The sequence below is a fragment of the Diadema antillarum genome, unplaced genomic scaffold (assembly GCF_040938485.1).
Source record: "Diadema antillarum isolate AM-2024a unplaced genomic scaffold, OU_Dant_1.0 seq00000536_RagTag, whole genome shotgun sequence".
NCBI lineage: Eukaryota > Metazoa > Echinodermata > Echinoidea > Diadematoida > Diadematidae > Diadema > Diadema antillarum.
This window is the reverse complement of record NW_027271485.1, coordinates 772,015-844,103: the sequence shown is the minus strand read 5'-3', so window position 1 is coordinate 844,103 and position 72,089 is coordinate 772,015. Positions and strand designations below refer to the sequence as shown.

Below are 72,089 nucleotides of genomic sequence, written 5' to 3'. Positions count from 1 at the left end.
ATTGATTGGCGAAAATGGTAGTATGAAAGAAGAGAGAGTGAAAGGAGGTTTCCAGATGAAAATATCCACTGTCTAACAACTAGTGGAAATCAATCAATGATATTTTTTCCTCGTAAGTTTGTCTGCTAACGTTTCGTTTTATTATCATTGTTATACTTCAGAAATATCTCTGAATGGTTCTTGCACAGGAGAATTTGAGCTATTGAAAATGATTGTGCATGCTTGCAACGGAAGGCAGCAAAAGAAGGTTCTCTCTTATATGCTCCTGACGGAAAAGTCAGATTTCTATAAGACTATTCAAAAACCACTAAATAGTTCTCTCCACTATCTTGTTACTTTTAACTTAACTTTCAGGACAGATATGGATGAAGTAAAGTACGTGTGAATTTTGCACTCTTGCTTTTGATAGTGTCATAATGTGTGTGTTTTTTTTTAATTCGTATTGATAATTGTAAATATCTACACATTGATATGACTGTACATAGCACAGGACAGTTTATTTGTTAAACCTCAAATGGTGACAATGAACGACGACATTCATTCAAGCGTCCTATAATTGTTCAATAGGTAAAATTACTTCAATTACGTCAAATAAGTCAATTACTTCGTCTTTAAAACGCATAGCAACCTATGAAATTTAACCATCAGTAAGAATGATAAGAAATCCCCTATTTTTAGTTATATTTAGGTTACTTTCGAGATTGTTAATTTCACAACTCCAGTCTTGTTGAAGATAAAGGCTTCATTGATTTGTCATAATTGGTAACATTTTCATGTAAAAAAGTCAGAGGTCAAAAGTCTTGCTGATGGTTGAAATCACAGTTGAATTTCCCAAGTGAAATGCCACAGGTGAATATTCCAGATTCTTATGTACATGTGTATTCAGTCAAACCTGTCTAGAGCGGGCACCCAAAATCGAACGACAAAAGTGGCCACCGATAGACAGGTCGGTGGCTATTTTGAGTTTCAACACTTGCATAGGATAAGATAAGATACCTCCTGTTATTCTCTAAAAATCAGCAAATAAGTTTGAATGAGCAGCTATACTATGGGGTTTGTTTTTCTTTTACAATTTGCTTAATTTTAGAATTCACGTAATGAGCATAAATGCTTACGACGTATTCATGGCTAATTTAACAGATGGGCAAAGTTATGTGGCCGCTATACGCAATTAGAGTGACCGATATATAAAGGGTCCATAATACAGTAATTTCGTGCCGGGGATTTTTCAGTGGCCGCCATAAGCAGGTGGTCGCTAGGACAGGTTAGACTTTATATACATATATATTTATACGTGTTAAAACCTGTGAAAGAAGTAAGAATGTTGGGGTACTCATAGCAGACGTAGAAAAAAAAGTTAAAACTACAAACGTAATGTCTTAACTAAGCGTTACATCTAGCTGCTGCATTTTTTTATGTTAAGGAAAATGTCAAAGGTTAAGTTTAACTCCTTGATGTAATGTCGGGCTCGTTGGTCTTTTTCCATAGTGTCGAGTTCGTGGGCCTTGTTTGCCTAGTGTCGAGCTCGTGGGCCTTGTTTGCCTGGTGTCAAGCTCGTGGGTCTTGTTTGCCTAGTGTCGAGCTCGTGGGCCTTGTTTGCCTGGTGTCAAGCTCGTGGGCCTTGTTTGCCTGGTGTCGAGCTCATGGACCTTGTTTGCCTAGTGTCGAGCTCGTGGGCCTTGTTTGCCTAGTGTCGAGCTCATGGGCCTTGTTTGCCTAGTGTCGAGCTCGTGGGCCTTGTTTGCCTAGTGTCGAGCTCGTGGGCCTTGTTTGCCTAGTGTCGAGCTCGTGGGCCTTGTTTGCCTAGTGTCGAGCTCGTGGGCCTTGTTTGCCTAGTGTCGAGCTCGTGGGTCTTGTTTGCCTTGTGTCGAGCTCGTGGGCCTTGTTTGCCTAGTGTCGAGCTTGTGGACCTTGCTTGCCTAGTGTCGAGCTCGTGGGCCTTGTTTGCCTGGTGTCGAGCTCGCAGTGGACCTTGTTTGCCTAGTGTCGAGCTCGTGGGCCTTGTTTGCCTGGTGTCAAGCTCGTGGGCCTTGTTTGCCTAGTGTCGAGCTCGTGGGCCTTGTTTGCCTAGTGTAGAGCTCGTGGGCCTTGTTTGCCTAGTGTCGAGCTCGTGGCCCCTATGGCTCATGGGCCTATGTGTTGAGTAGATGTCGAGCTCGTGGGTCTTGTTCACACATAGCGCCTAGCTCGTGGGCTTTACGACTCGTGGGTGTCGAGCTCGTGACTTGCACCAAAACCTCAGGTGTGATTTTTGTAATATTGTGTTCTTGATCAGAATTAAAAGGATCAGGGCACACACCGCAGATAATACAACTGTTTACAGTATAATATGCATAAATTGTCAGAAGCAGTGTCACCGGGGTCAACATTATGAAGGAAGAGTGTAACTTTAGATTTGTGTATATATGCCATAAGTCGTGACAGAATAATGTGCAATACCACTTACCCCTGGCATTTCCCCTTTGACACTGTTATTGTGTAGCACATGCAGCTAGAACATAAAGGCATTATTAGCCATTTGCAGATGAAACAAAAACCCAGCTTTATTGCTTCAAATAGTTCTAAAATGGGAGTTAGGGATAGAAACAATCAAATGTAAAAACATTAATTAAGTATTGTTAAATATACAGCACGTGAACAATAGTTTTAATAGAACAAACCGTCTGCAGTTATGATCTATTGAGAAAAATAGTGATATGTCCTTATATTCTATAGCCTTTCCCAATTGCGAAATTTTTACAATTAACCTACACATATGCATCAAATGTTAGTGAATGTGATGACGCGAACATCTTTAATATTCGCAAGTTTGACGGAAAAAAGAACAAATAAAGAATATTCAACAAAATATCCTTTCTTATGAAAAGTATTGTTTGTTTGTTTGTATTATTTCCGTACTGAAAATCAACATATTTCATACACAAAGGTCCAGTGACGAAAGAAAAAAAAATACATACGGAGGGTAGCCCATTTTCAGTAGTGACAATGACAGTCACTTCTGGTCTTCCATGGGACCCTGTTCTCAAAAATGTCATACAATCAGGGACTGATAAGATAATAGAATAAAATATAACACAAACACAAATGGAACAGTACATACATTACTACATTGTTACTACATTATATACCATATTGTTACACACATGTTCAAAGGTTTGGAGCATGAAAAAAAATCAAGTGGAAAGGAATTCGGTTTTGTCTAAATTGAACTTAAAAATGGGTAAAGAAGAATTTTGACGTAAATCATTAGGTATGTTATTATACGCTGCTGCAGTTCTGTATGAAAATGATCTCTTACAATAATTAGTTTTAGGCCGTGGTAACTGTAAATCGTTTTGATTACGGAGAGAGTATGGTGATATCTTGTACTTAAACATATCTTTCATATATTCAGGGGCCATGTTATTCATAATCTTATACATAAATGAAAGCAGATGAATTTTTTGTCTTTTAATTACTGTATTCCACCCTAAGCTATAATGAACATCACTGGTAGTAATATGGGAATAAGGGTTAAATTTCAAAATTAATCTCCCGGATCTATTCTGCATCTTCTGAAGTTGGGAAAGAGAGTTACCGTTGGCGGATTGCTATATTACATCACCGTAATCAAAATGAGGTAACACAATAGAATTATATATCAGTTTCAATTCAGTCATTATTATTTACAAATTGTCTGAAACGACCTATATAACTAATCATTTTACTTAACTTGTTATATAATTGTTCGATGTGAACATCCCACAATAATTTATTATCTACAATAATTCCCAGATATTCAAAACTATTCACCTGAAGTAACTGTTTACCCCTAAGTTTAACATTCAATTACTCTTGCTTTTTTAACATATTATTTGTACCAAATAACATACAAACAGTTTTATCAAAATTGATTTTTAAATTGTTGTCAGCCATTCATGTTTCCATACTTTCGAACTATTTTTACAAAACATTTTCCACAACTTTTGGGTTTTTATATGAGTAATATAAAAGACCGTGTCATCGGCATATAAATGGGCCCTGCAGTCAAAAAAACCGAATTGATATCATTGATAAATATACTAAACAGCAACGGTCCTAACAAGGATCCTTGTGGCACTCCTCTGATTAATAATCTTTCATTCGAAAGGGTATTATTGATTGAGGTCCTTATTCTCCGGTTCGAGAGATAACTCTCGAACCACTCCAGTTCTATGCCAGTACCCCCATCTTTTCAAGTTTCGATAGAAGTATACAGATTGTATTGGATACTGACATATGCCAAGGGAGCTGGAAGTGTAAAGTCTAGCGCTCTGTTAACACGCTGGAAAGTGGAATAGATGTTGAATTTTCTCTATATGTTTTCTTCATATCACCCGATGAGAGTTTATTTTGTACTTCTGCAGTTAAAGATCCAGTTTACCTTTGGGGCAGTCATTTGAAAAATGTTCAAGATGTCGCTTTTCATGCATATGTGTAGGTTGTACCACAAAACACCTTCCCATATAAAAGTTTTGCAATAAAGCCTAAGATATAAGGAGATGTCAGTATTCTTCTCAATAAACCGTAACGGTACTATACGGTTTAGTCTGGAGACATTTTTATTATAACTATTGTTCACATTTTGTAAAGGCCTATCTAACAATACTTAGAATCAATTTTACTGACTAAAATTTTCACAGTGCTTGTTTCTTTTCCTAACTCAAATATTAGAGCTATTTTACTAAGCACTACTGCTGGGTTTTTGTTTCATCTGCAGATAGTAAATTATGCCTTTAAGCAAAATTATAATCTTTCCGAAATGTTATATGCATAGATTTTTTTTTTCTGTATGCGCATTAGCCGCTGATCTAGCACAGGACATCAGAGAAAGACATGTTGGATCAATATGCAGGGTTTCTCCTTATGTTAACTTGCAATGGCTGTTATTGTGCACAGGGAATCAGTGAGAGTAAAGAGACTTACGCTGTTTGGGTGGTTTTTTTTTTTGGGGGGGGGGGGAGGGCGGAGACGACAACAATGTGCAACGTAATTTATGGATTATGATACTGGTGTATAGTCTGTATAAAGTACTTTTAATGAAATTTCTTTTAGAATTTGTAGTTGATATGTTTTTGTTGAAGTAGTTGATTCTTTATATAGTTTTGAAGGTTTGTGTTTTGACTGAATGTTTGGTTCCTTATAATTTTTTGATTATCCATTCGATGTTAAATGTAACGTAATTTGTTGTTAATATTATGTTGTCAAGATGTGTCAATGGTGCATGTGTGCCAAAACCAAATTTCCATGCCATGTTTTTATGATGAAATAATAATGAAATGAAATGAAATGAAAAGATATGAAATATCGTTTTCCATAAATGACGTCATGATCTGTAGTAGTCTTCTCATCCAGCGGTGACGGCACCAATAGGAACTCCTACTTAAAAAGAAAATCCATAACTTTTGAACGGATTGTCCGATTTTCCTCAAACTTTCACTAATGTTCTACTAATATTGCCGTATTCACACAATCCAAAATTATATTTGGCCTTCATTCCTCTTTAAATGGGTTAAACCATCGAGCTTTGTTGTAGCTCCATGATAAAACACTTTTCTTTTCTTCTTTTTTTACAGGAATCTGCATTAACCAATAAGTTCTATTGAACGAGCCACCAAGAACTGTCCGTGTTTGTCCTTCGGCCATATTCACTCTCATGGCTGGCCTGATCCATATTCACCCAACCAGGGAGGTGCAAATAACGTGCTCTCTTTGAGTCACGATGGTTGGAGGGAAATATATAGCACTGCGTAGGCTTGTCGAGGTCAGTGTTTTCAGGCCATTCATTATATATTGTCCAACGATACTTATTTATACTGACCTGGACAGATTGAAATACATGCACTTCGGTTCGTCACTGGGTCTTGCCAAACACGTACCGAGAAATAGCTGAGAAGAAAAAAAAGGGAAGACAAACAAAACAAAATTGAAAAGACTACCGATCTCACGCTGGCCATGAGTGGCATAGGCCTATAGTTTACCGAGGACATAGTACGATCGTACGAAATCCGTATAATTGTGCATTCATCTTCCAGTGTGTTCCAGGAACGGAGAACTGCAGTGGTGCGGGTTGCATGCTGCATGGTTATTAACCACATTGATTACCTGTCCATACAGGTTTGTGCATGTTAGATTAATTTTGTGCACAGTTGGCTCATTAGCACAAAAAGGGTTAAAGGGATTGTACAGTTTTGGTTGAGGCCTAATTTCGGGTTTCTAACATTTTTTGGTGAAATAATGAGAAACCTCTTATGAAATATGAAAGAGCATGTAATTCTATAAGGAATTCAAAGTTTATTTGATGAAAATTGGTTTTGAAATGGCTGAGATATCCGAAAAAGAGCAATTCTAAAAAGTGTGGGACCCACACTTTATTACGATCGCTTTGTTTTACTTTGTTTTTGGATGTTTCAGTAATTCAAAACCCGATTTTCATCAAACAAACTTTGAAGTCCTCTTAAAATGGTATGCTCTGTACTATATCATAAGTGTTTTCTTGGTATCTCGCAAAGAGTTAAAAGCCCAATTCTCATCTCCACCAATACTGTACCATCCCTTTAAATCTCAATCCCCCTCGACCCCGCCCACTTATCCTCCTCTCCTCCTCTCTCTTCCCAGCTCTCCCCCCCCCCTCTCTCTCCCTCCATATCTCTTCATTCTTCATGTCACTTTGCTTGCTTGCCCATCAATTAATATTCATTAAATTAATATGCTGCATACATTTTGATATCTAAATAATTATTTACAGCTGCCAGAGATAAACCAATGATTGCAAAAAAAAAAGAGAGAATATGTTAAAAGCTATTTTTGCTTCCTTAATATGGCTGTTTATATACAAGATTGTTGATAACAATATGATTATACTGATCATCATGCATGTCATGTTCTCGATGATTATGAAATATGATTGTTTTACACTGATACGATAGTACGTTTGTGTGTGTGTGTGCGTGTGTTTCGCAGGGATTACCTTTTTAATTTAAAGATAATAATATTATGATTTGTTTTACATGACTTACTATACGGTAGCAACGAATTTTCATGCCCAAGCACATGGGACCGACAACTATATGAAGAATTATTTTCAAATGACTCCCAATAAGAAACGAGGATAAGTACCTTGTCTCAATGACACAACTGCCGCTGCCGTGCAGGGGCTTCGAACTAGGGATCTCGATCATGAACATTGGTCTATAGTGTTAACCCCACAGCCACATCAGCTTCTTTCCAATTCAGGGTTGGGTAACATCTGGTCATCATAATGACGGCTAAATGAGGAGCAGGACTTCTTCGAGAAGCCCATGGATCGAATGCCATAACCAAGGCAATAAGTCGATTGTATAAAGGAACGCATGTAAGTTGTAACACTGGTTTGACCATAGGAGGTACTGTATACCTCCCACCTCCTGGGTTTGACAACATCGTTGTCACTGTGCTAACATACTATAAGCTAAATAACTATTTTATTTGACTGCCATGTGTGTGTGTATAAGGATGTTTGGAATTTGTCACGTTGTGTTTTTTCCCAAGATAAATTTGCCGAAATCTATATTCATATTTTGCCGTGCCTACGCATCGAGCATTGTAAAAGGTGAAAAAGTCAGGCGATTATACACAGATGGAATATAATTATGTCTTTCTATATAATATCTACAGTATAACCCCAATCCTGCGAGCGGCGAGTATAGATATTAGTTAGTATGTGCCATGTATGTAATTGCATTAACTCCTAAACCGGCATCGAAAGGTTCACGATTCCGACGTGACAGGACAGTCATTATTGTGTCAGGAGTGCGTCAAAGGTACGATCAGTTGCAAGTGGGACTTGGACTCTAGATGGCTTGCGGCTTTTTCAAACTGGCCCGCAGTTTAGACTGTCACTGGTGTGCAAATCAATCTGGCAAGCCTAAATAATATCACACCAAAGGTGGTGAACCTATGAATATAGGCCTACTTCACAAAGTGTCTGAGGAATAAACGCTCCAGCTTGGCTGTTGGAACGCAAGACCCATTGGCAACCATCTACAAAATCAATTCATTTCTGCTGCCCCTGTTATGGCTTCTTTTGTTCACTGTTGACCTTGCGACGTATGTCCATTTCCGAACCACGCAGTCATTCCTGAAGAGCATGGTCACTGGGCATGCCTACTTGTAGCCAGATATGCTTCTCTCTAAAAAAAAAAAAAAAAAAAAAAAAAAAAAAAAAAAAATCGAGTGAAAATATTCACTCTTAAAGGAGTGAATTAAAAAAAAGAGTGAATTTAGAGTGAAATTGGAGTGAATTTTGAGTGAAAATGTTCGTTTTCATTCATTTTGGAGTGACCTCAAGGATCACTCGAAGATTTTGGCGTCTTCTAATACTTCTTTTCCTTCTTCTACAGTTGTGAGACACGATGTGCCTGTTTGATATCAGTTTGCTAATCATATATATAGGTAATATCGGAGCGAACCAAAAGGGATTGGTATCGGATCCTCCCCCCCCCCCTTCCACAGTGTGAATGGCCTGTCGGACCGCTTCAATGAATTTTCACCCTTCAGCTTTTTCACCTTCCAAAGTTTGGGTGGAGTGGTGAACCTTTTCACCAAAATCATTTTACACTCTTTCCTTTACGAGAAATGATTGGAATCTTCAAATTACGGTACAAATGCTGTATATAAGCTCTAATCGGGAAATATATGGGGATAGTTTACTAGTCTACTTGAGTTAAATTGAAGACCTCGATCCTGATCACTGGGGCAAAATATAAAACAAAAATAGAGTCACAATGCAGTGAAAATGTTAAATGCTAATATTGGACAAAAATGTGAAAAAGGGTCAAAATCTTGTGAATGACTGTTAGTGAATTACTTGGTGTCTTGGCTTTTACAGCTTAAACGGAACTGGATGAGGTATGTGTATGGAATAGATTAAGACGAAACTAACACAGATTAGAAATATTAATTTCCAATCAGACAAAATTGTTGAAAAAAAAATCTAATCATTTCTTTCTTTGTTTTTGTTTTTGTTTCGGTGTGTTTCTTCTACATTTTCGCCTATCACAATTCATTAACCTTGCTCTAAACGGCATGCAAGTCGGATGAGGAGATTTTGCTCTTGTAAAGGGCTTTAGGGTTTAGTTCTGTCGTTAGTGTTCGATGTGTTTTAGTTTCTCTTCTCGTATACATGCATTTTTCGTACTTTATTAATAATTGATTGGAGGGGGATGCATATTACAAGTTTTACCTCTTTTGGCTTCCCCTCCATTTTCAACATTTCCAACATTATGCAGTAAATAGCATACATCTACTTCTTCCTCAACAATATTTGAATTAATATTATATTTCAATGCATGTAAAATACGGTCTTTCTTTCTTCATGCTATGTTTTGTACACTGACACTCTTTGTTGAAAATGGAAATAAATGAAATGAAATGAATGTTATGACTTCCCATATTATATTCACCTTTGACCTTTAATTTCTGGTATCTTTTATCTCTGGCATATAGCTGTTGCGACTCTATGAACTAGACCATGCATATCACTAAATCTCTGCTTCGAGACCCTGCATGGCTGGGCGTTTGTGTCCTTTTATACAGCAAGGCAGTTTATCCTCATTAAACAATAATCCTTCGGAAGAGACTTAAAAGTCGTCGGTCCCATATAATACTTGCTTACAAATGTTTATTCACTGTTATGTTTTATGTTACTTCATTTCATTTCATTTCATTTCATTTCATTTCCATCAACACAAAACATTTACATATACATCCACATAAATTATAATAGTAATACAAAATCAGTGCTTCTGATACTGATAGTACTGGTAATAATATAGAATATAGATTATTGATGATAATAGTACTGCTTCTGGACACATTAAAAGAAAAATCCTATAATAATATGTGATCCTGATTTTTTTTTTATTATCTCTTTTGATTTTTGCTGCTAACATGTGAATTACCATGGCTTGGACAGAACCTTAGAGACAACCCCATTGAAGCAGGTGAAAGCCGTTTCTTTTGAGTTAATTTTACGCTCGCGCGTGTTAATGTGTGAAGTTATCGTATAATAAGTGCAATTTTTAGCGTCGAACGTCGACATTGGGACCTTCTTCTACATTGAATATCCAAATATTTCCTGATAATTGAAAGGTGTGTAAAGTTACAACTGCCAATGACATTTTTTATCACATGTCACATCACTTTAAAGACGACGACGACGACAACAACAACAACAAACTGCTTTAGACAGATGTGAATGACCATCTGTTATTTAACGATGATAATAATATCATGATATAATAATAACGGCGATGAGGATAATGATAATGTTTTCATCATCAATATATTATTTTTGTCATTATTATTATTATTATCATTATTATCATTATCATTATTATTATCATTATTATTATTATTATTATTATTATTATTATCAGTATTACTATTATTATTATTATTATCATCATCATCATCATCATCATTATCATTTACATTCATGTGGTGCGTTAATTGAGAAGACTGTGCGAGAGAACGGCTCTTTCACTACAAAGAAAAGTTGGTTCAGTCTATTCGACCTTCTTTTATATAAGCTAACTTTTTATAGGCCTTAATTTCCAATTCATCTTTTCGAGGTTCCAATTTCAGTAGAATATTATGTATAACAACATTCTGAGTGCAAATTTGGAAATCATTGAACTGTTGTACTATTTGGAAATTTTATCCCCATACGTAATCCACTCATGTTGCTGAATATGATACACTGCAAATGTGTTTGGGTTAAGGGACCCTGTTCTAGATCAGCAAAGATTGTTGTTGAGAAATATACGACTTCGAAGTTACACTTTGAGGATAATAAAGATAAGATAAAGATCAAGGAGTTATACTTGAGTGAGCAATTAATTGAGTACGTGTTAAAACTTGATACTTATCTTCAATGCATGAGAGTGACCTCGTGTTATCATAGAGGTGGTGTCAGATATTCATTCATGGAATGAGATCACGACCGCTTTTTTTTTTCCATCAACAGGTATCTAGGGAGGGCCACCATGCTCGGCCGCTGTCCGATTTACGTATACAGAAAGTTCCAGGGGCGTGGCTCGTGAGGCCTTTTGGGTTTATGTAACTAAACAGACAAGTGTTCTGATCCGGGGTTCTATGTTATTTCATTATACACTATAGTTTCTGTTTTTCACTTCTCTTTTGCTCTGTGGTTTCGCACGGGGATTGTAGACAGACGGCGACGTTGAATGTTCGATCACTTTCCCCGCAGATACATTGCTAAAAGAATTCCCGTCGATCTATTGATAGATAGGGCTATTTAGAGATTGCGAACCGGATATATCTGGTTGGGACAAAACCAAACGAAGGGGGGGGGGGGTTAAAATACAACAACTAAAGATCGCATGTGACCTACGCGCGATTTCAAGAGTAAGACATGTAGATCACAATTTCGGCTGCAGTATTATCTACATTATTTAGCTGGGTCCCTGGATGGGGCCTGTACACAGCAGTTGAATAGGCCAGGGAGCCACCTCCCTGAATAGGTTATAGCATGCAGTCCGAGCACGTTAACAGTAATGCTTGTGTAGCAGTGCCTGATGGGCAACTATATGTGCATCTTTATTCCTGGACCTTTATTATGATGATTGTCCGCCAACTTACCACTGACCTGGACGCGACTGGACATTCAGTACTGTGTATGTTTCGATCTGGCACGTGGATTCCGCACGTGCAATACGCGACTGACCTCAACGGAAGAGAGAGAGAGAGAGAGAGGGGGGGGGGGGGTGCTTGGTGAGGACTCTGGTGGGGACTAGATAAACCAGGGAGGTGAAACCATCTCCCTGGATAAACATAACAAAAACCCCAGGAGAGGAGGAAACGTGGTGAGAGTGATATTAGCGATAAAATATTATATCGTGTGAAAATGTGAATAAACATGATAAACTGATGTGAAATTATCAGTTTTGTAACTACAGTTTTATGAGGGGACTGCAGACTACAAGCTCTGCTTTTAGCAGTCCCCTCCATTTCAAACCAGTTTTTTCTCTACTCAGGACCGGCGGAAAAGTGAGGGGGGCGATGCCCCCCACCCTCACCTTTTTTTTTTTTTTTTTTTTTTTGGCACCATAGAAAGGAATACTTTTTTTTTTTTAAACCCAGAAGTGCGTAAGTGGCACTAGAAAGAAAATTCTTTGAAGTGTGAGCGCGGTAAGGCTAAACTTTGTTTTTAGTTTTTGTACTGAAAACCTTTTTATTTTTTCATTTTTTTTATTTTTTTTTAATTTTTTGCTCGTCAGGTGAAGAAACCCGGAAGGGGCACCGTACAGGAGTTGCGCTGAAGACTTTTTTTTTTTTTTTTTTTTTTTTTTTTTTGCGTGGCGCCGGCCATGCTACTTGTCTTGAAATCACAAGATAGTATTCTTCATAGTTTATTTTTCATATTGTTGTATCATTAGCATATTGTGTATTCAAACGTTCTCATCATAATGTGTTAGAAATGAAATGAAACGAAACAAAAAAAAATGAAACCAATTTCAATCTTTGTGATTCTCTCGATGGTTTTCTCTCCCTGGGCCTCCTCTCCCTCCTTTGTGCCCCCCCCCCCCCCCCCACCTCCCCAGCGGCCGATCCACTGAGAAAGAGCGATGATTGCCCCTCTTATTTTTTGATAAAACAAAAGAAATAAAAAGAAAAAATGGGTGCACGGGTCGTGCGCCCCCTTTTGATTTTGTAAAGGCGCCTCCCCTTTATGGAATTCCTGGATCCGCCCCTGCCTCCCTGCCTCTCTCTCTATATAGAGCTCTAGTATTACAAACACTGTGACACACACACACACACACACACACACACACACTACGTTTAAGCAAGATGTAATGATATGGAAACGAAAATGTACATTATCATTCTACTCTAAGCTTTATTGGTGTACTCCTGTTTTAAGAAATACTGTGAGAGTTGATTTACTTGCACTCATTGTCATTGGTCATATCATTCTAGGATAACTGTTTGATTTAAAAAATAGTGAATTATCAGCCTTGATTTCCAACATTACTGATGTCCTTTAAAAAATGTGGGGTCAATAAGAAAAAAAAAGTGCACGAGTAAATTTTTACTGGTTATCACAATAACGGATGAACACACCTTTTCGATGTCTGTCACTCATATCTTTCCGTCTAGGAAAAATAAATATTTTGGAAATGACTGTAATACTGACGACGTTCTTTTCGAGTACCGCACAAAGAGTTACCCATGTAATGTACACAGCTAATTCAACTGCTACATTCTTTGATTTGACTTGACTTGGTTTATTTTTTATTTATTCACAAAATGCATTGTTTATGCATTTAACTGTACACAAAGATATGGACAGTTTGTACATGGACATACTATGTCATAATTATACATTTTGTGTGGATCGACATAATTTATTTAATTCCCAAAAGCTTGACTGGGACGTCCAGTAGATTATGGACAGAAACATAAATTTTTAAAAAAAGTATTACGCACGTTCTTTAGGTTTAATTCATAGTTAGGGATATAATAAAAGAAATACTGCGCAAAGCGTAGAAATTTGATAATGTACGCAGACACCTTGACGACATAGGAAACCAAAATGAGACACTTTTACGAAGACAGATATAAACAGGTATATAGATAGATAAGTAAATTGCTATCTGACCAGCGAGAGGGAAAGATTCAAGGTAATGTTGTGGACGGATAGCTACACATAGGCCTATAGGCACCTATATATGCACGGGTGGACAGACAGGGACAGATCCGTAGAGGAATTATCCTATTGATTTTTTAGGTTGCATGCAGTCGGACCGTGCATTGTTTTGAGAAATCGGTTTTGCAGTTTGAAAGACCATTGTAGAGGGCGCTTGTTTCGCGGGCTTTGAGGTCAGGCAAAATTACAAAGGTCATTCCCAAATCGAGGCAAGCGTGCGGGGTGAGCGAGCTTGGTGCTGCGATTATCTGTTATTTTTCTCGATTTCCACCCGTTAGATTGGTGTCTGTAATCTCTCATCACTTTGGTAAGTATAAGATAGCTTCGTAGAATTATTCGAATCAGCTTCCACGTTTGGTTGTAGTGCTCATCGCGTGCAAGGACGACATACTAATGGTGATGTCGCAGATGTATTGTTTGCTACACGAAAGCTCGCTGCACCAACCATTTTCGTAAGGATAGCGTGTACCCCGTGTGTTGATGCGTGTGTACGTGTTCGTCCAGCCCGTGTGTGTGTGTAATCATGCTATGTTCGCCGCTATGAGTCTGCAAGTACGTATGCGGAGAGGATTGTGCGTTGACTGACGACTTGAAGGAAGTCTAGTGTGTAAACTCGTAGACTCGATCAAGAAGTCACTTTTGTATTTTCCGTGTTAAATGTTTACGCAAAGTCACTGGTAATGGTGTAATCTTATGATATTGTAATATTGCATTTATTTGAAGTTATGTCTGTTTCGAGTCGCCGTTTTAAGTTGAATTTTAACTGAAAACCTGCAGTTTAATGTGTTAAAAATCAAAACACTGCTGTCTGATCCTGAGGCGAGCTGTGGCCTGTGCCTGTGGTCGAGTGTGATGTCTGTAACATGACTGTGTCACCATTCAGTTCAATTCCTATGCTATGGCCAGTGATGGCTGTGTGCACTAAAACTTAAAAGTTGGGCAAAGGCTAAGCGAGACTTGTAACTGCGCTGTGGCTTTTTCAATACCCACACACAAGAATCATTTGCTTTTTGTTAATATTGACAATGTTTCCTCCTTTTTCCTAGACAGCAGATAATGACAAACTATTTTTTTTTTTATTATTTTGGATGAAAGAAATCTAACGTTAACGTTACACTGTAGATTCTATTGACAGATGCTTTGCTTGGGTAGAAACTGTTTATATCCATGATTGATATGATAACTCAGAGAAATCCATGTCCATTTTGTGGATTTTAAAAAAGGAAGTAAAAGCTTCAAAAACTGTCACTATCAATAGGGGAACCTAGCTGAAAGCAAATTAAATATGAATGTAGCAGCCTGATTTATGATATTTCTTATACCATGGAAGCCCTGGCTAACTGTTAGTGCTGGTCCTTGCAGTATCGGTAATTAGATAGGTGCTTCACAGCTCACCAGATAGCGTGTAGATTGTTAGTGCCATACTGTGAAGTGCTGTGAATTGTTAGAAGTGTAATTGATTTAATTTTAATGTAGTGGTATGCCACTCCAAGAGTGTTTCTCATTGCTATCATATGTGCATTTAATACAAGTGAATATCAAAAAGTTGGTTTTTTTAATTCTGTTTCCCACATCAAAATTTGAAAAGCCACAATGCCGCGTAGATCACGATCGACTGATGCCCCAGTGGGCCGCCGCAGCAGTGCCCGTCTGGCCAAGCAGCCAAAGGTCGACATGTCAGAGGTGCCTGCCAGGGGTAGGAGGTCATCGCCCCCGCCTCCGAAGAAGACGACTGCGAGCCCCTCAGGACGATCAAGGGGCCGTCCCAGGACAACGGCGCCCAAGGAGCCAAGTCCCGCCAAGAAGAGCACAGGAAGGGGACGCAAGCGAAAGGCCGAAGATGAAGCCGAAGAAGAGCCCGAGACAAAGGTGTGTCAACGGTTAATTCCTAATTTATTCTTTTTTTCATAAAGTTTGTGTGCCTTGTTTGCAGCCCTGAAATTTAGATGCCTTTCATACGCTGGTATATTGTAGAGGTAGTTAATGTAGACCTTTCCTCAGGATGATAAAACTAGAGACTTCTCCATGATGGAGAGGGAATAGATGCTACAGATTTTCTGTGAAATAATTCAGACTCCAAACAAATTCCAACAGTTGCTCTGGGTACCAAAGGGAAGTATGTTTTCGAGTGACATTTTGTTTGTTGTTCATTTCTCTAACAAAAAAAAAAAAAGTCTTGAGGTGAGATTTCATACACAATATTGAGAGACATTATTCTTCAACTGTGCAAAATTTTGTGATGTTGGCAAAAGGAATGTATGACCTGTAACAGTGATGAAGACAGAATCCCAGAAATAATATGCTGTCAGGTATTCTCTTCCTACCAGTCAGGTGCTGCATTGCCATACGTCTAGTTTAATGGTGATGACAGTGTCCACAAAGTCCATGGATTATAAACACTTTTCAGCTTCTGAAACAGTAAGCGTGTTTACAGACACTTCTGTTAGCAATAGGGAGCTTTAGATTTTAGACGCGCGGACATTCAAAGGAAAAAAACATGTTCTGAGCGTGCGCAGTAGCGCGCGTAAAGTCAATCTATTTTTAGCTTGCATCGCCTGAGTTTTTCACTACGCGTACTGGGCTATTTTCACGTCCGCACAGTTTGCGACGTAGAGAGCTTCTTCATGCACTGATCATATGGGGGCGTGATTTTATTTTTTATACGTTGCGTCCCAGCGTAATCTAAAGCTACTTTTCCACATGACGCAGGGCGAGGAGAACGTCCAGCGCAAGCGTCAGCTCAAACGTCCGTGCGTCAAAATCTAAAGCTCCCTAATGCTGAATGTGAGGGAAACAATACATTTGCAAAGTATTTCACCTTTCTTTTCTTTCTTTCTTTTTTAGGAGGTTGTCCTTGATACTCTCTGAAATGTTGATGGAACAAGCCACCCAGCAATAATTTGATGAAAGCAACATGTCATAATTGGGTTTTTAAGACCTTTGGTGATAAGCAATCATACCATATAAAAATGCTTTTTTGCCATTTTTGTTTTTGTTTTTTATATCACCTAAAATCACCAAAACAAGTTGATAATGCAGAGGAGAGAAATATTTGATTGTATGAGCCATCGAAAGCATAATAAAGTGCTGAGGGATTGCAGACTAACAGAATGTAAGCCTTTCTATAGTGGATGGTTGATATAAAGTGTGATTTTTAATTATGTCATTGTAACTTCACTTGACTTAACGTCTGCCACACTGGACCTCATCTCAGCTGTCAAAGGAGGAGGAGGAAGAGGACCAAGCCGATGGAGACGCCGAGGAGACGGCGGCACCGGAGGAGGCACCAGAGGAGGAGCCAGAGGCAGCAGCAGCGACCTCCGAGGACAAGCAGGAGGAGGCGGCTGCCGCCGGCGATGAGGCCATGGAAGAAGACGGCAAGGAGGAAGATGGGGTTGGCCCCGACGGCGATGCCTGCGAACAACCAGGAAGGTAATAATTCAAAGACGACAATACAGTGACATTCTGTCAGACTTTTATTTCTCTCTGATTGTCCCTTCGCCTTTTTGTGGTATGTTCTTTCCCCCCCCCCCCAAGCTAATTTTGCAAACTTTGTGACAGGAGGGAGGTCTACCACATCCACACACCCTCCTCTGCAGGTTTGATGATCTTGCTGCAGGGCTGCGTTCATCCAGACACTTCATGCGGAAGCGAGCACCCAGTCACATGGAGTTGCTGTGCTGAATTGGCTGCGTGAGATTTGTGAGACCCCAGATCAACTCAAGATCACCATTAAGTTAAGAAACGGATGGATGTAAAAAAAAAAAGAATCAAAATTTCTTTTGAGTCAATTACTCAGAACATGTTAGACCTTTCCAAGGAAGCCAGCTGCAAGTCAAGTTTCACCACTCAAATGCAAGTACAAAGTTTTGATGTGCGAGTTACAAAGTGCAATTGCACTGGTTTATTGTTTGTTTGTTTTCAGAACATTTTGTAGTAGTTCACATATTTGATTGACCAGTAAGTATTACAGCAATTGTATTTGTGTTATAAATACATTGAAATATTACTAGTGGCTGGCATGAAGCATCTTTTAATTTGTATTTGTTTCAAGTTATTGATGTTCTCATCTAGGCTTTAAGTGGATGAAAGTGCAGCAGTGTTCCAGTGTCTACGCGCTCGAGTATGAAGCACCCATCGGTAAGGAGAGCCATTTTACCAGGCCCCTGGATTTATTTTGTCTGTCCAGGTTCAGAAAGTTGTTGGTTTGTGTGCTTCCTTCCCTGCATCACAACATCTGAGGCAAGGTCGATGCAGTACGGAGAAAACTGTCTGCCGTTTCACAATGGCTGTGTGGTTTCATCACTCTGTTTATATGCTGGTGAAGGTCACAGGCTGTTGTGGGTGGGGTGGGTTAAGGGTCCTGGGTTTTGCAAGTCATTGTTTCTTGTTGCTTTCTCCCCTCCCCTTCTCGGCCAACAAACGCCTTCTTTTCCCATTCTCTGCCTTCTGACCTCCATCCCGAGGAAGACTGGCCATTCAGACCCCTGTGGATGTCCACATGTTCTTTTGTTTGCGGACGATGCAGATTCCAAGCTCGGAATCACTGTGTTGGACGGGAAAGCCCACATGAGGGGATCTTCCCAAAGTGGAATTGGTGGGGATTTTCAAAGAACAGCCCTGGGTCTATTGTCATCCCCAAGGCCATTGATTTTTTTTAATGCGCCCCAGTGGGCGTGGGGAATACAGGACCTAGTTTAAAGAGGGGTTTGGCCTGATTATGTAATACCATTGTTTGGATGAGATGAAAGGGCCCAAGGTGTGATTTGCCCTGTATGCTGTACCAGTCTTTACTCCCAGACCAATGTGCTTTGTGCACTTTGTGTCCACAAACCACACATAAGAGTTGTCAAATAAAAGGAAACATTCATTCCTGTTAGTAGAACTAGGTTTAATGTTGCAGGGTTGAAGTGTGTTCTTTACAGCTCTTTAGCCGTAATAGGGTGCATTTACAGACCCATTGTTGACAATAATTGACCTGTGTTGGGTAGAGAAAATGATGATCTCCTTGCACTGAGACTATTGCCAGTAGGTGCCTTGTCATAAATAGACAATCCAAGGTGATAGTGGTTTCAGACACTCTTCCGTCTTTGGAAGACTCTGCAAGACTGGCTCTCAAATAATCCTCGTCAGAACCAAGCCAACTCTACCTGATTCTTGGTGCCAAGATTGTTTTAGGGCAAAATTTATTCCAATCATTGAACTCTAAAAGCTTGGCAAAGATTGCGAGAAATTTATCACAGGGGAACTGACTGTGCTCATTATTTAGCGTAAATACTACAGCTGAGAAACTTGAAAGTGTTGCTTGTAATCAGCAGTCAACAGTGAAATATATTGCAGGCAAAATCAAGCTGATCATAGGCCTAAAGTGCTTTTAGTATGCTTGTGAGTTCTTTGTTGGATTTGAAACAATGTATTTGAGATTTTTATGCCTCCGCAACGAAGTGGCCGGAGGCATTAAGTTTTCGGGTCGTCCGTCCGTCCGTCCGTCCGTCCGTCCCGTTTTGTGTTTGTCAATATCTCAAGAACCGTGTGGTGGTTTTACATCAAACTTGGTATGAGGGTATATCCTTGGGGATAATACTTTGTGTGGATTTTAGGGTCACAGGGTCAAAGGTCAAAGGTCACAGGTTATTTTGTGAAAAAAAATTGAAATTTCATGTTTTTCTCTATATCTCGCAAATGGTTCAAGGTATCTTCATGGAACTTAGTATATATGCTTGTACCGATGGGCAATGATTATCTAGGGAAGTTGGGGGTCATGGGTCAAAGGTCAGGGGGTCAAAGGTCAAGGTCAACTCCTCAAAATGTCACTACTTTCCTTAAAATGCAATATGCCTGAAGGTTTTTTTTTTTTTAACTTGATGTATGGCATGTATTACCCAATATATATTTTTGGGGAAGTTTCTTGCCAAAAGGTCAAAGGTCAAAAGGTCAAAGGTCAAGTGAAAGTGCTAAATTGCACTTTTTCCTCCATATCTCGAAAGTAACTCAAGGTATCATCATGAAACTTACATATTTATGCATGTTCTACCTAACAGTGATTCTCTGTGGAACTGTGAGGTCAAAGGTCAAACAAAAGGTTTAGATAATGCTATTTTCCCATTTGATACTGAAATTATACTTTTTCTCAATACCTTGAAAATTACTCAATGCATAAACTTGTAAAAGGGTCAAAAGTCACATCAGTTCCCCAAATACCTGCACTCTGACATTTTAATCATTCATCCAATTGAACCTAGTTCTAGGAAAGTGAGCATTCAGCACATTTGTGTCAAACCTGTCGTTTTAATATTTTGCCAATTGTGTGAAACTGTCATCACACATTGTCAAGACATCATACTATACACCTATTAGGAGAACCATGCATTATGGCGGAGGCATATCAGTCGCCGTAGCGATATATCTAGTTTTTTCATAGTTTACACAAGGATATACCTACGTGGTGCATCATAACCAGTATTCGTGGCTAGGTTACCACTGAGCAAAGTAGCATTGTAGTTTGATTTTGAACCAGTATCCTAATGGTACAGCAAGATTTCAGGAAGTCGGATAAAATCGAATGAAAATACTTCAAGCTAAGTTGATATTTCACTTCCATGCCTCTGCCCTGGAGGATGTCAAAGGCATTATTTGTTCTTGATAGTTCTTGCCTTTCCTTTCAATGAAACTTAAAACTAAAAAGATAAAATAATTTCTATCAAATTATATGTTTTGAATCATTTTCAATGATACCATAATCTCTGATTTGCGCCATTTTGAGGGGAATCAGTTTGGCAATGGCTTGAACGTTCGGAAGATGGTGCCAATTCATGTGAATTCATTTGTAGGGGTTACTATTAAAAGGCAACTGTTGAATTATCAGTGATGGCTTCTGGGTGTCTTGATAGTGTCATTCAATCAAATCACATACCTGATAGTATTTTGTATCAAGTATACATCTATAGAAGGTATTTATTGATCCTCAAATTCATGCTGAATTTCGTATTAGTATTGAACATTGCTTTAAGTTTAGTATTGAAACCTTACTTGAAGTTTCAGGACACTCCAAACAGCTTGAAATGTTGCACAGCTGTGATTATATACACATGGTACATATCCAGTCTTCCAGGGAGTATCAGAAACTAAGGCAAAGTTTCACTCAGAGATTCAGGATTGTACCGGGTTTGGTACACAGCGTTCTTTGAACATCATGGCCATGGGAATGGAATAGGCCCCTTTCCTCGCATTCTTCCCACCCCTCTGGCTTGGTAGCTTTGCCCATCACCGCTACATTTATTATTTCTCAGATCTGTTTTCGTGGCTTGGAAACTGTGTGTTGTGCCAATCACCTTCCAGCATGTTGCCCAGATCTAACGTAGGAGGGAAAAGTAAGACTTGTTGAAGGTGTAGAATGTTTCAGTGTGTTTTGATTATGGGGTAGTATGTTCTGTTCCACCATCCTTCAAATCATTTCCACAAATTCCAAGGGAATTTTATGCCAGGATGACTTTCCATGCGCCGAGTGAGTACTCTTTTTACCAAACATAGAAATTACGCTGCATTGACATACATACTCACGTGGTGTTTTCCCACAACACTTTAATCCAGTGTTTGTGTTGAAAACTGCATGAATTTTTTTTTACCCCAGATAGCGCGTCTGGTGGCTTGTGCACAGTTGTGAGATGACGCCCCTGTCTTGACGTTCCTGCAGTGGAGTTTGGTTGAGCTGTAAGATTATGCCTCTGATTTTGGCGCGATAAATTCTGCATAGCGTGAGAGCAGCTGACGTGCAGTGTTGCCTCGATATCAATGTATCTTTCATCAGTTTTTGTCTTGCGTGCATTCCAACCCTTTGTCCTGGTTTCTCCCCATTGTAAATATTCTTATCACAAACGGGTGTTGAATGATCTCTGATTTCCTTCTCCGTTACAGGTGACGGATTCTCAACGTTACTTATGTAACTTCTCTCAATAACAAATGCTTTCTTCTTTCATTGCTCACACAGTTACATTTTCTGCAAACTCTTTCCCACATTTACCATCTGCTGAAATGATTTTTATTATTTTATCAGTTTTTATTTTTTGAGATGCTGATGAGTTCCGTGTCTAAATGATTCTTATCTCTGATGTTAGTATTCTTTGTTTTTGTGTCTGTTTATATCCCTGTATTACCCCCTTGCCAAATTTTAAGGAATTGTAGACTGTCTCCGCAGTGTCTGCAGAATGTTGGTGTAGCATTCATCACCCTTTTTCTTGCTGCTCTAATTTGTTTTATATTTGTACTTTGTCATCTTAGCTCCTTTTTTTTTTGTTTCATCTCAAAGTCTTGCCACCCCCTACCCCATCTTGTCTTCTGTTGTATTTACTGTATCCTTGCTACACCTCGTGACTTATTTTCTTGAGATTTCTGTGGTTTGACATTGATGCTATCCCTCATAATTGCGAGCATTTAGTGACGTGTAATCATTCTTTTATTCAAAGTACCATTTGTCTTGGGAGGACTGTAATTAGTTTGAAAGTGGTAGTCTTTGTTTATCAACTTGCATCCAGGAAAAGAAGATAAAACAAATTACTGCCATCAGGCAAAGCAAAAAAAAAAAAGAAAGAAAGTGAAAATTTTAGATGAATCAAATATTCAGCTTTAAGTGGAAGTCATTTGATTATTAGATAACTAATATGTCAACAAGACTTTGTCTGTTTCATAGTCAGAGGCCCTTGCAACTTAGAGTAATTGTGAAATCTTTTGATGAGTTTGATAAAAGGGAAAAATTGTCATCAAAGTTTTCTCAAAGTTTTTTTTTTTTTTTTGCATTTTTAAAGGTCCCGTTTACCTTTGGGAGCAGTGATTTCAAAAATGTTCGAGATAACACATTTGATGCATATGTGTAGGTCTGTTGTATCACAAAACATCCTACCATATAAAATGTTTGCAGTAAAGCCTAAAATATAAGGAGATATCATGTTTTTCTCAATAAACCGTAACTGTAGATGGTTTAGTCTGGAAACATTTTTATCATAACTATTGTTCACATTTTGTGTATTTAAAAACACTTAACATCGCTTATACGGATTCAATTTTTTACAGTGGTTGTTTCTATCCCTAACTCACATTTTAGAACTATTTTAACCCTATTCCAACTGGGGGGGGGCCACGATTCCGCAACGCGCAAAGATTTTGCCGCGTCGTTTCAGGACTTTTTTCATTGAAGTCTCCCGCATATTTTGAGACCAAATTTGCCACGTCCGGGTACACCCTACTGTTCTGAAGTTACGTATTGTTTTGCATATCACATGCATGTCAACCCAAAAAAGGCGCAAATTCATGATATCGTGTGCAAATTGTGTTTTTTTGTTAAATTGATATAACTTAGATTATTTCAACTTTAAACCATTGAAATTAATCAATTCTAATGTAGATAAGCTTGAAAAAGTTCCTGCAACAAATTTTGGCAAAAAAACAATAGAAAACAAAAGGTCGAAAAAACAGTAAGATACATAAGAAATTAACCAAACAATAAAAGTCAAAAGAAATTGATTTTGATTTCGCTATTTTTTTACAAGAAAATTGTTTGATGTGTCTTGAGGAACTCTGACACAAAAATTTAGGGATCCTTCAGTCATTTTAATGGAATTATAGATGAAAATATGATTTCATGCGTAAATTTGCATTGAAAAGCCAATATTTTTCTTTTGTTTGACCATGTAATCTTGTAGTTGACATCTGACTCTATCTTCAGGCAAAATTTTGCAGCGATCGCATGATCGGCGGCCGAGATCTGAAGGGGGGGTCAAATTGACCCCCCCCCCCCCCCAGTTTGGTCTCAAATAGCCCAGTTAGAATAGGGTTAAAGCACTAATGCTGGGTTTTTGTTTCATCTGCAAATGGTAAATTATGCCTTTAAAATCAGTCGTCATTTAAAAAAAAAAAAAAAAAACTCATCCAAATAAAACTGTCCTTGAGGTTTTGCTGTGTGTTTTGTCGCCCATTGTCTATGGTCTTCCTCCCTCAGCAAGTCTTGTTTATCATTTGCTCTTTTCGCCCCTCTATATACACCTTGTGTAAGGACCGAGTCTGTCGCACGATCCATTGCAGTTGAATGTTCCTTCCATGATCATGCACAAACACATGTATCCTGTAATTCTCCTCTCAGAAGCAGTCGCGGTGGCAGATGACACTCTTATAGAGTCGATGCCGACACCACCGGCCGAGACGTCGGAACCGCCCGCAGAGCAGGCAGCAGCAGAAGCAGCGCCTTCAGTGCAGCCTGATGAAACCGAGGTTGAACCACAGGTAGCGGCAGAAGCCGAAGAGGCCCCCGCAGTTGAACCAGTCAAGGTTGAGCCAGAAGTGCCAGCCGAACCGACACCGATGGAAACTGAGCCATCCCAAGAAGAGGCCAGAGTTGTGGAGGGAGTTGATTCTCAGCCAGTCTTACCTAGCCCCCAAGTAGAGGAACCACCGGCCCCTTCCCAGCAGGAGCAAGAGGTACCTGCTCCTGTTAGCCAAGAAACCGACTCTAAAACTCCTGAAGATGCTCCCGAAACAGACTCAAAACCAGTGGCCCCAGCTTCCGATGCAGAGCCCACAGTTTTAGAACCATCGGCACAGGAACCGTCGGTCTGTGAATCTATGGAGGTGGAACCGATGGCTTCCGAAACATCGGCTTCAGAGCCTGTGGTTTCAGAACCAGCAGCTTCAGAGCCCGTGGTTTCAGAACCAGAGGTTTCAGAGCCTGTGGTTTCAGAACCAGAGGTTTTAGAGCCTGCGGTTTCAGAACCAGAGGTTTCAGAACCAGAGGTTTCAGAGCCTGCGGTTTCGGAGCCAGCTGTTTCAGCTCCTACGGTTCCAGAGCCAGCAGTTCCAGAGCCCATGGTTACAGAAGCACCTGCTTCGGAGCCAGAGGTCTCAGAACCCCTGGCATCAGAGCCGGTCACCTCAGAACCCTCAATTGAAATTGCACCTGCTGCTGTCACGGACAATGTTGAAAAAGCAGAGGTGGAGGAGCAGGTATCTCATGCACCTGAACTGGAGATTCCTAGTGCTGCACAACCCGTCCCTGAAATACAAACCCTTGCCCCCATCAGTGAAGAATCGACGCATGATCAGGCAACAACCCCATCGCCCCCAACAGAACTGCAGCAGCAAGCAGAAACAACTGTCCCTGAAGTGCAACCCCAAATTCCAGAGATCCGTGTCACAGAGCACCCTTCAGAGCCATCAGAGGTGCCAGCAGAGGCGCCGGCAGAGCCCAGCTCACACCAACAAGTGCCTGTGGAGACCACACCAGCTGCTGTTGCTGCGCCAGCAGAATTGCCAACGGTACCCGGTGTTCCTGCGGAGTCTGTGTCTGGTGAGGTTGCTTTGATCGCCCTGTGGATTGGCGCACTATTTAAGTTGTTTGTTTTCCGTTGTTGTTTTTTTTTTATGTGTTTGGCCATTTTACTCTGACAAAAGTTTTCGCCGTTGCTGCAGTCCTCTTTTTTTTTCCGACTTTGCTTCCTCTCTCGTTCATTCTTCTCAACATTTCAACAAAGGCCTGGGGAACTTGGTAGCAGTGAATGCCATGCTGGTCTGTTCCATGTGATCCAGGAAAAAAGAAATGACAAAACTTTTCTCTCTCCATCTGGAGTCTTCTCCTCCTATCTCTTACTACCTTGTACTAGCCTTCTCTAGCTCTCAGAGTTAGTACATAAGAACTTGTGCTTACAAATTAATCGAATTATTTTAAAATAGCATTAAACTTCAGCCCACTCCTACCCCCCCCCCCAAGAAAAATGGGGAGATAGAAAAAATGTACACAATGACCCCACTGTTAGCTTTCTTTTAATGTTTCCTTTTGGTGAAATTAAAAAGTTTTGATAAAATCAAGCTAACGAAGTGTACAACCTTGACAGACTTATTGATTTGATACGGTGATAGCATTAATATCCAGATCCCCAAAAGTCATAAATCATGCAGTACATGCTATTAGGGTAGAATTATACAAATATGTTTGTAAAAAATATGTCTTAATGTGGGGATTTCTTTCTTGTAGCTGTGATGATAGAAACAAATTAACAAATGAATTTAGATTCCTCTCATTTGGACACTTATTACAAAAATGTGCAAAGGATGTCATTTTGTTTGCTTTCAACAACATACCAAGAAATCTCCAGTGAAATGGTGATAGTGGGACCCTGTAGAATTTAGATGTTGGGCCAAGGAATAGGTGGTGTATTTGAAATACAAATATCACAGTTTGAAATGTTTTTGGAAGGCTTTTTTTTTTCTTTTTTTTTTTTGCCTTGATAAAGATTCTCTGTAGAGTTTTGTTTTTCCCAGTTTGTCTTGAAAGAAGGACTGATGATTGGGAAGAGCTTGGTAAAGTTTTGCTGTCTGGAAGTCTGTTTTGAGAGGTGGGAATGCTGCAAAATGATTTCAGCCACCTATACACTCGTCAGCAAATGATGTAGAAACAAGCCCTTTGCTGTAGAGAGTGAGAATGTAAACAAAAAAAAAAATCTTTCTCCTTTGAAGTTCCATCCAGTGTTGGTTCCTTATTGCTACCACAAATGGTTTGATGTCTGATTCAAACAAAACTCAGGGACGTTTTAGAATTTAAGGAGTATTGTAACTCTTATCCTCGCCAAATTAACAAAGTACTTGAAATCAGAGCTACTTAAAACAAATTTAGTATTCATTGCAGTGCTATGCACGAGGTGCTCTCAAAAACAAGGTGTGATCCTCCCATGTTGGCATGTTCAAAATAACTGCTGCATTATTTCTGAATGGACACTTGTTGCTTCTTTGTCGCAAACTTTCGTCACTGTGTCTTTTGATTCTGGTTTTGTACACAAGTTCTGGTACTTCCCTCTCTGCCCTTTCTTGTCATTCATGCTTTGATGTCGTAAAAGCAGCTAACGTTTTGCTCTTTATAACCTCTTTCATCATGCATTACCAATTTGTTCTTCCAAACAAGAGATTTTCTCTTTTTTGTGGTGGTCTTGCGTTTTATGACTAATGCATGTTTGGAAGCTAACTTTAGAAAAAAAAATGCATGTGCTGATCATACTGAGTTTGGGTTGTTGTTCTCACTAACTCTATTAATATATTCATATTCACAACGTTTGTTATTCTTTTAGTAACCTTGATGTGGAAAAAAAAAAATTCATCTCAATTCTCATCCCCTTTTTTCCCTTCTTTTTTTCCCCCCCATTTTCCCTTATTTTCCTTTTTCCCATGCAGGGTCGTTTCAGAAAAAAGTTAAGCAGTTATGAGATGTTACAAAATATGTCCTAGCTACCGAGTTGATATAACCCCAAAGTGTTTGTGCGAGTAATGCAATAATGCAAAAATTTGTCATTGAATTTATTTAGTTGGCTGAAGTTTGCAAATGGAGATAGGTATTTTTAGTGGATTTTTTTTTTCCAAGAGTGAGCAAATCAGTCCAGTATATCTTGATTGTACAGGAGGGTAGGTATAATATAGCAAAATAAAAAAAAAGGAAACATGTTTAGCCCATATACAGCACATAAGATGCTGCTGATACATTGTATGACAAGTTTATGTTGATTATGCTGATTTTTGGCATTGTTTTTTTTTTTTTCTTTCTTTTTATCTCTTCTTTTCAACCATACATGGGAGATTGGCTGTTGAGAAATTGAGGGTTGCCCATTTTTTAAAGGCGAAGTCAGGATACACACCAGAGCAATTCATATTTGAGGCCCATTTTGGTGAGAAAATGGCTCTTTGTAAGAGATTTGTCAGGCCCTCTTGTACATTTCTTCCCATCACTGATATCCTGGGGTTAGATCTATATACAGTTGTACATCTCATTAACAGGAGCTGCCGGTCAGTGACAGTTTTAGTATTTAAACACGGGGTCTTGTAATTGACATGGAAGGTTCCAGACTCTATGTGCTGTCTAAAAGTTATGGAACATTATTACTGGCCTTTACAGGGCTCCTGGAGCATGCTATCTGTGTTTTGTAACTATTGCTGCTTGCAGAAAAGCACCGGTTTTGGAAATATCACAAATTCTGCATCCCATGGTGCAATGTATGCCTATGGTAACGCTGCACACTGGCACTGGTCCGACGGTCCAGGACCAGTAAAAATCACTGTTGGACCATTTACCTTTTTCAGAAATTAAATAGATCAGTAAAAAAAAAATGGAAACAAAAACTTGGTACCTACTGGTCAAACAGACAGGCCAAACCAGTAGAAAAAATTAGTGTGCAGCCCTGGATATATACACTTGTAAAGTCAACAAAAACTATTTTATCTCAGTGTAACTCTGTACTTGATTTTAACAACTGCCTTTCTTTGATACCAGGTCAGCCATGTAGAGGTTTAGATCTTGTCACTTGTTGATGATTTGCTGATATTCAAAATCTCTAAACAATCAATTGCTCCAGATATGTAGCTCTCATTATGCTGATTCCCAGTGAGGGAACATTAGGTTATTTAATTTCCTTCAAAATTCTCCTTTTTTAAGGGGGGGGGGGGGGGTATAAATTTTGATATCTTTGGAAGAATGCAGAAACATTATGGATTTATTGAAGGTTTTTAGAGCTATAAAATGGAGGCTCCACACAGGTGTGTGAGAGTAATTTAGATACATAGGTTTTGTCTGTTGACCAAAATTTGCAAAATTAGAACAACTTCAGGAAATATCACCATCCGTAACAGAATCACCCCATTGTGTCCTGTGTGAGAAATAGCTCACTCTTTTTCTTGAAAAGGGATTATACACATCACTATTCGATGCTTCCAAAACTGTCTTTCGGATTGGGATTCATGAAATAGATGGCATATTATATGCAGTAACAGATTTATTACTTTTGCATAATTGTGTGTTGTTAAACCTACCCGTCCTTTTGCGGCTGAAATCGTTTAATGTCCTTTGTTGCCCTGCTTCCACCAAAACTTCTTTCTTGCCTTGCCCTACCCCAACTTGACTGCAAATATCCCAACAAGCATTTAGTTTCAATTGCACCCAGTCGCCTGGCATTATTCATCATTGGTCTGCAGTGTTTCTTCCCTTTAAGATGTACAGGTTCTCCTCTAGGTTTGTTCTCATTAGTATTCTGTCAGCGCATGCTGTGCATGTGTAGAAACTTTACGATAGAACAGAGATCTACGCCCACAAGGGGGCCATAATTTACAATGTTTGAGGAATTGCAGCGTATGTGACATATTAAACATCTACAAAAAATATTTCTCCCAGTGATTTCATAAAAGATGTACTTGAGCTATTGCTAGAAAAGGGAAAAATTTATCAAAACTTGTGGGCAATTTTGGAGGATGCATTTGAAATCCTTTCCTTTGGCATATTAAAAGGTGGATTCCTATAAATGGGTTCAAGATGCAGGTAGGGGCTGTATTTTACACATTAGAAGAGATTGCAGTTCATCAGTTACTATATTTATATTTTTCTGTCTTTGTGTGCTGTCCTTGATCCCTGCTTCTTCTTATTGTAAATGTGAATTCCACTATACAAATGAATCCTAAGCTGGTCTAGGAAATCCAGAAAAGGATGTAATTGCATCTACTGATACCCTCTAAATGTTAGAGTTTTTATTACTATTATTATCATTATTATTATTACTAGTAGTTACTAAAGGAATTGATTTGTTATTTGACTATTTTTAAATCTAAAGGGTTTGAAGTACCATTTAAGTTGTAATGTTTGTCAGCCTTATACTGTATAACCTCGGAAGAGTATGGGCGTGCAATACATACATGTTGCTCCCTTTTTTCTTTTCTGTTCTCAAAATTCTGTAATGCCATTTTGTACATTGTGTGCTTTTAGTCCTTTGTTTTCTATGGGTTCTCAGCTGCTAGTCTCCATGTTAACTTTTCTGTCTAGTTACAGTCAACCTTGCTTAAGTCGACCTCACTAAGTCTTATAATCGCCTAAGTTGAAGGTCTTTTCAATCCCTCTTCTCTTTATATTTTATTGATTTTAATCCCTCATAAGTCTTTTTTTCTCTAAGTCGATGCTATTTCTTCAGTTCTAATAGATTTGATGTAGGCGAGGTTGACTGTAATTTCTTCCTTTTTTTCTGTTTTTGTTTTGATTTTGCAAGTGTCTATGTTTTGCAATTTCGTATTCTGGCTTGATTCTTTCACTGAGGCCTTCCCAAAATTTACCATGGTTGGGCTAATTTGGCTAGAAAGGGTCGATTTCCGACCTTTGTGTATGGAGCAAGGAACACTAATTTCAGAGGAAAGCTGTTTGTGCTGTAACTCTTGACATTATACTTTTCCCAGTGTCACACACTAACTCTGCAACTTTGAATTCATATCAGCTCTACCCCCTTTTTGTTGCTGTTTTTTTTTAATGAAAAAGATTGACTGTTTAAAGAAGAGTTTCATGAGAATACATGATAAGTTTTGAAAATTGGGAATTTTGAAAGTTACAAATTATAACATGATGATTCTTGAAATAGAACCTCAGACAGCGTAGTGATAGCCTATCACCTAATGAGGTATTGTCATTACATTAGGATAAGACACAGACATGTTATACCCAGGCACAGAGATGCCAACCATTTTGCACTTTTCTTTCAGTATTTTGTAATGATTTTTGCCAAAGATACTGTAGGTTTCATTGAAAATACTTTAAAAAAAAAAAAAAAAATATATATATATATATATATATATATTACTGCACAGATGTCATGTCTATTGCAGGAAAGATAAAGATACTGTGTCTTTCTTCTTTTTTTTTTCACCTACCAAAGATGTATCTTTTGAGCCCTCAAAATACTGCAATTGCTGTTAATAAGGTTGGCATCCCTGCAGGTATGATGTTATAAGGCTGGAATTGCTGATCATACCTAAGCTTACAAGCCTAAAGTTAAGTTCTGATATTGCCATACTGTGCTTCAAAGTGCTATAAACTTTACTCAGAAATCATATGTGTACAATGTGAATATGTAGGTTACTGTTGTTTAGGTTATACCATGCGTGATGTAGGCTGTGGTCATTTCTGTAGACTTTTGTAATACATGATGATTTTTTTCCTCTCTTTTTTTTTTTTTTTTTTGTCACCAAACAGTATTAATACTATAATTTGAGAAATATTATCTTTTCATACTCTTTCTCCTGGAACTAAGACTAGTTTTTCTTACTTGACATTTCTGAGATGTGTATTTCCTTCTTTTTCTACTGAAAGTGTAAAAGGTTTGTCATGCTGAATATAACACTTACACTGATGGATATGGAGTAAGTGACAATGATGGTATCATTTCTAGTACTCTTATCTTTCAACACTCTACAGTTCTTTATAGTGACTTGATTTCATGGAAGTCCTATAGAAGACATCCATCATTACCACAGATTCTCAATGCAGTGCGTTTCTTGTCACTCTTCTTCTTTTACAGGATTGTGTGATAACCACTATATCTTTATACGTATATCTTTTCTTCAGCAGTTTTGATATTATCCTGTGGTGGGAACTCACTGTTATTCATGGATATAGCAATACTGTTTTGACAGCACACTTGCTTCTGTGTAGACACTTCCACTGTAACATTCAAGTAACCACAATGTTCTTTACTCTCACTCTCTCATTTGAATGAGCCTACAGTGCATTTCCTCTCAGCTTGAGAGATTCTATCATGTCATTCTGTGTATGGCATTTTGCAAAGAATAAGAGTCACATGGTGTTTACTGCCCTCTTCACTCATAGCCCAGACAGCTTTACAAGGTGTGGTGTGTTGTTGATGAGGAATATATGACAGGCATATACATGTATCTTATGGATGGTTCTGAATAGCAAATAATAGACTATACTTTATGGTACATGTGTACATTTGTTTGGGACCACATACCACTGTTGAATCCCTTGAGTAATTACACTAAATTCTTTCCTGCAATCTGAACTATGTCATAGATCAGTTTGCAAATGTATTTTCGTTAAGTCAGTGGTCATACAGAAGATATACATTGTAATGACACACACATACACACAAGCAGAAAATCACATTCTGACATTGAGGTCAAAAGAAATTAGGAGAATTGAACATAAGCAGAAATATATTTTCTTTTGTATCATTCAGGTGCAGTTGCCAACTTTATCTGTATGTATATTTCATCTTAAAGGTATTTCTTCAAAGCCGAGATTTGTCCAAGGAAAGTATGAGAACCATGTCCAGCATCATGCATGCACTAATCCAGTTTTTGTGTTTTTTTGTTTCTCCACTCTCTTATTTCTTTGCAGGTGATTTTCCTCCAGACTTCTGATTCTAATGATTCCATGTTTTGCTTTTTTTTTTCCTCTCTCTCTCTCTCTCTCTCCACAGATCATATTGAAAATATCTGTGTATGATATCAATGTCATCATACTGTATCATCTTTCATTGCCTTTAAGATCACTTGCCTTTTATGGTACATCATGCATTTTTCCTGCAATGATCTAGATATCAACTTTCATAAGTAACTATGTCATTTTCCATATACAGGTTGTCAACTTTTGAAATACCAAACATGTTCATTAACGAAATATGATTCCCGTTTATGCTCATACAGGTGAAATTGCTTGCATTGTTTAAAAATTTCAGTTGAATGTCCTCGAAACAACATGATTTGCTCTGTGAATCAATGTTTCCCCATGGCAGAAGATCTCTTTTTGTTGTCTAAAATATATATATTTTTACAATAACTGTCTTTGGAGTTTGAGTACAGATTGCATTTGAGAAAGTGCAATGTCTTTGCTGGAAGATTGTTCAGCAGAATGTGTGCATGAATTAAATCATCAGTGAATGGTGAATGCGAGTGCCTGCTTATTCTCTGATTTTTTAGGTAAATGAATGAGACGTTGAACCTTCTCCATCCATCTTAAGATTTCGATCTCAAAGAGAACACAGTGAGAGAGCTTTCAACAACCTTTTCTTGGGTTTGTTGAGAAGCAGAAGAACTCCGAACATGAAATTTATGACAGAAATTGGCTTCTCTTGCAGATATGCACTGGACTGTCCTCTTGAAGTACAGTTGTAGTAACTTTTAAAGATTTTATTTTGTTCCTTATTTTATTATTGATTTTATTCTATTATCAGCATTTTTTTCTCAAGACTGGCACACTCAGCACTTTATTATTTTGCCCCCATTTAGTCCTCACTTAAACAAGATGGTTTGCTTACAACGTGGGATTAAAAAGTCCTTTATTTTTTTATTCAGTAGACTGCAGATTAACTTTAAACTTATCTTTTTCACATTTCATCCTTGTTTCACGCAAATAATTTTGAATAGCAATGAGAAGACATTTTATTCTTCAAATACTTTTATTCAGAAGAGTATGGATTCTGAAGCACCTGTGATTTTTATTTTCACATTTGTTATCCTTTTTTTATTTGAATTTTTGCTGACCGTGTGTATGGAGATTATTTGTTTCCTCTTTTTCTACGCTGGGTTATTTAGGAGACTGCAATTATGCCAATTTAATATGTTTTTTGTTTTAATTTATTCCAGTTTTATTCAGGTGAAATTTCATGTGGCATGGACAAAGTAAAATATTTCTCTTAAATCTTTTTTTGTTTAAATTCTTTTGAGACAGCTGCAGATTTATTTGAGTTTATTGCTTTATTTTTCTCCCAGCATATTATCAATCTTAATTTATTTTTTCAGGTGATGTGCATAGGACATATGACAGAAAAGTAATATTCATTTTATATTTTGCCCGCACATTATGAGTTCTCTGTTTTTCTTCTATCGAAGACTACAAATCGTCAGTAAATTATATCTTTATTAATTTATTTGTGTTTTATGCTTCTTAATGTGACCGTTGGCACGTAGTGTTCTGCAGGTCACCAAGAATACATCGTAACACATTTAGAGATGAACCATTGTCAAGATAATTGTTATGGATTTTGGTTTGTGGATAAGATTAATTTTCTGAAGTGGCATCCCTGTGTCTGATAGATAAGGAATCAAAGTAAAACAAGGAGCTTGTGATTTACAATTCACTTTATCATTATTCTTGTATGACACTAAAGAAGGTTTAAGAATTGAAGAACTTTGTCTGCTGCAATTTGAAAGTCTGAGAATGTAAGTTATAGACAGCAAAATACTTTTATATTCATTCCTGCAGTCTACAAATATGATGAGCCAGGATACAAAGGTGGAAAGTAAGGCTGATATGATTTGGGGGGGGGGGGGGGAGGGGGGAACATATGAGCTACAATTGATTAGCCTGCTAATGCAGGGTTTCTCTCTTCCCAAAACACCCTGAGTTATCTGCGAATTCCCTCATACTCTGGGGGCCCAAACAGGGATTGTAAAAAGAAGAATTAGGGTCACTTTCATCCATGTACTGAAGAAGGACACAGGCCTTGATAGCATTAATGAACTGAGGACAGCCGTGCTAAATATACAGGTTTGGCGGTGCAACTTCTTTTATGGAACCCGAGATGGCATACGCTAAAGCTAATACAGAACAGGGGAGGGGATCATATATATGATGCTGACTTTTCATAGAAATGTCAAGTTAACCTGTTGTAAGAGCTTTTATTTTGAAATTTTATCAATCATAAGTGCAGTGGGCATGCTGGTGTTTGTGGATGCACAATGAAGGCTGTGTGCCCAGAATATTGCTAGGAAATTTAAATTATTACAGTAATTAGATAAGTTGTCACATCAATTACATCTATCTCAACAATAAGCCATCCTGTAGAGTCATTTTTTTAATGTTTTGTCTTTTTATTGGTTTATTTCTTTTTCATCAGTGTGTGTGTGTGTGTCCATTACTATTACTAAGGGTGAGAGCACCATACATGTGTGTGTTCTTAAGTGGCAAGTCATTATGTAACATCATCAAACTGTATAAACCATCACATGCACTCATTTCAGTGTTCAAAACCTGGTGTGGTCAGTCATCATATTTGTAACATAACAAGTTTTAACAATTTATTTAATTCCAGTTAAGTTTTGTTTTTTTTTTTTTCTGTGTCAACTTGTTCTTGTTTTTTGTTTTTTTTTAGTGAGATTTATATCTCATAATGCTGTACCAAGTTAAGTTATGAATAGATTTAACAGAGCAGTCAAACAATGTTTGTTTGAGAAGCTGAGTTTGAGTATTTGAGAGGTAAGCGACTTCAAAATTTTATAGCAATGTCAACAAGTGTGCCTGTGACATTTATAAGCCAATGCTTAACACTGGCACCAGTCTGGTAAAAATCACTGTCGGGCCAGTAACTTTTCAGGAAGTGCCAACTTTACAGGTCTTAGATGACTAAAAAAAAAGATAACATTGTCATGGTCAGTTAAAAAAAAAAAAAGAACAGGACCAGTAAATTTTAGGTTTGGACCAATAAAAAAAGAAAACAAGAAAAACCGGGTATCAACTGGTCCAACATGGTCAGGTCAGAATCAGTTCAAAAAATGAGTTAGCGTGCAGCCCTGTAAAACAACATTACACGTTTAACGTGGGTAATGATAATAATAATAATTATATACAATTCCTACAGCGCCATTCTCCACTCTGATTAAATGCTCAAGGCGCTGGTTAGTCAAGGGTAGTCAGAAAACAAACAACGACCCTGACTTCATGTACTGTCTCTGCTTCCTTCAAGTCATTTTTTTTTGCCTTTTTGTTTTTGTTTTTTTTTGCCCATGCTGACGTGTTAGAGATACCAGCCTTGATACATTGTGTTGCTAGTGACAGTTATGAATAGCTCCTTAATATTTGTTTGCTGATTTTTTTTTTGTTTTTGTTTTAATAGATCAGGCTTTTGTTTTTTCATTTGTATTTCATATTTTGGAGGGGGTAGGGGGGATCCAGGGGAAGAAAAATGAAGGTAATGGAACAATAGGAGGGGATGGGATGTGAATAAACATATATACATTTCTTGTCTTTGTAGTGAAACTTATGTTGGGTACCCACTGTCGTGCAATCTGCTGCGCAGGCCATTACTGGTCATCGGGAGTTGATTGTGGAATTTTTGTTTTCACTGTACTATCATAATATGCGCCACTGTTGAAATCATATTTGAATTGTGGAGTAATCATGATGAAAGTATCAGATTCTGACGTCAGTTGTGGTAATTGCGATGACCATAGGAAAGTTTTAGATGGTTCATAAATTGTCTATGATCAACGCAATTGCCACGACTGACCTCAAGATTTGATAAGATGTGATATGATCACCATGATTACTCCATGTTACAGACCACAATTCCAATCGTGGTACAAATTGTGATAGACATAAATAGAAGTTCCACGATTAGCTATTATGTCACATCTAAAAAGAATGCAGCTAACCCAATTGGTTGATTGCCAATCACGTGACATGCAGTTAAAAGTACCATCGCGTGCTGTCTCTGTCAGCTGTACAAAAATGGATATCGCATGGCTGACGTTTCCAATTTCCGTTACTTCCCTTGTTATGCTCATGATCGACTTGAGGTTTTTTTGTGCCATTGCACAGCTCTGATGTCACAATGAACAAGCACTTGCCGCATGCACTCAACAATTACAAGTGCGCGTGCAAGTTTTGTAAGCAACTTCAACGGATCGGTTTCGTGTACGTTTACATGGCTGACTGTGACCGTGCTACTCAGTTGCCTGCAAGGATCTGCATGGACCCCATCTGTTGATATCCGAGGTGTTTTACAAAGCAAAAAGTATAAGGCTAAGATCGTTACTCATGCAATGGAACAAGATTTCGCACTTGGTGAAAGATGAAGCACAGTAATCAACTCAGCTTCACCTCGTTAAATAGAGTGTCCCTCTATCTTTCACCTTGTGCGAAATCTTGTACCATCGCACTCGTGACCATTCACTATTTGTACATGTACTGATGACCAATTGTGGCATGCGTAGTGAATTGCGCAACAGTGGTAACCCAGCATCACGGAGAATGCTATTGTAAATTGTTTGAGCAAAGAACTGAGAACTTGTATGCCTTCTTCAGAGCACACCTAATTCTACTTTTCGTCTTTCAGTATTTTTTTTTCTTACATTTTTTCCTGGATGATATTTTTTCTTCTACTGGCAAATTTCCTACTGTCTCAAACATTGCCGTAGACTGTCAACCAGCTAGTGTTGATGTAGGAAATACTGTTAATTCTGCAAACTTGGTCTGACGAAACCTGTGCACAGCTGTTTTTTGCCTGCAATTGCACTTGCGCTTGCAGAGAGCTGAAGTCATTTCTGATATTGTTTTTCTAATAATTGATATAACTGTTGAGTGGCCCTCTACCCTCATCTCTAGCTGGTCAGATACATGCAATCACAAATCGCAATATTTGATTTTGTAAATTGTCAAGCAGAAGAAGGTTTATTAATTTATTAATTTATTTGTTTGTTTATTTATTTATTTATTTATTTATTTATTTATTTATTTATTTATTTGTTTATTATTTACTTATTAGTGCTTGTACCAACTGTAAGGTTAGCCTTCTGTAGTCCCCCAGAAATTATGTGCATATTCAAAACTGTTCGACAAACTTTAAGCAAATGTGGAATTTGAAATGACTACTCTTTGTGCGATAGCGAAAATGATTAAACAGCAAAGAACATTAATTCACAGTTTATATTTTCCAGGGATTAATTGTTGCTTTGTGGTAACCTTTTGCTTTTTTTTTTTTTTTTGGTTTTTTTTTTTTTGGGGGGGGGAGGGGCTGTTGTGATTTTGTTTCGTATTTTTTTTTTCTTGTTTATCTTTTTTTAATTGAATGGTGTACGCTTACAGTGGGTTAGAACATTACTGGAGGATCAGCCATAACACTCCAACAACAGATTTGCTCTTGCATATAAAATGCTGGTAACAGAGACTATTACTCACATCTCATTTTTGTTGTTGTTTTTGTTTTGTTTCATTGTCTTCCCCCCACTCTCCATCTCTGCCACACTCTGATAGCTGCTGGAGATGCAGCCGTAACCGAGGCAACGGATGGTGCCAAGGATTCCACCAACTCCACCGAGGAGGCAGCACCAGCTGCGCAGGGTGAGCGAAGGCTGGCTATGAATGGGGGGTAGCCTAGAGCATCGTTCTGTGCTTTATCTACATGTATATAACATGCAGTGAATTGTATTTGATCAGTAACCACAGGTTTGAGAGAAAACCTGAAATTTTTACCCTGACCTCCCATTCTTGAATCACAAGAGTCAGCAAAGCCATGTATGAATCTTGGATCTTTATGTTAACATTTGTGTTTTTTTAAATAAGGGAAAGTGCTGTGTCACATATGTTTTTATGAGCCAACATTCATGGTACTTGGTGCTTGGTTGGGATCCTCCTGAATACTCCCACTGGAGTTTTAACTGGATATGATCGTGTTGATGTTCATATTGAATTCATCAAAACAAGTGACTGTCTTTCTTTCATCCAATATGCGAAGCTCCCAACAATTCTGAACTTGGAGGAAAGAATCTGAATTTTGACCTTTCCCAGCTCACGTTTCAGTAGGAGGTTCTATTTTTTCATGATGATTTTATTACACACTCCAGTGGGAACTGCTTGTTCCTATCTACTTTTGAGCCAAATCAGCCCTGTTTTTTCAGATAGAAAGGAATAGGGGATCAGAAATGTGACATACCTGCAAATGTTAGCATTTGTGTTTTGCCAGTAGCAAAGAAGGTGTTTCAGTTTGCTTCTATTATTTGTTTGATATAATGTGTATTCATCTCAAATTCACCATTCAAACCTTCGTTTCTCTTTCCCACCAGATGAAGTACCCACCGCAGAGGCTCCAAAGGTGAGTAAATTTAGTCCCATAGTCCTTAGCCTTTAAAGACATTATTTACCATTTGCAGATGAAAAAAAAACAAAGAACAGCTTTAGTGTTTTAAAATAGTTTTAAGATGTGAGTTAGGGATAGAAACAACCAATGTAAAAAAATTTTAATTAGTACAGTCATTGATAAGTATTGTTAAATATAAAAAACGTGAACAATAGTTATAATAGAATTGTTTCTAGCCTGAAACCTCTACAGCTATGGTTATTGAGAAAGATACTGATATCTCCGTATATTTTTGGCTTTATTGCAAAATTTTTATATGGTAGGATGTTATGTGATACAACAGACGTACACATATGTGTCAAATGTGATAACTCAAATAATTGCCAAAGTAAAATGACTTTTCAAGGCCTCTTCTCTTTATATTTTATCGATTGTAATCCCTCATAAGTCAAATTTTCTCTAAGTCGAAGCTATTTCTTCAGTCCAAATAGATTTGATGTAGGCAAGGTTGACTGCATTTATGGTTCATATACTATATGTACACTTTGATACTAGTGTTGTGATGACATTATTTAAATCACTGCTCCCAGTGGTAAACAATACCTCTAAAAGATTCTGCACATGAAACACGTGTGAGCAGCAAATGACTGTTGTGAAATCGAAAGACGTTAATTTTCACTATCCCATCTTAACAGTAGACAGTAAAAAAGAAAGGAAATATCACTATGATAGTACAGTAAAACTGGAAAATTTCCTTCACTTTGCATAACGTGACACTACTGTGAAAACAAAAACAATTTTTTCCTTGTAACGTGTAATACTATTTTATATTTTGACTACAAAGAACTGAAAACATGAAATTCATCATGCCTGACCAAGAGGGAAAAATTACCCTTGCAAAAATGTCCACTTTTGCTGTAAAGAATAGAATGTTACAGAGCCAAGTGTACTGGAATCTGATGGAATGACAGTTTTTTTTTTAACCTAATGTTTGTCTGAACCTCCTTCCAGAACACCCCGCCTCCGCCCGTGGTTTGCGTGACGCCGCCAGATGCACCAGCCGCCGTTGAGCCCACGGCGCAGCCTGTCAAGGCCCCAGCACCAGAGGTCCCCCAGAACAACGGCACCACCAATGGTACAGCCGAAGAGGAAGCACCAGCGTCAAAGGTGAGAACCCACACGTAGTGTCAGTACCATGCTTCTCTTCTCGATGGAAAAATGCTGAACTTACGATGGTTTTCGCGAAAATCGTGCATACCGTTATGACGCTGCATAACGTTTTATACATGCCTGTCAGATCGAAAATGGCTCAAAAACGTGATTTTGTGTATAAAGTCTATGCAAATGGAGTTTTCTCTTCATATTCATAAAGATCTGATTATTTTCACTTTTATAGGCTGAAACTAATTAATTTTAGCATAATTATGCTTGATATAGGTTTTGTCATAAATTTTGCGGAAAAAAAATGATAAAACAAAAGGTCGAAAAAACAATGAAATACATAAATTCATAAAACAATAAAATACATAAGAAATTGATTTTGATACCAAATTTTTTTTTCAAGCACATTGTTAGGAATGCTACAAAGAATGTTTTCATAAAAAATTAGGATTCTAGGAGCTTTAATTTCTGATTTAGAGCAAAATGTATGATTTTATGCATATATTAGCATAATTAATTATTTAGACGAAAATGTCCATTTCTTTTTGTATAGCTTGGTAGATTACGCCGCAGGTAATGTGCGTGCCAAATTTCATGGCGATTGCGCGATCGACGGCCGAGATCTCAGGGGGGGGGGGGTTGAATCAACCCCTCCCCGGCCACAGAACACCCAAAAAAGCCCGGCCTGGTTAGGGTTAAAACAGTTTTCTAATTTTATTGTAAAACAAAACTGCAAACAAATCATCTCTTTTTGCAAGATTCTCTGGATATTAGAGAGAGCATGTTTATACACAGCGCACTCCTGAAGGGCGTAGAGGTGACTACTTCATGTAAATGGTGCTGCCCTGTGTGTAGAGTTCTACCCAATCATTCTCATACAGTGCTACCATCTACTGTATACACCATATATTTAGCGAATCTAAATTTTCGTGAATCGGGATTTCTCGACGATTTGGCGATTGGTTAAATTTGCGATCGTGGAGTACTGCACTGAACTGATAAGTGTATACGTGTGCATCACGTTCATCGGGAGCAGCGTCATTATTTTGTGTATCTTTAAAGGGAAGGTAAACCCAAAGAACAATGTGGATTGAGTGAAAGCAGCAACATTAGTAGAACACATCAGTGAAAGTTTGAGGAAAATCGGACAATCGATGCAAAAGTTATGAATTTTTAAAGTTTTGGTGTTGGAACCGCTGGATGAGGAGACTACTAGAGGATATGACGTATGAGTGGACAACAATACAAAGAAAATATAAAGGAAATTCAACAAAAATTCACTTTTCTAGAATTATGAGAGAGGAATGGACCAACCGCTTTCAGAAAGCAGGGGGAATAATTGCTGCCCTTAACATATGTCAATATCAAGTTGATGGAATTTGTAATTTTTATGAAAAATGGATTCTTGCAGAATTTTCTTTATATTTTCTTGGTGTTGTTGTCCACTCATACGTCATAACCTCTAGTAGTCTCTTCATCCAGCGGTTCCAACACCAAAACTTTAAAAATTCATAACTTTTGCATCGATTGTCCGATTTTCCTCAAACTTTCACTGATGTGTTCTACTAATGCTGCTGCTTTCACTCAATCCATATTGCTCTTTGGGTTTACCTTCCCTTTAATTTCGCAAATAGCACCTGACTACACAAATTCTTGAAAATAAAAACCTCACGAAATATTTGCCGTATACAGTAGTTGAATAGCTCATTGCCCTGTCACGTGAGCAAAAATGTGTCCAATCATTGCAGGTGACCAATATCTAGAATAAATATTACTGCAGCTATGAGAGGAAACACCCCCCCCCCCCCCCCCCCAAAAAAAAAAAAAAAAAAAAAAAAATCATATTTATACACTAAAAACTCACTCATCATATTTGCTTAGTGGTAAGAACTTGCCTAGAAGGATTCTGGAGCTGAGTTGAAAAAAAAAAATGATAATATCAAGATAATGATAATGATGACCACTATACATGCAAAAAATACAATAAAGCAAAACAAGACACTCGAATTTCAATTTTAAGTTCAATCAGAAAATTGTCATGTATGTGCTATTGGTTTTTCTGTCTACCATTTTCCAAATTAGTACAACCTTCGCAAGTAACATGGTAAGTGGTAGCATCTAAAGCATAACCAAACAGCAAATATGAGAGAGAGAGAGAAAAACAAGAATTTTTCAGTGACGTCTCTGTGTATACTCTCAGGGTGCTATGATGCTGTTACTACTGTTGCGCTATCAACACGCTCAACTTTTCCCTTACAGCGACTCCATGTTCTCAGCATTTCACACTTATTTTAAAACTAATACTCAGGCAACAATTCTCAGTTTCCCTTATACTACCACCTAATGTTCCCTGATGAGCCCACATCCTCTTAAACCTGTTTCACATTTCAAAGTCTTAGCCTCATGACAATTTTAAATTTTCCACTTGTACTCTGTAAGTCGCAGATGTGACAAAAGTTGGTTGTTCGGAGTTGTCAGTGATTTCTGCAGTTTCTGGTGGAGCAGTGACACCGTTTAAATGAATGTAGTGTTACATGTACTCAGCAGGGACATCTCAGAAGGTAGCGTTTGAGCTGCTGGAATAGCAACTAAAAATCTTATTTTTGTATTTCTGTGTAGTTTGCCAATATACCAGCACAAGTAATAAAATGACAGACATCTATATAAAACACATTTATGGTAACTTTATTTATTTTCTAACAATTAAAAATGATTAAGATGTGTTTAGTTTCCTTAATTGATTGAGCACAAAAAGAAAGTGTTTAATCACGCTGAAATTTTCACTGTTATAGTTATCTCAGCATATATAAATGTACAATATGTGACCCTGCATCACAAAACGAACAAGAAGTCGCCAGATGTGGATTTTTAGTTAAGGGCAGATTCTGAAAGAGCAGACACTTGGGTAAGCTTTAAAATGATGTATACTCAATTCAAATGGACACTCCTAACATATCAAAATTTTGGAAAGAAAGCACACATTCTGAAAAAGTGTGAACTGAGAAAAGAGCCTCTGAAGCACACAGTCTGTTCAAGCGCCTAAGCTTTACCATGCTTTATTAACACATTCTGTCCATGATTAAAACAACAGGATACAGAATGTTATAGCTGACATGAAACATGATGACATTAAGTGAAAATTTGTGCTTCCGAGGTATCCTCATACTCACTTTTTTGTAATGTAATTTGAAGGATACAGTATCCCATTTTAATGAAACTGTATTTCAAGTCTGTTTTGTGAAGACTCAACCATTCCACCTTTAATATTCCTATACAGTGCACTCCTGTTATAATGATCACGGTTATAACGAAATTACGATTACAACAAAGTAAGAATTCATGCCGCAACATTTTTTTTTATTGTTTATTTTTTCGGTTCGAAATTTCGATATTACGAAGAAAAACTGCTGGTCCTGAGGACTTTGTTATAATGGGAGTCCACTGTACTTAAACCATGATATCATATTTAAAAGATTACTTTCCACTGGCAAGATTTGGAATAGATTATATCTCGTGAATTGAGTGTTGAGATCTCCCTGTCACACTAACACTAGCGAGCTTTGGATTTCAGGATGGTAGGCAAAGAGGTCGGTAGGTGGAGCGTGAAATCAAACTGCATGTGCTCGAAACCGAATGTCTTGCTCTCCGCCTGGTTGCTTTTCAGAACGGTTCTCGGTAGAAGTAGCGTTCAGTCTTCGATTAGACAGACCGGCAAGCTGCTGTGTGTTTAGGTACCTCACACACACGTGTGACAGCTTATGACGTCCCCGTCCTCAGAAAGTGAAACAGCTATTGAACAAATCAGGGTGGAGCAAGACAGTTTGGTTGGGTTAACTTTGAGTTAACTTTCCGTCCTGTATGCCTCACTGTCCCGAATCGAAAGCTCCCATGTTGGGTACCCAGATGGGATAAGAGATGTGCAGTCTATTCAAGCTGCTCAGTACCAAGTCTTTTTTAATACCTTTGATTTCCTATGTATTACAGTTGCATGTGGGAATGAGTGAGTTAATGATATTTCCAAGAGTATTTCTTTTTTCTGGTCTTTCAGACTTTTGGTAATAGAGTTGTACTCTGTCTTTACCCCCCTTGATTATGATTGCCTTTGAGCCCCCTCCCCCCCCCCCCCCCCCCAAAAAAAAAAGATGCTAAATTTCATCATCTGTCATTACTGTTAGGGCTTTCTTTGTTTGATTGGGGATATACCATACCATACCATTGGAAGTCCTAACTTTCCTCCCCCCCCCCCCCCTTCAAGTTTCCTGGAGATTTCTGTTAATGTCTTTGACTAGAATTTTTATGCCTCCGCCACGAAGTGGTGCCGGAGGCATTATGTTTTCGGGTTGTCCGTCCGTCCGTCCGTCCGTCCTTCCGTCCGTAATGAAATTTTGTGGACAAGGTAACTATCAAAACGTTTTGAGGTATCCTAATGAAACTTGGCATGTATGTGTATTAGGGGGTGAAGTTGTGCCTATCAACTTTTGAGTGCACATGCTCAAGGTCAAAGGTCAAAAGGTCAAGGTCAAATACATAAAATCTCACTATTTCCATCATAACTATGCAATGCCTGAAGATATTTTCTTGAAACTTAGCGTATACATGTATTACCCAATTAAGGTTCTCTTGTGAAAGTTTGGGTCATGAGGTCAAAGGTCAAAGGTCAAAAGGTCAAGTAAAAATATTAAAACTTCACCTTTTTTCTCTGTACCTTGGAAATTGTTCAAGGTCTCTTCATGGAACATAATATATATACATGTACTGACTGGCAGTCGTTATCTAGAGAATTAAGGGTTCATGGGGTCAAAGGTCAGGGGTCAAAGGTCAAGGGCAACACTTCAAAATTTTACTAAATATTTCCTCATGTTTGTGCAATGCCAGCAGGATTTTTTTTTTTTTTACACTAGGTGTATGCATGTTTAACCTAATAGAGATGCTCTGGAAAGTTTTTTTTTTTCTTTTGTTTTTGCCTCAAAGGTCAAAAGGTCAAAGATCAAGTGAAAGTGCTGAACTAAGTTTTTCCTCCATATCTCTGAAGTGGCTCAAGTTATCTTGAAACGTACTACATATTTATGCATCTTCTGCCTGACAGTGATTATCTTATGAATTTTAGGGTCAAAGGCCAGATGAAAATGGTAACAATTTACTATTCAATACAGAAAGTGCACTTTTTCTCCATACCTTGAAAATTACTCAATGCATAAACATAATGGGTCAAATTCAAGTTAAAGTCCGTAAATCCCAAATACATGCTCTCCTATTCATCCAATTACACCTAGGTCATGGAAGGTGAGCATTCAACACATTTGTGACAAACCTGTCATTTTAACATTTTGCCAATTTTGTGAAAATGTAATCTCACATTGTCCACATGTACTATTTAGACCTATTAGGAGAATCATGCATTATGGCGGAGGCATACCAGTCGCCATAGCGACATTTCTAGTTGTTACCTGTGATCATAATCTACTAATGGTTTTATTTTCATTCCTCTGTACCAAAGGATGACAGAGACTTTGTGTTTTGAGGTTGTCCTTTCGTCTGTATGTGTGTCTCACCCAGACCTCTTTTATCTTGATAAGAGAGAAAAGGTTTTAAGTGAATCCAAACTTTTGCTTAAATTGTAAATTCTAGGCATTACTTCACCCATGATATGTCCAGTAGTGATGTAATTCAATGGACATATTAGAAATAAATCGATGAATATTTACATCATCATCAATGTGGCAGTTGAGCAAAGGTCAGGGGTCAAAGGTAACTATACTTTGTCGAGGAGAGTTCCAGCAACAATATTGGGTGGTAATGTTAGAAACGAATGAACAAGTAGTTTCTGAAGTGATGGGGTCAAATGTCAAAGTCTGAGGCCACCAAAACCTGGTTTAAGTGTTGTTTTCTTGCAGTAAATTCCACTAGGCAAGTCCTGTTTTAATGTCATTTATAAACTGTACGGTGCGTATCAAAAAAAAAAAAGATAATCCAACTTTGAAGGGCTACTATTTCATAATATTATCAGCTGGGCAATTCCACGGTAACTAGGACACAGGTGCCAAAAATTCAAAATGATATTTGTTTCAAACACCATACATTTTCAGACAGTACTTGAGTTGAAGTTTTAAGAATCATTATGTTTTTCAATAAAAGCGACCATTTTGATTTTCAAAATGGCTGCCAAAATATGCCTATAACTCAATGGTGAAAAGAGGGTATTGTCGCATAACTTACTCTCTGTATATCCACTTTATTAGTACTCTAAACAACAATCTTTCATATGTATGCAGTTACCAGAGAAGTCTTTTACCACACGATAGAAAAAAAAGCTGGTAGCTTTAAAGAATTTGATAAAAACTGTTAATTACTTTGATAATGATGGATGTAACGTCAGTTACCAAAAACAAGGAATTTTTAAGTTTATTCATCAAAGGAAGTGAGCTGTATGATGTAACTTGGGATTTCTAATGTATGCCCATATGCCTTTATTTTAATACCAGAAATAAGGATACTTGGCATACCGGAGAGTCAAAATGAACACTACAAAATGTGTAACGTCAGTTACCAAAACGACATACACGACTATGTAACGTCAGTTACCATGACAGTACTTATAACTGAGGCAAATTTTTTTACTTTTGGCCATTTCGATACATCTGGGAAGTCAACTTACAACAAAGAGCAGCAATCCCTTTCATAGGGAATGATGTCATTACCATGGTATGTCCATGGATATTTTTTTAAATTTTATTTTATTTCTAAATTCATTTATTCATTCATTTACCATGATTATCATTTTTTTTTTTTTTTTTTTTTGGGGGGGGGGGGGGGCTTCAGCTTTCGATTTTTGATTCAGCACAAGTTTAAGGTTAAATCATCAGGAAGTTTAGTTTGCCACATGCAGTGTATGCACTCAAATTAGTACATTCCCAGTCCTACGGGATGATAAAGCTACCAAAGTTTGTAGGCCTAATCAGTGACATGATTGCATGTTAACCACATTTTCTATAAAAAAAAACAAACAAACAAACTTCTGCACAGCTGTATACCAACAGTTTAACAATCTTCACCAATGTTTGCTTTTGCTGGCATTTTTTTTTTTTTTTTTTTCAGGAAGCTTAGTCAAGTTTCTACCTCAAGGCAAATGCACAAACAGATATTTCTTCTCTTGCACTTAAATGTGTGGTGTAGTTAACATGGCTCATCTTGTATTATGGTACTTAAGGCATGTACTCATCTATTGTTTGAAACTTAACACTGATGTTGCTCAAAGTGAGAGAGGATTCTATAGGGTTTTTAAAAATTGTTCATACACAGTGTGTATTTGTTGATTACTTTATTCTATTCATGCAGGGACATTTTGTAATACAACACATGATAATTATGAACAGGAAGAGTTTTTTATATTGATTTTAGTATTCTTTCGTTGCAAAGTCCGATTTCGTGGTATCTCGAATGTATTTGCAAGCCGTGATATATCAGTGAAAAGGAAAAGAAAAACAGTTAAATTGCTTCAAGCTAGGAATAAAACAATAATGCTCTTTTGACCAAAAAAGCATTTATTTTTCTTCTTCACAGAGAAATATTAAAAGTGCGACACTTTTCATTTAAATCAATTGATGATGGAGATCATCAGGAGTAAAATAAAGAAAAGAAGGAGAAATATATCACAATAGATTTCATACATATTTATGCATATTTATGAGTTGATACATGTTTTTTCCCCATGACCTGGAAGATATTTTGATATTTTTTTCAAGCACAAAAATATCCATGTTTTGTGTAGTACTACAAGGTATTATGGGTGGAGCACTCTGTGTAGATAAAAACTTTCCTGTTCATTAAAAAACAAACAAACAAACAAACAAACAAACAAAAAAGCCCTTAGTCATGTCAATATATTTATACTTGGAACTGCTTAATCTATTAATGGTTCAGTGTAATCATAAATGTTGAATAAAAATTAAATCTTCAGACAAATGTCAAGAAATATCCTCTTGTGCATTTACATTATTTTTGCCCAACTGTGCTATGGCATGGGGGGGGGGGGTGCCCCCTAAGGGCCCACCCAATATTATTTGTGTCTTCAGATTTTGTTTTAATTTGTTGCTGTAGTTGCCTGGGATTGTCACTGGTACATTGCAGCAGTATAATAACCTGTTAAATAAATTAGTTCTCTGTAAACCCCACGGCAAAGTATGTGTAACGTCAGTTACGTAACGTCAGTTACTGATATGTTTACCTTTAAGTTTTCATAGAGCACAAAGAAAATGGACCACTGTTTCATTATATTGTGTATTTATGACTGATGAACCAAGGTTTGACTCCATATCAACCAAATCATTCTGAATGGTCAGAATTATGATATCACAAAGCTATTCCCAATCATGATTTTACATGTGTAAACCCTATGGCAAATGTAAGCGTAACGTCAGTTACGTAACGTCAGTTACCGTCATGCCTTCACTGAAATTGGCATGGTGGTAAAAGGAGACAACTAAAGTGCACATTATTTTGCACACCTGTTCCTAAGAACCTAGGTGTATTGCCATATTAAACACATAAAGGCTAAAAGTCAGGGACATGAGATATTTCCATTTACATCTACACCATAATTTCCCATGTCCTTTTTCCGTAACGTCAGTTACCGACACATTTTCACTTGCTATGTGATAAGAAATGCAGTTTGAGAGAAAAACTTCCCACCTATTTCTTCATTCTCATGAACTTATTTGTCAATGCTAATTGCAAGCCCAAGGTGCTTTCATTCACAAAACTACAAGGTAAACAATTTCCTGAAAATCCTTACGTGTAACGTCAGTTACCGTGGAATTGCCCAGCTGTGGAGAGTGCAATGTTGGTTGTGAGGAAAGGGAAACTCCTTTTCTTTCCTCACAACCAACATTGTGCTCTCCATAGCTGACAGTTATGAAATGGTAGCCCTCCAAAGTTGGATGACCTGTTTTTGATACACTCTGTAATCGACAAAACAAACTAGAAAATATTCCCCATATGCAAAGAGGGTTAGAAATCGCTTCTTGAGGTTGGACGTCGATGTCAGTGAACCTCATCAAAATGTTCATGAAGGGTGATTTGTTTCTGGCAGATATTTTGATTGTGTTCAAAGTGCAAGCATCCCAATTAAACCGTTGAGGAGGAGTCCCAAGTATACTCAGGCAAGCGTCTATGGGAAATGCGTGTTGTAGCAAAATCAAATCGTCCTCAATGGGTTAAGTATGCACAAGTCAAATTGTGCTAGTCAGTCTTAAAACTCACTAAACATTTCCTGCTTCCACTGCATGGTGGTTGCATGTCTTTCTTGAGTGATTTGCCATCAGCATTATTAGCATTAACAGAGAATTACAGCAGTTTCTAACACACTTTGTGTGATGTGATTTCTGTCTTTTCTTTTCCGAAAGATACTGTAAAACAAGAAATGTTGGCGTGCAGTTTAATTTCGCGAATTTTGCAAGAGCCAAGATTCGCGAAATTAAAATGCATGCAAAAGTTCTTGTCTACACTCTATGCATTGAATGTCAGAGGCAACTCGCAAAAGTTTCATGCCGTGAAAATATCATGTTTTACAGTAGTGCAAGTTGTCTGATCTTTCCTGTACTGATCAAAGCATGTCAAGGGCTTCTGTTTTGTTTTGTTTTTTGCTTTTCTTGTCTCTAATCATTTCCAGGTTAGCCACAGTGCAGCAGTCTATTCTAGTATGAAGACCTCTGCTGTTCTCAAATGCTGATGATGCGATGTTTCTGTTTTTTCCACTAGTGTATCTGATATTCTTATTTTCTATCTACAATTTCTGACAGATTCACAGTCATGTTAAAATTCCTAATTACGGCGCGTCTCTCATGTCGTCTTCTCGCTTTGCTCTGTACCGCCCTCTACAGGTCGATGGCGTCCAGGATTCATCGTCAGTCTCACAGACCCCACCCCCTTCAATCAGCGTGGGGTCAAACTGAGATCGTCCCATCTGTATAGAGGTCGTTGACCTAAATTCTCCACTCCAGGGATACCATTCAAAAAAGAAAGCACATCAACAAAAGTAACGTCTATTTTTAGATTTACAGACTGATTAAGAAAAGAAAGCATTCAAAGGACATCCAAAAAAAAGAAAAAATTACCATGAATATAATTATGATAAAACATACGTAGACTGGTGTATCATCTGTGAGGCTATTTTTAGAATTCCATGGGTTCCTGTTGTAGAATTGTGATCAGCGTAGACGCGGTATTACTCCACGTCTGAGAGATTTTCATTGGGAATCCCGATAGCTTATGTTGTTTTCCATGTAAATGTTTTTAACCGCCTGCGATGATTGGAAATGGAAGTATGAATATTTTGTACAGGTCTGTGTTTACAATTTTCAGGAGTGGATTGTGTATCCTTCTACTCTTTTTAGCTCTCACTCACTTCAGCGTCAACAACAACAAAAAGATAAAGACATGAGAAAGAATTTGTACAAAAATTTTGAGACTTGAAAATAGCATGCTGTAAAGATACTCTTGTGTAAGAAAATACAGAATTGTTCAAGAATGAGTTATGCAAGGTAAGATACAAAAAAAAAAAATACATGTCAGTGGAGAGTTTGCTTTTAATAATCTAGTCACCTTCAAAAAGTTGTTGGTGAGTATTGTAGATTTCATAATGTATGCTCATGTACATAGACAGATTAAAACTTTTTAGGTGTTAGCATGAATGCACATACACACACATGCACCCTGCTTTTTTAAGGATGAGGTGTTATTATGAGCCGTTATTGAAAAAGAAAACAAGAAAATAACCGAAGAGGCAATGTATTACACTACAAGACAGTGAAATAAGGGCTTGTCTATTTAAAATTCTGTGTTGTTTTTTTATCAGTTGTTATTCCAATAGTGCAGCCACCTTTGTTTTGGAGATCTTCTATTAATTTCGCATACCACATGGGAACAATGGCCCAAATGATAAGATAGTCCTGGTCTTTGCTGAGAAATGATGGCCAATGCTTTCTGTAGTCCTGTGCTTGGCCTGGACCACAAGTAGACGTGCGTTAAAAGGAAAGATTGATAAGACCTATCGGCTCAAAAATCATATTTAACCACCTCTTCATCCACTTTCGGTCTGCTTTGAATGATTTTCGGGTTTTTCATGTAGGTTTTAAAAGAAATTAAAGCATTCCAATTCTGCGTAGGATACGATGTTATTCTCATGTTGTAACTTTGGTTGTTTTCATCGATAATCTGAATATATTTGTGATTTTAGAATTGAAATTTTCAACCTGAATATATTTGTGATTTTAGAATTGAAATTTATGCAGGTGACGTTCTCGAAAACTGCGCCTCGCTGTTTCCACCACATAAGACCCATCTATAGAAGCGCATTTCGATGTTGTTGTATCGTATTGTTCATGAGATAATTTGTTGTATGCTTTCATAATGTTGCAATTTTTGTGCAGTGACACAACTTCACCGTGTGAATTTAATGTAAGGAATGAACGATGAGTAAAATATGATTTTCTCGTACTACCGGACTTATTATCTATGTCCACTCAGTGTGATTTTTTCTTTCTTTCTTTAGTATTTCAAAAAACCGAAACCAGAAGAAGTAAGAAAGCCCTCCTACAGTGGATGTTAGTCAAGCTTAAGAGAGATGCAAGGTCTCTCGAGGTAGTTTGTTGAGCTCTGATGCCCGGCAGGGCTGTAGGTCGGCGTTTAAAGAACGGTAATCCGCAACAAGCCCGGGAAACTATGTGATGTTCTCACTTTCGACTGTACTTCCATCATCACATTACTGCCAAACCTGGATGGGACTGGGAGGGGGAAGGGGAGGGGGTGGTGACCGAACTTTCATCTTTGAGCAAGCACTGGATTTTTGTCCCCGCCCACTTTCTGGAGGTGCTTTAAATGCGCAAAGTTCAAACCTCTGGATTCTACTTGGTACTGTTGCACAGGAACAACAGAGATTGAATAGGTTAAAGGGGAAAGCTAGCAAATGCAGCATTTTGCGATGATGAGCATTGACAGAGCATCTTACTCTGTTTAGATTCCCTCTTCACAAGATTCGCTTTCAAAGATGTCTGCAAACTTCAGGAAAAGGTGGTCACAAACATAGTCTGATGCTACAAGTAGATTACTGAGCGGAGTTGTATGCAAATCAATACAGACCACACTCTGCCCCATCAGAAGCAGTGTAGTGATATTGGCACCATAGAGACAGTGACTTGTAAAGTACACAACATTGATATTTCATCCTGTTGTTTTATTTTTTTCTCTGTCTCTTTCCATGTCTCTGGCTTTGGGCAAGGTCGTAAGGCAGTGCGAAATGCCAACAATTTCAGGCAGTGCAAAGCCGATTATTTAAACAAGTTGATCGCTCTGTGCACCAGAATGAAGTATGAAAATGTTTGTGCTGTCTTTGCGTTGCGTCAGTCCATGGACGCGGCATTATTCAACTTTTCGAAGCTGTACATACTCATGATTTTCTCCCCCACCCCCTTTTTGTGGTCATCTACTACTTGTATTTCAGTGCATTGTTAATGGATGAGTTCATCTCGAAGAGGAATGTACGTTCTTCTCGTACACAGCTCGACAGGCATATATTATGCAGAGTACGGTTTTACCTTTTGAAAAGTTGCAGTATTAATCTCATGTTCTATATTACATAGAGCCAAAGCTCCTACATGTATGTGTGTGTACAATACATAAATCGCCAGCCTGTAGCTACATGTACATGTGCCCCACATTCGTAGGGACCTTTTATCGAAATGGATTTTTTTTTTTAAAGCATTACGTAAGCAAGAATGCAGAAAGGGGAAAGGAAAGAATGCTTCATTTGTAGTCTGGGGTGAGACAAATGTGTACGAACGCATTTCCATCAACTTGCTTGGCGTGTGCACTGTACGACAACATGACCTTGTTGAGGAAAAAGATGGTTAAGAAATAGAAATGATAAAGTTAACGATGATATCTGGGTATTAAATGACAGTAAGTTGCCCGGAAACATATTGTCTGTTTTGTCAGTATTGAACAGAAACCAGTTGTTCTGTGTCCACATTTTATATCAAGAAGCAGTTTTATGTCAAATTTGTTGTAGCGTAGGATATGTGCGTTTTCACTTTACCAGGATTATACTGTAGAAGTTTTTAAAAATCTTTTTATCATTATTAATGAATGCATTGAGAATGAAATTCTGTGCTCTTAAGTCTTGCTTTACTTTGGAGGCCATTGATTTGGCAAAACTGCAGTGTGTATCAATTAGTCAACACAAGTCTTTGACTTGCAGGATGTAGCGAGTTTTTTGAGGAATATTGTTTCAGCTTTGTTGATACCTCCGTGATGGGATTAAACTTCATGCATCGTTCAGACCTGTTGCAGGTGTTGTATATATTAAAGAATTGTTCAGGATCGTCTTAAAATACACTGATTTACTGTAAATTCCTCACTTATGAGTGATGACGTTGTGTATGAAGCTAGACAATCAGTGATTCGCTTTGCTCAGTATTGCCTCATCGACCAAGAAAGGAAAAAGTAAAATGTTTAAGATTCTTTGCATTTCTGAATATTACAGTGTCAAGAAGTGTTTATTTTTAATTACGGTAACTTCTCGTGTGTTTTTCATATTGTATAGTGTACGGGGGTGGGGGGGGGGGGGGGGGGGGGACATTGCATTTTGTGTGTAAGGTTTGATGATGAAAGCTAACTTGGAGGGGGGAGGGTGGCAGTGGAGATGGTAGTACACTTGTGCATTGTCAATTTTACTTCTGTGCATCAGCGATTACAACAACAGTATGACAGTCACACTGTATGAAATGAGGTATCTTTGGTATACCACGCAAGAAGATATGAGATTCTTATTTCAGCGTCGTTAAAGTAAACTCATGTAACCAGTATTGCTGTGATGTGTTTGATCCAGCACTCACATACTGTCCAAGTTTTGCTTGCATGTGTTTAATTATATATATTTTATTTTCCAAGCCGTGTATTGAAGTAGTTTTAAGTCTGCACTTAATCCAGCGTGTTTTTTTGAGAATTTGTCATCTGTACATGTTGAGGGAGTTTTCAGATTTCATTACGAGAGGAAAAATGTAAATGTATTTTAACCATCTTGATGCAGTTTTAGCCAAATGTATGTTGAAAAAAAGAAATATTAAGACAAGTGTTCATTAGATAATATCAGAGGTCAAAATGATGTAAATACTGTTGTTTTGTTGTTGTTTTTTTAAAACTAGTGTGCACATTGATTGTACTCCCACACTGAAAGGTCTGAATCAACCATGTCTTCAACCTTTATTGTGCCAGGGACTTTGGACACTGTGTACAATGCTTTGAGATTTTCTATGTCAATTGGCACTCAAAACACACATAGGGTTAAAAACAGTTTTGAGATTAAACAACACAAAAGTCACCCTTTTTTTGTATTCCAAACCCAATTTCCTGTTTTATGTCTTCAATTTCAATCAAAGAAAGTATCAGTGTAAACATGCCCATAGCAACCTTGGGTTTAAAACCATTTTTGCCCATGTCTGTTACATTGTTTTCCTGTGCAGTGCGTATAATAACAAATTTGAGTGATAACTTCATTTTGCTTTTTAAGTTTTTTGTTTTTGTTTTTCTCCCATGTATTTGTAAAATACAGTTTGTAATTTCTTTCACACCGCTATTAGGTATGGATTTTGTGATGACATGATGATGTACTTGTACACACACACACACACACACACACACATACACATACACAGCCTGCATGTTTCAGGTGACATGTCAGATGGCGGGGGTGGGGGGGGGGGGGGGCATGCTTGCACAAACTAGGATCACTCTGAAAGACTTCAAAAATGGGGCATGTTCACCCAAAATGTCCCTTTTGTACAGTCAATACACATGTAAAGCTTCCTTCGCTGCGGTACCTTAAACATGCATGAATGCAATAAGACAGTAATTCCGGTGCTCACTGTGAAGAAGCAACACATATGACTTCAGGAGCATTGATAAGTAACGAGCAGTTTTAGGGTTAGAAATTAGATGAAGGTTGTAGAAAGACACACATGACATATCTCAGTAGCTGTCATTCTTCATATGTCACATTTGTAATAAAAAGCCACTGTTCATTTCATGTTGCTTTTCTAAATACCTATGTTCACAAATGAAAACTCAATTTTTTAGTCACTGATAGGAGCAGGGTGTGTTTATTTGTTCGGTTTGGTTTGTTTGCTTGTAGTTTGACAAAGATTCTATTCCAATTCTATTTCAGAGGTGATTCTTAAGAGCAAATCCTATAATTGAATGCAATTGGCAGTAGATAAAGTCTAGTCCTGTAAAAACAAAACAAAAAATGTTTGCATTTTTATTTCCTGGGCGTGCAAATATAAATGTCTTTCGTACTACATTTCAACTGACAGAACGAGAGAAAAAGCCTAGTCTAATCCAAACCGTTGCTTCGAAAGAGATTATGGGAGATGCCCTCTTTCCCGATTGTCATTTCCATTGTAATCGACGACACGCAAACTGTTTCGATGCTCACTGGGCTGTCAGGGGGCATCTTAGTTCACCTTCCATGAATAAAATCTGTGCTGATATAAAATCATATTTTTATGGGGGGAAGTAATTCAAGGATGCCTTCTCCACCCAGCTTAATACTGATTGTATGTTGTTCCAGTCTAATTCCTAAAATTCTTTTCCTTTTCTTTTTCATTGTGTGTACATTGTCTACATTGTCTAGATTAAAACGGTAGCAAAAAAGGAAAAAAAACAACTAGATTCTTGTGATTCTGGTTTGTGTTTTTTTCTTGCCGGACTTGTGTCAGTTCTTGATGTTTGCATGATGATGAAAGGAAAGCTTCACAATGGGCAGGTCTGCCTTTGAATGCAGATGTGGGTTTGTGTATATGTCACAGAGAGAGAGAGAGAGAGAGAGAGAGAGAGAGAGAGAGAGCATAAATATGCTTTGTTCTTTTGTGTATCCATGCACATAGCTGTACGTTTAATACACAATGTTCCCGGCTGCCACAGTAGCATCGTGGCTATAAGAAACGTATAGTACGCCGTGGGTAGATGGGATATTCTTATTTTTTTCCCGCTTTGTATCCTAGTCTTAAAATTGTCTATTCCAGTCTCCACTGTAGTAAACATGTAGCTCAGACGCTGTTGTCACAGTGTCTGGTCTGGCTAGACTACACCATATTTCCCGTCACTTCCCACTTCAGACCGCCTCCAAGTTTTGTTGCAACGTACTACGAGCTGGCACTTTTTGTTGCGTCAGCATGCCTTACTACAATCTACTTTGTAGTTTTCTCATCAGCACCATTGCTGTCCTCATGTTGTTTCACGACCATCCCGTTTTGTCCACGGCGACCTGAAACGTAATTGCCGTGGCAGCCAGGAACATGTAGTCCATGGGCCAGGCCAGATATTGGTACCATCTGAGGTGGCAATACCTTTTTGGTGTCATTCTGTTTGTCGGGCATAGATATGCTTATCAAGCTATGATAGCATTTCCAAATGAGTAGCTTAGTCATAATAAATGAATTTTAAACCAATTTGGTGTCGTAGTTATATCCCTGTACTTCTGAATCGAGACCAACCGCTATACAAAGAAGAGCGCTGTTTCTCTATGTTCACAGGTGTTCTGTTGTGAACGTGGTGCGCTTAGTCTTTATTCAAGGCAGCGAAGGGAATATCCAAGGGTTATGATGTCCACAGCGCTTAGTCTAATATTCAAGATGGCGAAGGGAATATCCAAAGCTTATAATACAGTGTATATCCCTCTATCTAAAAACAACAACAACAACAAAGCAATTTCTCTTGAATTTTAGCGTATTTTTCAATTATTTATAATTTTCCGGTGAAAACGCTAATACCACGCCAATGTCGCTTTATTTCCATCCAACAATGAAAGATAGTGCAAAAACAATGTAGCGGTACACTATAATACATTATAATTAATAATGTTGTCAATGAACAGAGTGAATTTTGTTTAAAACTGATGTATTTGTTGAGAGGGTGGTATAAAAACAGTATAGATAATCCCTTTTATTAGGAACTTTAGATACGATAACGGTACATTGTTCTAGATAAAGAATAAACACACCGGAAATGCTATCATAGCTTGATAAGCGTATCTACATTGTATGTCCGACAAACAAAATGACACCAAAAAGGTTTTGCCACCTCGGGTGGTACCAACAACCCATTTTTCGGGTTTTGGCCCATGGGCTAATGGTGTTGACACGGAGCATAACTTGCCATGCTTTTTCCATCAGCATTCAGATACATACAAATGTGTATTATAATTCCTCCAAACTTAACCTTAGCCAGCCCACATAGGCATTAGAATGTGCCTCAGTCCAACAGGAAGGCCATGTCAACAGAATGGGGATTAAGGAGATTAGCTAATCTCCATTCATTGCTAATTAATCCGTACATCTAGGTCAATCACCAAAGGAAGCACTCCAGTTGGACGTGCCAAACCTAATTCTGTAAGCATGTATGTAGGCCTACATGGGAGAATAGTGAAATTCTAAAGAATGCATTCAAACAGTGTACATGCAACATATATGTCTGTTGATGTGCATGATAAAAATATAAGAATGGCTAACAAAGTATGCATGTGTGTGAGTGGCAAGAACAGTCAAGGAGAAATTTAATTGACAAGTTTGACATTCAGCGCAATATACATAATATACATTATCTCTATGTGTGGGAGAGGGAAAGACAGGCAAGTGTTGTTGTTTTTTTGTTTTTTTAAAGGATAGTTTATATGTGTGGTCAATGCTGTGTATGTGTGTTGAAGGCAAAGGAAGATCAACAAGGTATTTAGATAATGTCCTTCAGCAGTCATTGACATCATGGTGTCATGCGTTAAAAAAAAAAAGAATGGAACTTGAATATGAACATAATATTACTATTTAAACATGTATCTAAATGTGACTTAATTTTACAAACTATCAATATCTCAAAATTTAGTGGCAATTTCTATTTGAAGATGTCCAGTAATATCAAATTTCTAAATAAATGGAGGTATTTTTATTCAAATACCATATGGAATGGCATTGAATGTACACCTCAAAAGTATCTCCAACTGTATGATGGAAAAGTGATCCACACATACAGTACAAGGTATATTATTATACACAAAAGAAAGCATCAGCTATTTCTACTGCAAGCCTTTGCTCGCAGTAAGTTGTATCGAACTCTTGATACATCTTATTTTTAGATGATCAATATCTCATGAAAATGTATTCTGTCTGATGTAAAATATAAAATAGCAAATAGCAAAAACATCACAAAAGATGGGACACTGATTTATGAGTACCTGTAGAAGAATTCCATAATATCTTCCATATGTGGCTTGTTTTAGGAGTTGCAACTTACCTTCCAGGCTTTGGAATACAAAACCTGAGCTGTGTAAATATTGGTTCAAAGAGGGGGGGGGGGGGGGGGGGAGGAAACTTTATGGATACCCATAAAACACCAAGATATAGTGACGGCCTTATAGATAACGATTTATACCAACAAACTGAGGACTTTAAAAGAATACTCTAAATTAGTGCGCGCGAGTGAGCCGAAATTTGTATATTTCTGCGTCATCATCACGTTTTGTTCTTATCTCTCTTTTATATATATATATATAAATTTTGGCGAGCGAGCGCAGCGAGCGAGCCGAACATTTTTGTATTTCAGCTTACAAAACATGGAATTCTTGTCATTTTTTGCTTATTAAATCTTACAATTCTAATCAAGATATAGTGACGGCCATATAGATAACAATTTATACCAACTAACTGAGGACTTTAAAAAAATACTCTAAATTAGTACGAGCGAGTGAGCCGAAATTTGTATATTTCCGCGTCATCATTGCGTTTTGTTCTTATCTCTCTTTTTTATTATACATTTTGGCGAGCGAGCGCAGCGAGCGAGCCGAAAATTTCTGTATTTCAGCTTACAAAACATGGAATTTTTGTCATTTTTTGCTCCTATTCTGCTTATAGAAAGAAAAAAGTGAAGTACATGCACCTAATATGTCTCACATGGGTCAGCTAACTTTGCACACATCTTTACATATTTCTTTTTACTTGTACAGTTTGTTTTACATATTAGGTTTAAAAATACAAAATGTTTGGTTGCGTGTACCGAAGTTGGAATGTAATGCATAGATCAGTGCTATGACAAAGCAACTATGTTTTGAATATATCGCATATGGAGCTGACATTGTTGAAACATAGATACAAAAATATATATAGAAATGTACATATACTAGTAGGCCTTTATTTTACAATAGATAAATAAATAGGCAGACAGACAGACAGATAGCCAAGGAAATACAGTCAACCTTGCTTAAGTTGAATCTATTTGGACTGAAGAAATAGCTTTGACTTAATTCAAAGAGAAAATTTGACTTATGAGGGATTAAAATCAACAGAATATAAAAAGAAGTGGATTTGAAAAGACCCTAGGCAATTATTTGACTTATGCGAATGCAATAAACATACCCACATACACACTGTAAAATCAAGGGACCATTAAAGACTGCACTTTTGGACAGGTGGCCATATAGACAGGTTGGCAGCCAGTTACAGTTTTATGGTGAACTATTTGAAATGCACTTCTGTACACTACTTTTTTTTAATGCAAAAGGCCATGTTACCTATTGTCAATGTACTGTCTTAAGTTTCTCTCACTATGAGGTTACTATTTAAGTCGATCTATGAAAAGAAAAAGAAAATGTGAAAAAAAAAAATGTGATGTGAATAAACTCTTGGAGAAAAAAAAAATCATAGATAATGAGAATTCTGACAATTTAACCCGTCGAGGACAGGCTGATTTTGCTATAACATGCATTTCCCATAGACACCTGCACGAGCATACTCGGGACTCGTCCTCAACAGGTTAATAGGTCCCAGGTTGATGGAGTCTGTGGCCACTTTAGACAGTGTTACCATAGTAACCATAAAAGGCAACTTTGATTATCATTGGCACGGTTATTACATTCAATTGGTGGCTCCTGCATGCAAGTAACTACCTGTATTCTTTTTTTTTTGGGGGGGGGGGGGAGGGTGGAAGAGAAGGAAGTTAAAGGACAAGTTCACCTTCATAGACATGTGGGTTGAGTGAATGCAGCAATATCAGTAGAACACATTAGTGCAGAGACTCCAACCCGAAGCACCTTCTGATCTGGAGATTCTCCCGCCTGAAACCCCTAGCAAACGAGACTCCAAGTTTATGTGTGCGAAACGTGAAGTTCCTAGGGTTATAGATGCTCTCTGGTGCTATCTAAGGCTTATTTTTGCAACATACGATAGCAATAAGTAAGAAATCCTTTCCAACGGGAGACATTGAGCCAGGGCGGGAGAAATTAAATCTCAAACGCTCAGGGTCAGCGGGAGATCTCCCGTCGAAAACTTGGAGTCTCTGTTAGTGAGAGTTTGAGGAAAATCTGACAATCCGTTTATTATGAATTTTTAAAGTTTCTGCTCAGTCATGGCTGGATGAGAAGACTACTATATCTTGTGATGTCACATGAGTACAACAGTATAAAGAAAGTATAAAGAAAATTCACCTTATTTTCACTTTTCTCGCATAACAAAAGAACACTCGACTTCTCTCTTTAACAGGGAATAGGGAATGATATTATCTTTAACATACATCTGTAACAAGTCCAAGAAATGTGCACTTTATTCAAAAAGTAAAATTTTGTGAAATTCTCTTTTTATTTTCATTATATCGTTGTACGCATGTGACATCACACACTGTAGTAGTCTTCTCATCCAGCAGTAATTGCGCAGATACTTAAAAAATTCATAACTTTTGAACGGATTGTCGGATTTCCTCAAACTTTCACTGATGTGTTCTACTAATATTGTTGCATTCACTCAATCCACATGTACATGAAGGTGAACTTGTCCTTTAAGTGGTGGAATATTAGGTGGCCACTAAGCACAGGTGGCCTTTCACACAGGTTCACAGAGACTCCAACTCTCCCGTTTTCGACGGGAGATCTCCCGCCGAAAACCCATTTTTGCAAAATCTCCCGTTCTCCCGTTTGAGATTTGATTTCTCCCGCCCTGGCTCTGTGTCTCCCGTTCGAAAGGATTTCTTACTTATTGCTATTGTATGTTGCCAAAAATAAGCCTTATATAGCACCAGAGAGCATCTAGAACCTTGGGAACTTCGCGCTTCGCACACATCAACTTGGAGTCTCCCGTTTGCTAGGGGTTTCAGACGGGAGAATCTCCAGATCAGAAGGTGCTTTGGGTTGGAGTCTCTGGGTTCAGACAGTGCTCATCATCAATACCAGCTGTTTGCTTTGGGCCGAAATGTGTATGGTGTCATTCACTTCCTTCTCGCTGGAGCTAGTTTGCCTTGCCCACACCTGTGTGTATTTATTCCAGGTCGATCTCTTCTTTGACGAGAGGAAAAGACGAAACATGTTTGCACACTTAGAACAATTTAGAGTGTAATGTGTTAGATATCAGTTTTATGCCACAAATATGTCATATGTATGTGGGATACTTTAATTGATTGATGTAGTGGGGTTGTGTGTTTGGTTTTGTGTTTCTGTTTTGGGTATTCATGCCTGTCATTTATTAACACCAATTTCTGATACATTTCATACTTAGGCATTTTTTTCTTGTAAGTTTTATGTCGCATCATCCTACCCACCTGGTATATTACAGCTGTGCCGACTAGTATGCTTATGTTACAGGTATTTGAGTGTGTTTGTGAATCTGTGTGTCTGATGTGGATGCATGTATTTGAATGTGTCATAGAGAAGCCCCGAGAGACCCATGGATTTCCTCCAATAGACGCCTAAGTGCGAACTGGAGAGAAAATCCAAATCCCCACTACCACAGGGGAACAATGCTTCGACTGGCTTACCTGCGTAGAAACCCTCGATACCATCTAGTCTTCTCTCAAGACCCACCCTTCATTTATCATTTCCTGCGCCAGATTGCAAGCATAGCATGCAGCAGCTTCTTTAAAGTTGCTGAAGACGTTGCCAACTCAGATTAATAGCGGTTAGATTCCTTTGTTGGAGGAGACATTTTCAGCTAGAAAATGATATTTTAACTCAGTGAAACTTGAAATTCATTAACAACTGAAGTAATGAAAATGCCTCTTGAAATACTACTATTGAGGAAAAAAAAATCTTTTGAAATTAAGGGTCTAATTGTACAACAGGCATTCCATTCATTGTAAGTGAAATATGGGGGATATCAAACTCCAAAGTGACTACTATGAGGGGATTATCAGATCTAAATAGAATTAATTGGGATTATTACTCTACTCATGATTATTTTACAGTGTCACTAGCTGTTGAAAGAATTAGTTTCTGCTGAACATACTGTACACACTTCAACAATGTCCATTATAATAAAGGGGGATGGGGGTGTGAGGATAATGTCACAAAAGAAGAAAGAATAGATGTCAGAGCACTAGTTATAGCTCCACCATATACTCATAATTTACACTTAAGAATTGGTTAAAAAGGGACTGCTCATTGGAAAAAAAAAATCCAACCGGAAAATCAATCTTGTTGACTGTATGGTACTCTACAAACCAAAAATACAAAACATGCTATGGATATAGATTTCATTGAAAATACATGTATACAACTATCTGCGGAAGGATTTTTAACCAATGACAGCCCCCACACACACATACACACACGCACACACACACACACACACACACACACACACTCTCTCAAATAATACATTATTACATTAAGTGTCTTTTCTTGCATCTCTGCATGAAATTACATAGGCCTACAAGTGAAAAGGCTTATTGGCCCACCAACAGCTGCAATTATCACATGGTCCCCACACCTGACCCTTTTTGTAGGGCTTTTTCTATCATTTCTCCATCTCTTTGGAACAAAACTCCCTCTTTATATTCAAAATGCTGGAAGTGTAGATAAGTTTAAATCATTGCTTAAAACTTATCTATTTACTCAATTCTATTTTTCTTTTGTTTTATAAATATGTATATCATTGGCAACTAAATGTATATGCTGTACGTATTTTGATTTAATATTTTTCCATATTAATGCGCCTAGAAATGTCAGTATAAAGCACTATATAAGTGTTATTTATTATCATTATCATTATCACTATTATGGTTCTTGAAAGTGGATAACACCCAGCAGAGAGTGTGTGAGCTTATAATTTCAACTGGTACATGTCTCAAGAAGGGGGGGGGGGGGGGGTGGTGGTGTCTGAAAACTAGATTAAGTAGGACAAAAGGACTCAAAACCCCTCATTTGATTACCCAAGTGTAGATTCCAATTATAGTATGGTACTCTGCTTTACACTAGCTAAGACTTCTTAACTTTCCTTTGTTATGCACAGACTGTATGCACAACAGACCGCTGGAATGGATTTGGTCAAAAGCTCCTTCGCTCCCATCCATGATCTGAGTCAAATTTCAGCTACTGTACCCTTCCAGTGTAATGCTTGAACATAACAGAGTACAGAGTGAGTTTTGTTTTGATATATTTCATAGGTAGTCTTCCGCATCACATGCCAGATCTTAAAAACATTGGGTTGGAGTTGATCCTCCGGAGTACCGAACCATCAGGTGCCAAACAATAGTACATGTACATGATTGAGGACTTTGGCATAGGCTTATAACAGCACATGCTTGTTGCTGCATCAGATTCCCTATCATACCGCATGCCCTCACCCCCCCCCCCCCCCCCCCCAAAAAAAAAAAAAAAAAAAAAAAATGAATACAACGGGACCCTCTGCAACGATAACTTCAGAAATAGTGAATCAATTAAGATACAATTTCAGGGTATGAAACTATTACTTATTACCCACATCTTACAGAAAACCCCATCTGATTTGCTTCAGTGGTCAAAGAGAGATTAAAAGACACATAGGCCTACTGTGAAATTTTGAGGTGTCACATTTAGTGACACAATAAACAGATGACAATTTTGAAAGCAAGAGATTATTAAGCAGAGAGGTGAAGATATGAGATATGAAATTTTCTTCAATTCAATTGTCTGCCCCCTGTGCAAATTTGTAAGATTGCAACTGCTGATCTACATTTTCAACAAACATTAAACATGTAATAAAAAGGAACCAGCAGGAATCAAACCTGTCATCTACAATGTACTGTACATTTGTATAGAGGGAAGACAAATTGAAGAAAAACTTGTACCTCCATCAGATGACCATTTTTTTTTTTACCGGTAACCACATTTCCCCAGGAATTGATGAACTCACTGGTAATGTTGGCATGTTGCCTACTTGCAGTAAGATCTGAAAGTTACAGAGTTTGATATTTCATGAGACTTCATGGAACTGGTCATCACAGTGTATGCAAATTGGATGAGAAGACAATTCCGGCACCTTCCAGGTTACCAAGTGATCTGGCTACTAACCACAGAATTTCCTGAAGGAAAAAAAAAGGGGGGAGAATAGGCCTTATCAATCATAGTCTTCATAGCAGAATATTGTAAAGTTATGCTAACCAAAACGGGGATGACTTTAATTTAGCGTGGGGAAGGATGTTATGGTTGATACATTATTGATCAAAACTATGATTTCTACAATCTTTAGATACAAAGCAATGTAAGGTGATGACATCCCCACATCACTAGTAATTTTCATGTGTGATTGCAATGAAAATCAATTTGTGTGAATGCATGTGAAACTTTTACAATTTCATAACTCTTGTGATATCTTAATTTTGATCAATTTTTTTTTATCAGGCTGCTCCACCTAAGTAGGACAATAGGTCTCTTGCATTTTCTTCAACTGGACTTAGACATGGATTGACATTCAACTGTAAACTAGAAAAACAAATACTTAATGTGTGCCCACTGTGGGTTAAAACTATAATACTGTAGGCATGCATTTGCAGACAGACCAGAAAAACCTGGGCATGCATGGCTCACTGTCTCTCTCAAAACAATCGTTCATTCATCATCACACTCTTGATTAATCAACTTGCAAGGTACCCGACAACTGCCTAGACAAACAGGCTTACAGCTTTAAAGCAAAGTGACTCCTCCCAATTGTGTAAATTTGTCGGACCATTGTTTTTGATCCATCGAATTCCTGATCTGCACTAACTGAATCTCGATCTGGAAAAGAACAATACGTTCCAAGCAACATACTGCCTTATAGAAGCTCCATTCAAACCGCATGAAGCCGGCTTCGGCGTGTACTGCACAAGTAACACATGCAAAACTACAGAGCAAGAAGTAAATTGTGTAAAGCACAATCCAAAACTTTCTACAAATTTTTGAGCGAATGATTGAAGAAGATTATAAAATGTTGACCATCTAAAAGTTTACCAAGCCTCCTGCCAGTGGCAGATGGAACAAAATAATGAGAAAATAAGAACATATAACTTGCAAATTTGAGACAAAAAGATTTAGGGATTAAGGGATGTAGCCAAATGCTATAGAGACTTTATGGCTGAGATATCAAGAAAAAGTAAAACAAAGTGATCCCAATAAAAGGTAGGTCTCACCTTTTGTTAGGATCACTTTGTCTTGGAAATCTCAGCTATTTCAAAACCAATTTTCATCAAATAAACTTTAAATTCTTCTTAGAATTGTATGCTCTTTCATATTTTGCAAGAAGTTTCTCCATTATCTCACCAAAAGTTGGAAACCTGAAGCTCCATTTCAAACAAAACTATACAATTCTTTTAACACCTTTCTTTATTATTACTAGGTCATTAAATACATTGTCGGCTGAGAACTAGAAGGGCATTATCGCAATTTTTTTGGGGGGTGGGGGGTATTGAATTTTTTTGTCTCACGTTGTAGAGCTCAATCTCCTCTACATTATGATGTCAAGTTTAAATTATTTTCAGTAAAGTGTTAAAAATCAAAATCACAATGGTGCTATTTTACCAGACGTTTGCAACATCGCTAATATAAAATCTACCTACTTTCGATTAAATAGGGTATATTTCATGAAAAATTGATCGTTTTATTTATATTTAAGCTCAAATCGTAGAAAGTGATATAGTGCCCTTCTAGTTCTCAGCTGATGACATATACCCTCTTGTTTTGGTGTATTTGTTTTGTGGGGACATTAAACTTTGGTGTCAACTGAGCAAACAAAATTAGAGAGCCAAACACTCTAGCTTTCTCCACTTTCTTGATAATCGACCGACAACGATATCAATGTACTTTTTTTTCACAAAATGAGCCATTGACACCTGCTCTTGCAAATCTTGTGCTGTACTTTGTAACGCAGCATGCCTACAAACATGATTGATTGTGGTTAAATATGAGACTCCATTACAAAACAAGTCATTTATAACCTTTCATGTTTGTCAAACACACACAGACACACACAACCCATACACACACGCACGCACACATACACACAACACACAGTTGTATGCACAACCATGGTGCTTTTACAAACTTCAGCATGGCAAGTAGATGCTTTAGTAGGCCCACTTATTCTCTCTCTCTTCTCTCTATAATCTATTGATTTTAATTCCTTATTAGTCAAATTTTACGTCAAAGTCGAAGCTATGTCTCCAGTCCAAATAGATTTGACTTTGGAAAGGTTGACTGTATCTAATACTTCATATTTGGTCATTTATTTGTTACTGCTTTTTCCCTCCCTTTGAGAATCTGGGGATTTTACATTCTGTTCACATCACCACCTTGAAAGTAGAAAGTCATTAATACTGAACAACCACTGTAAAGATAATGTCCCTCTGGTAGTAACAAGACTGATATGTATACCATATCTAGTAAGACTTCCACTCACTTCAAATAAGACACAAATGTTCAATGCACTTTATTTGTTGTTGTTTTAATATATATAATTATAATATGTTCTTTCTCATCTTAATTTACACTCGTAACAATTAAGGTACAAGAAGTACATCAGACATGATACATCAACACAGGTGGGTGAATTCTTGCAGGGCAGGAGATAGCACATATGACCATACAAATGTTAAATAGCACGGTGAACAGTATGAACTTTTAAGACAATCTGACTTGGACGTTCCTGGTACAGAATGCTGATTACTTCCACAGTGCCGGTAAAGTGTGTATTTGCTTGTTTACAATTGAACACAATAAAATGAACAGGTGAAAAGCAAGAGCTTAAATCAGGGTAGTCTACGTACACAAGAATAATAAATAATCAACCACACAAATCTACTTTCAAGGAAAGATATACATAAACAGCCTACAGTATGTCCTATATTTCAAGCTCAATAATGGGCGGTCCGTATGATACGCTGCCAGTTTACATCAGGTGACTGTAGTGTAAAACCAGAGACATTCACGCCATGAAACTTTCATGAATTGGAGCCAACGGCTTTTTTGGGGGGAAGTAAACTTTTGCAAGCTGCCGACCATGATGCCGTACAGCATTGTACTAGCACTCAGTGCATTATGTACACACAAATTTTTGGGTGTATTTTACTTTCGCAAATCATGGCACCTTGCAAAATTTGCAAAAGTTTTATGCACATGAAAACTTCTGCTTCACAGCAGGCCTTGTAGAAGAATGTTAATTACTTACATCACTATCAAATTGTATCGCTGCAAAAGTTTCTGCACTAGCCATATACATTTATTTTAGTCAAAAACCTTGTGTATTGAGCTAGAAGCCCACACATTACACCCATTTCTACCATTTTCATGCCGATTGCGGAAAATCCCTCACTCTTAGAGTACAGTGGAAATACCTGAAAAGATTACAAACAACAGCCCGACATTTTGAACTATGAAATCAGATAAATAATAAAACACAATATATTTAACACTTACTGTAAATACAATGCACCTGCCTGGTTGGACAATTCAATGATCTGATGATTAAAGCACAATCTACCATTATATTTCAATATCATGTGCCCACACATTTGCCCCAGATTTAAGATGGAACAAAGGAACACAGAAGATCTCTATTTCATCCTCCTAAAAAAAAAAAAATCTTAAATTCATACTCTAGAGGCCTACCTACAAAGTGCTTTGAACCGCAGAGTACAGACAGCATAATTTCCTTCATTGAGACAAACATTTGCTAAACTTTGAGGATGTTTTGAAAAACACAGATGAATGTGAAGACATGTGAGACAACTGACACAGGAAAAAAAAAGCAAGCAAGAGCAAGCAATTCAGAAGTTATAGAGATGTGCTCTACAAAGCAGGGAGTGAGAAATGCTTTATATCCATGAATATTTGCAACTTTTGCAAGTTCATTGCTCATTGCAAAATTTGCAACACACTATTAACACATTTGTTAGGTTTGCTCACACATTTGTTAGGTTTGCTGACATTTGCTCCCTTACTACAAATGCAAGTGTGTCACATTGTCCCCATTGTGGCATATTACCAAGTTTGCTAAAAAATTGAGAGGGCTGAATAAAGCTTGTCTCTCATTAGGTCTCTACAGTTATATAGTGATCACAATTTAGACCACTCCAAAATCATCTTTACAAGTTCCAAACATCAAAATATTATATATTTATATTTTCTTTGTATTGTAGTCCACTCATACGTCATAACCTCTAGTAGTCTCCTTACCCAGCAGTTCCAACACAAAAACTTAAAAAATTCATAACTTTCACATCGATTGCCCGATTTTCCTCAAAATTTCACTGATGTGTTCTACTGCTGTTACTGCTTTCTCTTAATCCACATTGCTCTTTGGGTTTGCGTTCCCTTTAAGTGTCATGTGGACGTCAGCGCCATATCAGGGGTAAGCTCTTATCATTAATAATATAGCCTCCCAGTGAACTTAACTATTACGAACAAAAGGCACAGACAATATGACTGCATTCCAATAATGTGGCATGGTAAGGGTTAGCCCCTGCAGTGCATTCTGCAGTTATCAATGCTGTAAGTCTCGAAACACCTGTCAAGGGGGAAAAAAAAGGATTACATAATCCTATTATCTATCACTGCATCCCAATAGCCTTTCCGCTGGACACCTACGATAGGCCAATTCCCACCTACAGTGAAATACTGCAGTATTTCAAATGTGAATGCAAAGACATTGTGAAACATCTTGTGAAATAAATATTGATTTTCATAAGAAAGAAACTGTTAATTATGAGTGAGTATAAATGTTGATATTGATGTTGGCAGACACGGGCCCCCTTGAAACATAATGGGTCAGGGATGAAGTGGTGAGAATTTTCAAGGATACATGCAGAGATATTCTTATGGAGGATTATTCCCTTTAAACTGGAGCATCAAAACTTGTGCAAATTTCAAGAGTGAGCTCCAGTGAGTATATGCAACAAATACTGAAATGAAATGAAAAGAATTGAGAAAACTTAAGTTCCTGATATGCATTCAGCTAATATTTCAGTTTACAAAGCCTGCTAGTTCAAGGAATTCCATTTCACTTCTAAGCAAATACTGTCAAATGGGTAGGTTCAATATGCTCTTATTCAATAAAACTTTTTGTTTCTTTTTTGAAATCACAATAGGGCAGCACACAAATTGTACTTGGTATTCACCGGGACATGTATGCACAGATTCTACCCTGTAGTAAAGCCTGTATTACTGTACTCAGAAAAAATGTTCCATCGGTAATGCTGGAGCATCAAAGCACGAGTGATATTATTTGCCACTTGTGAAAGTGTGACAATAAAGCTTTTTGTCGTGGGTCATTCTCCGCATAAGAACGTGCATATGGTCCACATTGCCACATACTAAAATTACAAAAATTTGTTCTATAGAAAGTAATGCATAATTACCAGACATGATCGGAAAGTGGGGAGGGCACTCAGCAAAAATGTTCTTTTATTGAGGAAGCACATGTTTACATCACTTACACCTTGCATAAACATGCATGTTAAAACAAATCGCCCACAGGTTGGCAACTTTTCAGCTAATGCACTTATATACCAGCTGAATTCTGCAAAGCATTGCCAACATAACCCGTTTGTTCTTTAATATGCCAGCATCAATTCCCTCTAAACACCCTCCCGTATGTTAAAACATATGGTAATACCTTCCACGTGTCACATTCATGTACACCCAGTCGTGGTTACAAGCACACCCTATGACAGTCCCACAGATTACATGTTTACTTGCATCGAGCCTTCAGTCATTGTTTACATGCCCACTATAACCTTGGCGACTGTAGGGTGTAGGGTACATGGTGACTGAAGGGTGTGCTTGTATTATATGCATGACTGATTAATTGTTTTTAATCTCTCAGCATGGCTGTATTTGAAATGTTCTTTCAAAGAGAATCACCCTTTGATATTTGCATCTTAACCAACCTTCTATAAATAAATCTGGCACAGGAGCAAAAAATAGCAAACTACAAAGGTATATCAACCTTGTAAACAGCACTGACGTGTGTTCTCAGGGTTGAAAAGGCATTTTGGGGGGAGGGGGAGGGGGGAGGGGGAGGGGGGAGGGGGGAGGGGGGAGGGGGGAGGGGGGAGGGGGGAGGGGGGGAGGGGGAGGGGGAGGGGGTGGGGAGAACCAGTATTTCCTGTGTCCTGCAATAGAGATGTGTAGCAATGCAACTCTGGAAAGCAATATTTTCCATGAAGCCTACAGTATTTGGGGCAAAAAAAAACATAAACAAAGAAAAATCAAGCCTGCAGTATTTTGGGCAAAAAACAAAACAAAACAAAAGAGTCACCTACGAATACTGTGACAGTATAACAGTTTTTAATATGTCTGACACTGGGTAGAAAAACTTAATGGGCACTTCTAACTTCATGTGTCCCTTTTGCAACGATGAAAATTAGATTCCTTTTATAAGCTGGCATATTGTAGAGGTACGTACATTTAGACTTTTCCTCAGAATCATAAAACTGGAAAATTCTTTATGAAAGAGGAGGAAACTCTACTAAAGATTTCTAATAAATTCATTTGGACCAAACAAAAATTTCAAACATGACTCTTGGCACAAAAGGGGAGCATATTCTCAAGTGACATGGGGTTAGGTTTTCATTTCTGTCTGAAAAACTCTGAGGCATATTATACCGTAAAAATTTCATACATGATGTTGGAAGACATTATAAAAATTCTTTAACCATGCAAGATTTTGTGACATTTACAAGCGGGATATACATGTACGACCTTTAAGGGTTAGTCTAAGCTTGACATAGGGCTTTGAACGACACCAGCTGTTGGTCCTCCAGACTAAAAGTCCATGGATGATCAGGAGATTACTGTCCTTTGCCGAAATGCCGATAAGGGAAATTACTTTTGAAATGCGAAAGTCGGAAGAGTGCTCGCTGCAGCTGCTCCTAATCAGCACCCTCTCAAAATGCTCGAGATGCAATCGATGACATCATGGTGTCAAAAAAAGTTCACTCCAACTCTGAGAATCTGAGCATTCATTCGATCGCTCTCTCAATTTCTTTCTCAGCTACTCCTCCCCCCCCCCCCCCAACATTAAGCCCCGCCATCCAACCCAACCACCCCCCCCACCCATTTCAGCACACACATAGAATCCCACATTTGTCTGCGAATACCAAAGCAATCATCTGACACAGATGTTGCAATGTGGTTATATATTTGCACAAGCTGCACACACCCATGGTTAGAAGTGCAAAACAAAGCGAAGGGGAAAATAACTAAAAAAAAAAAAATCCTGCTGGATTAATATTTCCCAAATCTCATTTCTAAATAATTGTTGAAACAGCCAGTGGAAGCAAATGCCAGCATCTCACCTTATGGATATTTGATACACAAAAATACATATTTACTTAATATCATCAACATTTAGCTTAAAGAGTGTTTCAACTGTGCATGTGCATGCAGCAACACTGACTGAAAACCTCAAAAAAGATCTGGTGGCAAAAGCAAACTAAAGACACATTTCTTTTTTCTTTTTCTTTTTTTTTTTTTTTTTTTTTGGGGGGGGGTAAAGTGAAAGGACTTGAACATATGAGAAACAATGCTTTAACTACACAAAATAAAAAGCGGGGAAAAGTAACCAAACAAATAAACAACTAGAGAGGGGCCGTCAAAGGCGGCAGACCCACGCCTTAAGTACAAAGTCGGGGTAAACATAATGTGCATTCGGTCATCTACCAGAATTCGGTCACTTAATTGCTAGTGTGCTTTATCACCAGCCAGTGAGTTCTACCAAAGATCGTACACTTCAGTATACGATCTTTGGTTCTACGATCTTTGGTTCTACAGTCACATCACACGCAAATCACATCATTTCACATACGGTAACACTCATTCACAACAGGAAAGTCCTTTAGTCTCCTCCCAAAATCCATCGAAAATCCCAAATTCCACCGTCAAGTGCAGAATCGGAACTTTTCCAAGCGGGCGCGAATTAAGTCCAGTTTTAAGAGTATTGTCTACGCGACGGGTCGCCGAAAAACGCTAAAAATCGAGAAATACGCCGTTTTCTTGCGGGATATTTTGATTATAGCAAGCCGAGAGTGTGATGATATCAAAGGTCGTATGAGTGTACGATCTTTGATGGTATCCACAAAAGCGCAAAAGAAAAACAAAATTTACGTACCCCCTAGGCAATTACCCCTATGATTAGTGTCTACGGAAATTATTCAATGCAAGGGTTGAATGCAAATGTCTACTGCACCAGTATTCGGTCACCAACGAGCGCCGCAACATCCCCGATGCAATTTTGCAC

The 72,089-nt window shown here is 37.9% G+C and overlaps 1 protein-coding gene across 1 annotated transcript; it reads left to right on the top strand.

The window, feature by feature from the left end:
* Positions 1 to 15,322: 15,322 nt before the first annotated feature.
* Positions 15,323 to 50,389, top strand: LOC139734637 (uncharacterized). Its single transcript, XM_071645423.1, has 8 exons — positions 15,323 to 15,598; positions 16,439 to 16,479; positions 16,944 to 17,161; positions 23,862 to 25,061; positions 37,554 to 37,640; positions 38,363 to 38,391; positions 39,388 to 39,543; positions 49,416 to 50,389. Exons 1-8 carry the CDS (start codon positions 15,323 to 15,325, stop codon positions 49,485 to 49,487), a joined length of 2,079 nt encoding a protein of 692 aa, XP_071501524.1. The 3' UTR covers positions 49,488 to 50,389.
* Positions 50,390 to 72,089: the final 21,700 nt, after the last annotated feature.

Coding starts and splice junctions, on each gene's coding strand:
- LOC139734637 (XM_071645423.1), top strand. CDS start 15,323: ATGCCGCGTAGATCACGATCGACTGATGCCCCAGTGGGCCGCCGCAGC. Junction 25,062..37,553: donor TCCTGCGGAGTCTGTGTCTG/GTGAGGTTGCTT, acceptor ACACTCTGATAG/CTGCTGGAGATGCAGCCGTA. Junction 38,392..39,387: donor CCACCGCAGAGGCTCCAAAG/GTGAGTAAATTT, acceptor ACCTCCTTCCAG/AACACCCCGCCTCCGCCCGT.